The sequence below is a fragment of the Triticum aestivum genome, chromosome 1D (genome assembly GCF_018294505.1).
Source record: "Triticum aestivum cultivar Chinese Spring chromosome 1D, IWGSC CS RefSeq v2.1, whole genome shotgun sequence".
In the NCBI taxonomy this organism is placed as follows: Eukaryota; Viridiplantae; Streptophyta; class Magnoliopsida; order Poales; family Poaceae; genus Triticum; species Triticum aestivum.
The window spans coordinates 268,165,948-268,238,036 of NC_057796.1; the positions used below are offsets into that span (position 1 = coordinate 268,165,948).

Here is a 72,089-nt window from a genome sequence, read left to right on the forward strand (position 1 = left end):
GTTTTGCTAACTTCAACTTTTCTGAATCCAATCGGAACTTTAATGGCAAAACAGGTTAGCCCAAGATCAAAGAGCGAGGTCCCCATGGACGTTGCATCATCCCACAGCAGTGGCACCGGCCCAATCGTGCATTATGAATTGCCAACTGCTGATGCTCTAGAGGCTAAACTAGTGGTAGAAAGAGATTCTGCTTCTGCACTTAGAGATGAAGTTGACATGTTGAGGAAGCAAACAGCACAATCACAAGCAGTACTCAAGACAACCATTAAATATTTGGTGGATTTCAAAACGAAGCAAGCTGAGACTGACCAGATTGTTAAGGTCCTGAAGGAAAAAAGGAAATTAAATTCCTACTTGGTAAATCATAGGTGAAATGTTCTTTCCATAGTTGAATAACCTTTGTGTTGTCTGTTCATGTAATCAATCAAACCATTTGTTTTAGAGATCATGTAATAATTGTTTTTTTTGTTTTTTGGTTTGTAATTTTATTTGAGCACAAGTCTGTATTAATTGATAAGACTCGGAGACATTTCATTTGGATTGCTGTGCCAGACCTACAAATATGCCAATCGGGCTGAATGTGCATTCAGCAATAGTAGTAGTATAGATGGACCATAAGTGGCACGCATCGGAAAGGGCCAAGATGCTGGCTAAAAAAAGGATGCTGTTGTAGCCAAAAAAAGTACAGCGGCCTGGCTTATGTATGTTAGTTGATATTATTGATCCATATACTCTATAAGTGTTTATATGTCTGTTAGTTCTGTACATTCTTGGTTGATTGACTCGGTATTTGAATCTTGATACATCGCTTGTGTACATATCTAAATGGGAGTACACATTATGCTGCGTGTGACATTTGAGTTGGACATGAAGTGTTCCAAATATTCGAATTCACCTTAAACTGGATTCTAGTTTCTGAATTTGAGTATCGGCATTTGTAAACCATATTCATATATGACAGTGGAATACATCTTTGTCGTCCTTTTGAAGATATATAAAAACACATAGAATGATTTATAAAGATTCATATAGGAATACAAAATGGATTCGAATTTAGTTGCCAGGGTAAACGTGGATGCTTATTGTCCCAAAATTCGAAAGAAGCAGCAAAATGTCCACTCCCACGTCGGCTGCCCGAAGCCAAGTGTTTGGGAGATGGAAATTACTGTCTACCCATTACACGGACAATCCATCGGCCCGATTTCCACTGCTCTAAATAGGGGTAGGTTAGTAACTTCAATTAGACGTGACACGACCGCCTCTGAGCCCATTCCGACACGGTGGGCGTCAAACATGGGCGGCAAAACTCATTTGATTCAAGCTCGTCCGAAAGACCTCTGTTTCTCCCTCCATTCCCCATTCATACACGGTGGGCGGCAAAACAAACTCGACTCGGCCGAAATCGATGTAGGGCAAATATTTTCAATAGGGGCAGGTTTGTAACTTCACTCAGACGTGACACAACCGCCCTACCTGTCAGCCCCGTTCATACACCGTGGGCGCCAACCATGGGCGCCAACCACCCTCTCCTCGCCCGAAATCGCTCTGGGCAAATATTGGCGAGATGCGAGATTACCGTCCTATCCCCAACCGACGAGACGTCCAAATTTTAAACGGGGCTAAGTTCATAACTTTCCCATATTTCAGACAGGCGCGTCCCAAAAACATGGTTCCCCGTACCTCTCCCTCCATTTTCCCATTCATACACCGTCCGCGCTAGAACACCCCATCCCCACACCAGCCTCCGTCCGCCACCCCATCCATCGCCGCCGTCCTCCACCACATCCATCGCCACCGTCCTCCACCATGCCGGAGCGCCTACCAAGACCGCGTCGTCCACTGCTAGAGATGGACGTTTCTCATCCACGGCGACGGACCAATAGCCTTGCATCGCGTCCTCTCGCTTCATCGGCGCCGTCGTCCTCTTTGTCGGGGCCGCTCACACGACCTTCTCTTCCACCGCAACGGGACTTATCCCCCGATGCACCCGTCTACCGTCGCAGATCTGCTTCAACGCCACCGACAGCCATCGCACCCCGATGCCTACACGGCGCCGCAAGAGAGGTGGTACTTCATATCTCCTCAACTTTTTGATCTCAACCAGAAAATAGATCTTAACTTGGTTACTCTACTTTCTTTTCAGCTCTTAGAATTTAGTTCTTAGTTCGAAGCAAACAATGGATGCTAAATATCATTTCTCCGGTTTGCAGCTTCAAATCTGCCATGGCACAGCCATAATACGGTTTAATTGATCATGCTTAGGGTTTAATTGATCATGTTGGTTCCGTGGTGGTTTCTTTAATAGAAATCGGAGGGGAAACCCTCTTTTGCTAAAAAAATATGCTTAGAGTTTCCCCCTTTTATGATCACTATACGATCAGAATACGTGCTTCGTGTCATAATAACACTGCTCCACCCATCAAGCTAAACAAGCTTAGTTGTTCAAATACGAATCTGATATTATTAAAACAGAGTTGTTTAATTGGTCAGCTAAATGTTCCTAAATTAGTTTTGAAAATGCATGTTCGCCGCTCGGGTGTGTATCTCTACAGGGTGCCCACGGTGGGCCGGCCCACCCTGGGATTTTGGGTCGTCCCAGGCCCCGATTCCCCTCTGTTCTGCTGCGCGCTTCCGATCTCTACTCGCCCCCAGCCGCCTGCCTCGCCGGCGACTTGCCGTCCCCGGACGGCATGACTCTAGGAGGAGACGCCGGACTAACAGGAGGCCAGGAGCCGCTCGCCCAACAGCGTCACCGCTGCCCGGGCGCGCCGCCGTGCCTACCTTCCCAGTCCGTTCAGGGCTCAGGCATGCAGCACCCACCAAGCCAACCCGATTTATCCTGAGATACGTCCTCAACACTCAGCAGCCACTCCTCATCACCCATTTTCTAATTGATTCATTACTCATTAGGCAGGACTGTCATTAGGGTTTGTTGTGTGCTCAGTGCTACCTACACTTAATGGTTCAGATGTATTTCGGTAATCTTTAGTACCTCTAAAGTTCACAGGGTTTTCAAAATTCCGGCCCTCGGAACAGAAACTAGTCATTTTGGATTGTTGGTCGTAGTGACATTGACCCAGATTACTACTGCAAGCCAGGTTTGTTGACAATTTTACTTGTCTTTCTTACTCATTCGATATAATATCCAATTATTCACGTCGATTAGTTGCAAACAATAAGTGCTAGACAAACTTCTTCATTCAGATTTTGGACGGTCTCTTACTGCAGTTACAATTCTGCATACTTGTCCTAGTAAGCTCACAAGTAAATGATTGATTCACTACATCTATGCTTGCCTTGTCATATTTGTTGTCAATATTCTTTTAGGGTGGACCACCCTGTTTCTAAATACTGGAACCGTAGACATGAGTGAATAGTATTTCTCTATGTGATCTCTTCCATCATGTGTGGGTAACGAACACTGCATTGTATAGAAAGAAAGTGTCATTTCCAGCTTTTACATAGGTTTCGATCTTTTACATGGAATACAATCTGCCTACTTGCTTTGTGTCGCACTACCAACACTCCACCCTTGAAGCTAAACATTATGCCACTCATAATTGCTTAGTTTATTTGTTCAAATACGAATTTCATATGATTCTAATGTTCCTACTTCAGTTTTGAAATGTGTGCCTGCCTGTTATAGAGACATAAGGGGTTTGTATTTCTGTGTGTGGTCTGGTCAGCACGGTTGGGGAGGTGAACTTTGCATATGCAGGGGTTTATAGGGAGACACTCTCCGAGTTGAATCCGCAATGCATTCCATAGATAATCTGACTACTTTTTATGTTTTCATGAATCTCAGATTCTGAACAGCATCATAATGATTATGAGCTTGCGCGCATGAAAAGAATAAAGCAGAACAATGCCATGGCTGTCAAACTTGGCATTAAGGGACTGAAATCAAGTCTGGATGCAATGCAATGCAAACGCTCTCCACCTACAGATTCATGCTCAGAATATGATCCTAACAGTGATTCTGAGCTAGAGGGAGACCTAAGTCAATGTAGCTCCCTAGTGGAGGAGTCAGAGGAAGATGCCCTATCTTATTCACCCATCAAGGTACTTGCTCTAACTTTCCAAGGTTACATTGCTCGCACATATCTTGCAACTGATGCTTTGCATTGCTTCTACTTTGTTGAACTGCCATTAGCTTAGTTTACACATCGTGTATGTGAATACGCCCTGCCTATCCATTTTCAGTACATATTCCATCTGTCATCATACCATATTTATCCATTCAAATGTTGTTCTTGTGTATCAGACGTTCAAAAGGAAGAGGGCGATTGCTGATCGTGGAGGAGCACAAGCAAAGTATTTGGAAAAGGTAGTGGCACCTGATAAATCAAATAGCCCATTAGGTGTAGTTGCAATATCACCTGACCCACAAAATACCCCAACTCTAGCAGACTCTAGCCCTACTACACTGGTCATTTCTGATGCCCCAACTCAGCAGACCCCAACTGCAGCAAACAGTATGATTATGCCAGTTGACATAGCACCAGCTGTACGACGCAAAACCCCCATTCCAGCAAAGAGTACACCAAATCCAGTTGCCAAATCCCTTTTCGAACCAGAGAGAGCCCCAATTGCAGCAAATAGGACCCCTGTTCCATTTCTTCCCAGTTTAGAAGACGAAGCTTATGTTGTTGTCAGGAACTTTGTGCGCATCTTTCCTTCATGGAAAGATTATACCGCAGACACAGAACAATTTCCAGTCTTCCTCCGCAACTTACGCGTAAGTAATGTACTAATGTTATTCATGGTCATTACTGCATATGTTTCTGCTGACAGAAGACACAAGATTTCATTCTTTTAAATAGGCGAGGAGCAAACTGGATTGTGATGACGAGCAAGGGTTGGTTGCGCTTTTCAAGCACTCGTTGATGAAGTATCGTTCCTACCTGAGGCAAGCGCACTTCGATGGCAAGCCTCTGAACGAAATTTCTGTAAAGTCTCCGGTGCTACATTTATCCGACGGTGACTGGAATAATCTTGTTACACATTGGTCTCGGCTGCAGCGTAAGGTACTGTCTATGATATCACATCACAATTTGAACTACATTTCTGCATTTGCCTTAATGTCTCACTTGTACGAAAACTGTTAGCAGAAGAACATTCGTTCTCAAGGGACCACAGAATCTCGCAACTATACTGCACACTGCATTGCTCTTGTGAGTACCTCTTGCCCTGTATGACCATACTTACTTTCATAGTTGTTTGATTATGTAGCATCACTGCACATGTTAGCCTCGTAATCGTCCATTTGGTGGACATTATAAGATCCGTATGGACTCTTACATAAATTTAGAATCAACCCAATGCTTTTGAAGAGGTTTAGCTCTGCAGTCCTCTTGTAAGGACTGAACGTGGTCTATCACTGTACTTACATTAACAGCTACTCCCTCCGTCCCATAATATAAGAACGTTTTGTACAGTACACCAGTGTTCAAAACACTCTTGTATTATGGGAAGAGGGATTGGTTCATTTTGTAGCATTCTGCATCTTATCTCCCTCGCCCACCATTTACTAAAAAAGATCAGATCTATATTTAATCTTACCAACAAGTAGAATACACAGACAATGCCAGTGCAGAAGTGTAGCCCATTGCTCTTGTCAGTACATTTTGTCCTGTAACGCTTGTACTTCCAGGGATTGGTAGTTGATTATGTAGCATCAATCTGCATCTTATCTTCATTATCCTCTATCCCTTCCAGTATTATCATATCTATAATTACTCTCTACAAAATGTAGAGTACAGGCAATGCTTATGAAGAAGATTCTGTGCTGAAATTCTTGAGTTATCCTTCCCTTGACATGGAGAAGGGCATTATAAAGCCGGTGTTAACTGTTAATGTAAGTCAGTCCTTCTAAAGCCTTTATCCTCAACTGCTGTTTAATTTGCTCATACTCCCTATCGTTTACTGCTGTTTAGTTTGCTGTTTCTACCAAAATGCATGTTCGTAAGAACCGTAAGTTCTAAGTTTTACTTGTAAAACCAAATTCCTTATTCATACCATGCACATTACTTAATACTCCCTATATGTATGCTTGTTTTTGTGGATCTATAATCCAGTGTGTGGTGAAGCAGCCCACGTTTGCACCTTGTCATCTCCTGTTTTATCTTACTGATGTGGCTGATGATATGAACAACATGCCATGCACATTATCCAAAATAGATACAATGATTTTCTTTGCCCTTCATCTATGCTTGTTATGTTGACATGGTAATCCAGTAGTGTGGTGAAGCTCCCCGCATTATGAACAATGCCAAATTATGCTATTGATATTTTGAACTTACTCTTTATTTTCTAATTTGAAATTGGATAGAATTGACAGAACAGTTATCATCTTTGTTTATACACGTGCAAAACCTGTCATCTCTCTGCTTTGTTTCAGGGTGATATGCCTGATGGCATGCACAAGTCTGCTGAAGGCTGTGAGACAAACCCAACATATATTGCAGCAAAGAAGGCAAAACATCTTGAAGATAGCGAGACAACCCCAAAGTCTTGTCTTGATGCAGTGTTCAAGTTACTTGAGACTAACAGTCAGACAAGCTCACAGAATTCGTTGTCTGAATCAGTTCGACTTCTTCAGTCCCAAGTTCTAGCAGAAAGGCATTCTGCAACTCAACTTCGACTTGAAGTCCTATCTCTAAGAAAGATTGCGGAGAACACCAATGAGAACCTCATCGCTAAACAGCTACACCTGGAAGCTATGACCGACATGCTAGGCCGGTCTCACAGCCTTGCTCAGCAGCTTGCGCAGCAGTTCCCCCGCAAGGCTAACCTTTCTTGAACTGTCTTGGAAGTGGTCTCGGTTCAGTATTATTTTGTTACGCTGCAATGGTGCCCAGTTTTTGTAATCTGCTTCTTCGTTGCGCTTTATGATCACTGGTGGCGAACTTCGATGCCCAGTGGATGTAATATACCTTAAATCCTTTATTGTATAGTGTAGGTTTATTCTTAGTTACTATGCCGTAATTTCTTTATTGTATAGAGTAGGTTTGTTCTTAATTCCTACTAGTTACTGCCATCATTCGCTATCTGAAAAAAATCAGATGTAGTCGACCGGACCGAAACATTCGACTCTAACGGGCCAGGTTTTTAGCGGGCCACAATTGGGCCGGCCTGCGTCTTTCTTGGGCCCGAATGATTGGGGCCTTCACACATTGCGCCAGGCCCAAACTTACACCGGCCTATATTTTAGTTGGGCCTTTTGTCGACCCAGCGCTTAGTTTGGCCCAGGTAGCGTTGGGCCATTAACAGGCTGAATATTGTACTGGCCTGTTACGGCCGAGATGAAACCACGGGCCTTTAGCAGGCCAAAATGCATGTTGGGCCTCAATTTTCACTAGTCGTCGACGGGCCTTCAGCAGGCCGAAATGTAGACCGGGCCGTTTTGGGCCCAGTTAGCTCACGGGCCGTTACCAGGCCGAAACATATCTCGGGCCTTAGTTGGCCCACTGATATCATGGGCCTTTAAGAGGCCGAAAGCTTAGCACAGGCATCAACGGGCCGAATTACGCGACAGGCCTTTAACAGGCCCAAAGTCACGTTGGGCTTAACTGTTGCCACCTTTCGCACGGGTCGTTAGTGGGCCCGATGTCCCATCGGACCATATATGGCCCATGGGCAGCACGGGCCATTCCCAGGCCGAAAGTCACACCGGGCTGAAATGGGCCCATGTCTACATCAGGCCTCTAACAGGCCGAAAGTCACTGGGCTGTAGTTGGGCCCAAATATTCGGCGAACAATTAACGGGCCAGATCTGGCTTCGGGCCGCAAATGGGCCCAAATATTGGGCGAACAATTAATGGGCCAGATCTGGCTTCGGGCCGTAAATGGGCCCAAATATTGGGCGAACAATTAACGGGCCAGATCTTGCTTCGGGCTGTAAATGGGCCTTTATTAAGCAGGCCGTTATTGGGCTGGCCCACTAGTACCTGATTAAGTTCTACGGGCCTTTGACTAGGCCGGCCTTTTTAACCTATATGGGCCTTTGTTGGGCCCAGCCACGTGTCGACGTATCATAGGCATGTCTCCTCCAATGGACGGGCGACATCTGGCCCACTGACGAGCTGACAGGTGTTCCCTTCGGCCAATCAGAATTTTACACGTGGAAATTTCCCATTGGTCAGGGCTGTTAACGGGTTATCGGATCCAAAATCCAACCCCATAGCTTACCGGCGTTCCGTTACGGTGGATGCCACGTGTCGGTTACCCTTGACGAAAGCACTTCTGTGACGCGCGATTTATCATCATGGAAGTGGACACTTCCGTGATGATAATTTTGGTAATGTCATGGAACACTTCTACGACAGCACAGGTATGACTATCTTGGTTATGTCATAAATTTGTCATGGATGTACATGCATGACAAAAACCGCGACCTACTGTGACAGACACGTATCATCACGGAAGTGTATTTTCTTTGTAGTGTAGTTGCTTTGCTAGCTGCTGCTGCTCCGCCATACTGTTGCTGCTTGCTGGCTTTGCGCTGCTGCTATGTTGCCGCTGCCCTTGCTAACCACAGCCGCTGCTGGCTGCTCGTGCACTGGCCTCGGTTGTGGCCGTAGCCATGGCCGAGTGCTCCTGTGTTGTGCGTGTGGTGCCAAGTCGTGAGGCTGGCTATGCCTCTCGCCGACCCTGCAATTAGATTAGGGACTAATTAGCACTTAGTTGCTACACTATGACAATGGACCCCCACTGCTAATTAACTAGATAATTAAATCTGTTACAAATATTAGTCAATGACATATGGGCCCCACTGTATAGTAACATAGTTGACCAGTCAACTGTTGACTGGGTCAACTGGGTCCCAGGACCCCACTTGTCATCCACTAGGCTACCTTCCAATGGGTACAAAAAGTATTCTACATATTTTAGTAATTAAAACAAATAGATAGAAATAGTCCAAGAATACATTTAAAACTTTGGAATTTAATATAAAATAATTCATAGCTCTGATGAAAATGTTTTCTATATGAAAGTTGCTCAGAACGACGATTACGCGGTTCGTTTACCTGTCAGATGCCTCTAACTATATGAACATGGAACTTTCCCCCTCCGGTCATCTGTGACACAGGTCCGGAACCGGGAAAACATTCCCGGTTGACTTCCCCCTTTGCAGGTATCGTGTAGCACCGCGTTAGAACACGTCTGGCTCTGCCTGTTGTCCTGTTATGCACTTGCTTGCTATGTATTTACTGTTTCTCCCCCCTCTTCTCTTCGGTAGACCCCGTGACGATGCTGATGCCCCTGCGATCGACTACGTCACCGACGACCCCTCCTTCTCGACTGAGCAACCAGGCAAACCCCCCTTTGATCATCCCGATATCGCCCATTCCATTCTCTCATGCTTGCATTAGATTTTGCTACTGTAATTGATTGCTCCTATTCTGATGCACAGCCTGCTTTTGTAACCTGCTTATTGTTACCTACCTGCTTATCCTAAACTGCTTAGTATAGGTTGGTTAGTGATCCATCAGTGACCCCCGCCTTGTCCTTGTTGCCCCTGCTTCATCATTGAAGACCCGATCAACGGGATTGAACACCAGGCCCCGGCACTGCACATCACTTTCCCCTTAGTTGCTCGACACTGCTGGGTTACTATCGAGTGCCGAGGGTGAGACCTCTACAGCACTTCTGATGTTAACCCTGTAGTGTAGCTATTCGGTCGTCGTCATCGAGGGTGATTCCGCCTTAACCACTTCCGATACGACTCTGTCGTGCAACCCCTCAAGTGTGAACCTCGGGGGTGGTTCCTCTTACATTCACCTTGATGATTACATCGAGTGGAATTCACCGGGGGTGATTCCTCGGGTTTTCCCCTTGATGTTTGGACACACGGATACTTGGACTTTACCACTGTTAGTTGGAAAGGCGGGTCGACTCTGAGGGGTACCCGCGAGTGATGTGGAGACGGGTTGACCTGGAGGGTGCCCGCGAGATAATTACGAGGCGTGGCCGGGCATTCCTAGCCCTTGCCGCAAGTCCTCGAGACGGGGCAACGGGGTCACATCTTTCGTGAGTCTCTGCTTGTTACCGCTATTGGGGAACGTAGTAATTTCAAATTTTTCCTACGCACACACAGGATCATGGTGATGCATAGCAACGAGAGGGGAGAATGTTGTCCATGTACCGTCGTAGACCGAAAGCGGAAGCGTTAGCACAACGCGGTTGATGTAGTCGTACGTCTTCACGATCTGACCGATCAAGTACCGAACGCACGGCACCTCCGAGTTCAGCACACGTTCAGCTCAATGATGTCCCTCGAACTCCGATCCAGCCGAGTGTTGAGGGAGAGTTTCGTCAGCACGACGGTGTGGTGACGATGTTGATGTTCTACCGACGCAGGGCTTCGCCTAAGCACCGCTACGATATTATCGAGGTGGATTATGGTGGAGGGGGGCACCGCACATGGCTAAGAGATCAAGAGATCAATTGTTGTGTCTATGGGGTGCCCCCCTCCTCCGTATATAAAGGGGGGAGGAGGAGAGGGCCGGCCAAGGGGAGGAGGCGCGCCCTAGGGGGGCAATCCTACTCCAAGTAGGATTGCCCCATCTTTCCTAGTCCAAGTAGGAGAGGGGAAGGAAGGGAAGGAGAAGGAGAAGGAAGGAGAGGGAGGAAAAAGAGGAAAGGGGGGCCAGCCCCCTAGTCCAATTCGGTTTGGGCTAGGGGGGTCGCGCGCCCTGCCTCCTCTCTTCCACCACTTGGCCCATGAGGCCCATTGCTTCTTCCTCGTATTCCCGTAACTCCCCAGTACCCCCGAAAATACCCGAATCACTCGGAACCTTTCCGATGTCCGAATATAGTCATCCAATATATCGATCTTACGTCTTGACCATTTCGAGACTCCTCGTCATGTCCCCGATCTCATCCGGGACTCCGAACTACCTTCGGTACATCAAATCACATAAACTCATAATACAATCGTCATCTAACTTTAAGCGTGCGGACCCTATGGGTTCGAGAACTATGTAGACATGACCGAGACACTTCTCCGGTCAATAACCAATAACGGAACCTGGATGCTCATATTGGCTCCCACATATTCTATGAAGATCTTTATCGGTCAAACCGCATAAGAACATACGTTGTTCCCTTTGTCATCGGTATGTTACTTGCCCGAGATTCGATCGTCGGTATCTCAATACCTAGTTCAATCTCGTTACTGGCAAGTCTCTTTACTCATTCCGTAATACATCATCTCGCAACTAACTCATTAGTTACAATGCTTGCAAGGCTTATACTGATGTGCATTACCGAGTGGGCCCAGAGATACCTCCCCGACAATCGGAGTGACAAATCCTAATCTCGAAATACGCCAACCCAACAAGTACCTTCGGAGGCACCTGTAGAGCACCTTTATAATCACCCAGTTACGTTGTGACGTTTGGTAGCACACAAAGTGTTCCTCCGGTAAACGGGAGTTGCATAATCTCATAGTCATAGGAACATATATAAGTCATGAAGAAAGCAATAGCAGAATACTAAACGATCGAGTGCTAAGCTAACGGAATGGGTCAAGTCAATCACATCATTCTCCTAATGATGTGATCCCGTTAATCAAATGACAACTCATGTCTATGGTTAGGAAACTTAACCATCTTTGATCAACGAGCTAGTCAAGTAGAGGCATACTAGTGACACTCTGTTTTTTTATGTATTCACACATGTATTATGTTTCCAGTTAATACAATTCTAGCATGAATAATAAACATTTATCATGAAATAAGGAAATAAATAATAACTTTATTATTGCCTCTAGGGCATATTTCCTTCAGTCTCCCACTTGCACTAGAGTCAATAATCTAATTCACATTGCCATGTGATTTAATACCAATAGTTCACATCACCATGTGATTAACACCCATAGTTCACATCGTCATGTGACCAACACCCAAAGGGTTTACTAGAGTCAATAATCTAGTTCACATTGCTATGTGATTAACACCCAAAGAGTACTAAGGTGTGATCATGTTTTGTTTGTGAGAGAAGTTCAGTCAACGGGTCTGCCACATTCAGATCCGTATGTATTTTGCAAATCTCTATGTCAACAATGCTCTGCACGGAGCTACTCTAGCTAATTGCTCCCACTTTCAATATGTATCCAGATCGAGACTTAGAGTCATCTAGATCGATGTAAAAAGATTGTATCAACGTAACTCTTTACGACGAACTCTTTTATCACCTCCATAACCGAGAAATATTTCCTTAGTCCTCTAAGGATAATTGTGACCGCTGTCAAGTGATCTACTCCTAGATCACTATTGCACTCCCTTGCCAGAATCATGCAAAGGTATACAATAGGACTGGTAAACAGCATAGCATACTTTATAGAACCTATGACTGAGGCATAGGGAATGACTTTCATTCTCTTTCTATCTTCTGCCGTGGTCGGGCTTTGAGTCTTACTCAATTTCACACCTTGTAACACAGGCAAGAACTCTTTCTTTGACTGTTCCATTTTGAACTACTTCAAAATCTTGTCAAGGTATGTACTCATTGGAAAAACTTATCAAGCACCTTGATCTATCTTTATATATCTTGATGCTCAATATGTAAGCAGCTTCACCGAGGTCTTTCTTTGAAAAAATCCTTTCAAATACTCCTTTATGCTTTCCAGAAAATTCAACATTATTTCCGATCAACAATATGTCATTCACATATACTTATCAGAAATGCTGTAGTGCTCCCACTCACTTTCTTGTAAATACAGTCTTCACCGCAAGTCGGTATAAAACTATATGCTTTGATCAACTCATCAAAGCGTATATTCCAACTCCGAGATGCTTGCACCAGTCCATAGATGGATCGCTGGAGCTTGCACATTTTGTTAGCACCTTTAGGATCGACAAAACCTTCTGGTTGCATCATATACAACTCTTATTTAAGAAATCCATCAAGGAATGTAGTTTTGACATCCATTTGCCAGATTTCATAAAATGTGGCAATTTGCTAACATGATTCGGACAGACTTAAGCATCGCTACGAGTGAGAAAATCTCATCGTAGTCAACACCTTGAACTTAGTCAAAACCTTTTTCCGACAAGTCTAGTTTTGTAGATAGTAACACTACTATCAGCGTCCGTCTTCCTCTTGAAGATCCATTTATTTTCTATGGCTTGTCGATCATCGGGCAAGTCAACCAAAGTCCACACTTTGCTCTCATACATGGATCCCATCTCACATTTCATGGCCTCAAGCCATTTTTGCGGAATCTGGGCTCATCATCGCTTCCTCATAGTTCGTAGGTTTGTCATGGTCAAGTAACATGACCTCCAGAACAGGATTACCGTACCACTCTGGTGCGGATCTCACTCTGGTTTATCTACGAGGTTTGGTAGTAACTTGATCTGAAGTTACATGATCATCATCATTAGCTTCCTCACTAATTGGTGTAGTAGTCACAGGAACAGATTTCTGTGATGAACTACTTTCCAATAAGGGAGCAGGTACAATTACCTCATCAAGTTCTACTTTCCTCCCACTCACTTCTTTCGAGAGGAACTCCTTCTCTAGAAAGGATCCATTCTTAGCAACGAATATTTTGCCTTCGGATCTGTGATTAGAAGGTGTACCCAACAGTCTCCTTTGGGTATCCTATGAAGACGCATTTCTCCGATTTGGGTTCGAGCTTATCAAGTTGAAACTTTTTCACATAAGCATCGCAACTCCAAACTTTAAGAAACGACAGCATAGGTTTATTGCTAAACCATAGTTCATACGGTGTCGTCTCAACGGATTTAAATGGTGCCCTTTTTAACGTGAATGCAGTTGTCTCTAATGCACAATCCCAAAACGACAGTGGTAAATCGGTAAGAGACATCATAGATCGCACCATATCTAGTAAAGTACGATTACGAAGTTCGGACACACCATTATGCTGTGGTGTTCCAGGTGGCATGAGTTTGTGAAACTATTCCACATTGTTTTAATTGAAGGCCAAACTTGTAACTCAAATATTTGCCTCTACGATCAGATCGTAGAAACTTTATTTTCTTGTTACGATGATTCTCTACTTCACTCTGAAATTCTTTGAACTTTTCAAATGTTTCAGACTTATGTTTCATCAAGTAGATATACCCATATCTGCTCAAATCATCTGTGAAGGTTGGAAAACAATGATACTCGTCGTGAGCCTCAACACTCATTGGACCGCATACATCGGTATGTATTATTTCCAACAAGTCAGTGGCTCGCTCCATTGTTCCGTAGAACGGAGTCTTAGTCATCTTGCCCATGAGGCATGGTTCGCAAGCATCAAGTAATTCATAATCAAGTGATTCCAAAAGCCCATCAGCATGGAGTTTCTTCATGCGCTTTACACCAATATGACCTAAACGGCAGTGCCACAAATAAGTTGCACTATCATTATTAACTTTGCATCTCTTGACTTCAATATTATGAATATGTGTATCACTACAATCGAGATCCAACAAACCATTTTTATTGGGTGTATGACTATAGAAGGTTTTATTCATGTAAACAGAACAACAATTATTCTCTAATTTAAATGAATAACCGTATTGCAATAAACATGATCAAATCATATTCATGCTCAACGCAAATGCCAAATAACATTTATTTAGGTTTAACACTAATCCCGAAAGTATAGGGAGTGTGCGATGATGATCATATCAATCTTGGAACCACTTCCAACACACATCGTCACTTCACCCTCAACTAGTCTCTGTTTATTCTGAAACTCCTTCGAGTTACTAATTTTTTAGCAACCGAACAAGTATCAAATACTCAGGGGCTACTATAAACACTAGTAAGGTACACATCAATAACCTGTATATCAAATATACCCTTGTTCACTTTGCCATCCTTCTTATCCACCAAATATTCAGGGCATTTCCGCTTCCAGTGACCATTTCCTTTGCAGCAGAAGCACTTAGTCTCAGGCTTAGGTCCAGACTTGGGCTTCTTCACTTGAGCAGCAACTTGCTTGCCGTTCTTCTTGAAGTTCCCCTTCTTCCCTTTGCCCTTTTCTTGATTTCTTGTCAACCATCAACACTTGATGCTTTTCTTGATTTCTACCTTCGTCGATTTCAGCATCACAAAGAGCTTGGGAATCGTTTTCGTCATCCCTTGCATACTATAGTTCATCACGAAGTTCTACTAACGTGGTGATGGTGACTAGAGAATTATGTCAATCACTATTTTATCCGGAAGATTAACTCCCACTTGATTCAAGCAATTGTAGTACCCAGACAATCTGAGCACATGCTCACTGCTTGAGCTATTCTCCTCCATCTTTTAGCTATAGAACTTGTTGGAGACTTCATATCTCTCAACTCGGGTATCTGCTTGAAATATTAACTTCAACTCCTGGAACATCTCATATGGTCCATGACGTTCAAAACGTCTTTGAAGTCCCGATTCTAAGCCGTTAAGCATGGTGCACTAAACTATCAAGTAGTCATCATACTGAGCTAGCCAAACGTTCATAACGTCTGCATCTGCTCCTGCGATAGGTCTGTCACCTAGCGGTGCATCAAGGACATAATTCTTCTGTGCAGCAATGAGGATAAACCTCAGATCACGGATCCAATCCGCATCATTGCTACTAACATCTTTCAACATAGTTTTTCTCTAGGAACATATCAAAAATAAAACAGGGGAGCTAAACGCGAGCTATTGATCTACAACATAGATATGCTAATACTACCGGGACTAAGTTCATGATAAATTAAAGTTCAATTAATCATATTATTAAAGAACTCCCACTTAGATAGACATCCCTCTAATCCTCTAAATGATCACATGATCCAAATCAACTAAACCATGTCCGATCATCACGTGAGATGGAGTAGTTTCAATGGTGAACATCACTATGTTGATCATATCTACTATATGATTCAGGCTCGACCTTTCGGTCTCGGTGTTCCGAGGCCATATCTGTTATATGCTAGGCTCGTCAAGTTTAACCTGAGTATTCCGCGTGTGCAACAGTTTTGCACCCGTTGTATTTGAACGTAGAGCCTATCACACCCGATCATCACGTGGTGTCTCAGCACGAAGAACTTTCGCAACGGTGCATACTCAGGGAGAACACTTATACCTTGATAATTTAGTGAGATATCATCTTATAATGCTACCTTCAATAAAAGCAAGATAAGATGCATAAAAGATAAACATCACATGCAATCAATATAAGTGATATGATATGGCCATCATCATCTTGTGCTTGTGATCTCCATCTTCGAAGCACCGTCATGATCACCATCGTCACCGGCGCGACACCTTGATCTCCATCATAGCATCGTTGTCGTCTCGCCAATCTTATGCTTCTACGACTATCGCTACCGCTTAGTGATAAAGTAAAGCATTATAGGGCGATTGCATTGCATACAATAAAGCGACAACCATATGGCTCCTGCCAGTTGCCGATAACTCGGTTACAAAACATGATCATCTCATACAATAAAATTTAGCATCATGCCTTGACCATATCACATCACAACATGCCCTTCAAAAACAAGTTAGACGTCCTCTACTTTGTTGTTGCAAATTTTACGTGGCTGCTACGGGCTGAGCAAGAACCGTTCTTACCTACGCATCAAAACCACAATGATAGTTTGTCAAGTTGGTGCTGTTTTAACCTTCGCAAGGACCGGGCGTAGCCACACTCGGTTCAACTAAAGTTGGAGAAACTGACACCCGCCAGCCACCTGTGTGCAAAGCACGTCGGTAGAACCAGTCTCGCGTAAGCGTACGCGTAATGTCGGTCCGGGCCGCTTCATCCAACAATACCGCCGAACCAAAGTATGACATGCTGGTAAGCAGTATGACTTGTATCGCCCACAACTCACTTGTGTTCTACTCGTGCATATGACATCTACGCATAAAACCTGGCTCGGATGCCACTATTGGGGAACGTAGTAATTTCAAAATTTTCCTATGCACACACAGGATCATGGTGATGCATATCAGCGAGAGGGGAGAGTGTTGTCCACGTACCCTCGTAGACCGAAAGCGGAAGCGTTAGCACAACGCGGTTGATGTAGTCATACATCTTCACGATCCAACCGATCAAGTACCGAACGCACGGCACCTCCGAGTTCAGCACACATTCAGCTCGATGACGTCCCTCGAACTCCGATCCAGCCGAGTGTTGAGGGAGAGTTTCGTCAGCACGATGGTGTGGTGACGATGTTGATGTTCTACCAACGCAGGGCTTTGCCTAAGCATCGCTACGATATTATCGAGGTGGATTATGGTGGAGGGGGGCACCGCACACGGCTAAGAGATCAAGAGATCAATTGTTGTGTCTATGGGGTGCCCCCCTCCTCCGTATATATAGGGGGGAGGAGAGGGCCGACCAAGGGGAGGAGGCGCGCCCTAGGGAGGCAATCCTACTCCAAGTAGGATTCCCCCCTCATTCCTAGTCCAACTAGGAGAGGGGAAGGAAGGGAAGAAGGATAAGGAAGGAGAGGGAGGAAAAAGAGGAAAGGGGGGCCGGCCCCCTAGTCCAATTTGGTCTGGGCTAGGGGGGCCGCGCGCCCTGCCTCCTCTCTTCCACCACTTGGCCCATGAGGCCCATTGCTTCTTCCTCGTATTCTCGTAACTCCCTGGTACCCCCAAAAATACCCGAATCATTCGGAACCTTTCCGATGTCCGAATATAATCGTCCAGCACTTCTGATGTTAACCCTGTAGTGTAGCTATTCGGTCATGGTCATCGAGGGTGATTCCGCCTTAACCACTTCCGATACGACTCTGTCGTGCAACCCCTCAAGTGTGAACCTCGGGGGTGGTTCCTCTTACATTCACCTTGATGATTACATCGAGTGGAATTCACCGGGGGATGATAACTCGGGTTTTCCCCTTGATGTTTGGACACACGAATACTTGGACTTTACCACTGTTACTTGGAAAGGCGGGTCGACCGTGAGGGGTACCCGCGAGTGATGTAGAGACGGGTTGACCTGGAGGGTGCCCGCGCGATAATTACGAGGCATGGCCGGGCATTCCTAGCCCTTGCCGCAAGTCCTCGAGACGGGGCAACGGGGTCACATCTTTCGTGAGTCTCTGCTTGTTACCGCGCGTTCCTAATCCACTATGATTTGGATATTTGATCCGAGGGGCCTCTGGCCTGATAGCACTAACCATCACGTGGGCATAGTATGGGTGTTCTCCGTTGTATGCATCAGCCAAAGCTTAATAGACGTCAGCGACTGAGCGGCGCGCGCCGGGTTGGACTGGTAAGCTCCTGCCTTTTAAGGAGGTAGCTAGGTCTGCTCACCGGCCGCCCACGCAACGTGCAGGAGTTCCCGGGGCGATGGCCCATGACCCATGGGGCATAGGTTTAGTCTGGCGTGCTGACCTCTCTATTAAGCCTAGGTTGGGTTGTGGCGTATTGTTTGGCCGAGGCCGGGCATGACCCAGGAAAGTGTGTCCGGCCGGAGTTAATCGAGCGTGGTGGGTAAGTTGGTGCACCGCTGCAGGGAAGAAAACATCTATCGATAGCCTGTCCTATGGCAACGAACACTTGGAGTTGTATCCCGATCGATACAACTAGAACTGGATACTTGTGATGAGAATTGGATTGTGATGAGAAATGGATAGTATGGCTCTGGGATTGCTTTCTCGCAGGGAGTCAAGAAAGGATCTCTAGCCGAGGTTGATAACACTACTACTACTTTACTTTACGCTACTCTACTCCCTCCTATTGCTGCAAGATGGTGGTTTCCAGAAGATGCTAGTCTTCGATAGGACTAGGTTCTCCCCTCTATTCTGGCTTTTCTGCAGCCCAGTCCACATATACAGCCTTCCTTTGATAATGTTGCATATGTAGTGTAGATCCTTGCTTGCGAGTACTTTGGATGAGTACTCACGGTTGCTTTGCTCCCCTTTTCCCCCTTTCTTCTTCTTTCCGGTTGATGCAACCAGATGTCGGAACCCAGGAGCCAGATGCCACTGCTAATGCCTGCTACTACGTGGAGACCGCTGATGACGAGGAATAGTTAGGAGGCTCCTAGGCAGGAGGCCTTGCCTTTTCGATCGTAGATGCTTTTGTGCTGGCCTTCTTAAGGCAAACTAGTTTAACTCATGTCTGTACTCAGATATTGTTTCTTCCGCTGACTCTTGTGTATTCGAGCTTATGTATTCGAGCCCTCGAGGCCCATGGCTTGTAACATAAAGCTTGTATTATTTTAATTTGTGTCTAGAGTTGTGTTGTGATATCTTCCCGTGAGTCCTTGATCTTGATCGTACACATTTGCGTGTATGATTAGTGTACGATTGAATCGAGGGCGTCACAGCCGGTTCTCCCTCTTCATGTAAACCTTGTAAAATAAGAGAGAAAAGGCATAAGTATTGTGACATAATGTGTAGTAACAGCCCATAATGCAATAAATATCGATATAAAAGCATGATGCAAAATGGACGTATCAGGGTGCAAGCCAGTTTTGCACGTGCAGAATACTCGGGTTAAACTTGACGAGCCTAGAATATGCAGATATGGCCTCGGAACACTGAGACCGAAAGGTCGAACGTGAATCATATAGTAGATATGATCAACATAGAGATGTTCACCATTGAAAACTACTCCATCTCACGTGATGATCGGACATGGTTTAGTTGATATGGATCACGTGATCATTTAGATGACAAGAGGGATGTCTATCTAAGTGGGAGTTCTTTAGTAATATGATCAATTGAACTTTAATTTATCATGAACTTAGTCCTGATAGTATTTGCAAATTATATTGTAGATCAATAGCTCGCGTTGTAGCTTCCCTATGTTTTTTGATATGTTCCTAGAGAAAACTAAGTTGAAAGATGATAGTAGCAATGATGCGGACTAGGTCCGTGATCTGAGGTTTATCCTCATTGCTGCACAGAAGAATTATGTCCATGATGCACCGCTAGGTGACACACCTATTGCAGGAGCAGATGCAGACGTTATGAACGTTTGGCTAGCTCAATGTGATGACTACTTGATAGTTTAGTGCACCATGCTTTACGGCTTAGAACTGGGACTTCAAAAAGGTTTTGAAACGCCACAGAGCATATGAGATGCTCCAAGAGATGAAATTGGTATTTCAGACTCATGCCCGTGTCGAGGGGTATGAGACCTCTAACAAGTACTTTGCATAAAAGATGGAGGAGAATTGCTCAGCTAGTGAGCATGTGCTCAGAATGTCTGGGTACTATAATCGCTTGAATAAAGTGGGAGTTAATCTTCCAGATAAGATAAGTGATTGACAGAGTTCTCTAGTCACCATCCCCAAGTTACTGGAACTTCGTGATGAAGTATAGTATGCAAGCGATGACGAAAACGATTCCCGAGCTCTTCGTGATGCTGAAACCGACAAAGGTAGAAACCAAGAAAGAGCATCAAGTGTTGACGATTTACAAGAACACAAGTTTCAAGAAAAGGGCAAAGGGAAAGAAAGGGAACTTCAAGTAGAATGGCAAGCAAGTTGTCAGTCCCGGGAAGAAGCCCAAAGCTGGACCCAAGCCTGAAACTGAGTGCTTCTACTGCAAAGAAAATGGTCACTAGAAGCGGAACTACCCCAAACATTTGGCGGATAAGAAGGATGGCAAAGTGAACAAAGGTATATTTGATATACATGTTATTGATGTGTACCTTACTAGTGTTCATAGTAACCCCTGGGTATTTGATACTTGTTCGGTTGCTAAGATTAGTAACTCGAAACAGGAGTTACAGAATAAACAGAGACTAGTTGAGGGTGAAGTGACGATGTGTGCTGGAAGTGGTTCCAAGATTGATATGATCACCATCGCACACTCCTTATACTTTCGGGATCTGTGTTGAACCTAAATAAATGTTATTTGGTGTTTGCGTTGAGCATGAATATGATTAGATCATGTTTATTGCAATACGATTATTCATTTAAGACAGAGAATAATTGTTATTCTGTTTACATGAATAAAACTTTCTATGGTCATACACCCAATGTTGATGGTTCATTGAATCTCGATCGTAGTGATACACATATTCATAATATTGATGCAAAAAGATGTAAAGTTGATAATGATAGTGTAACTTATTTGTGGCACTGCCATTTGGGTCATATCGGTGTAAAGCGCATGAAGAAACTCCATAAAGATGGACTTTTGGAATCACTTGATTATGAAACATTTGATACTTGCGAACCGTGCCTTATGGGCAAGATGACTAAAACTCCGTTCTCCGGAACAATAGAACGAGCTACTGACTTATTGGGAATAATACATACTGATGTATGTGGTCCAATGAGTGTTGATGCTCGTGGCGGATATCGTTATTTTCTGACCTTCACAGATGATTTGAGCATATATGGGTATATCTACTTGATGAAACACAAGTCTGAAACATTTGAAAAGTTCAAAGAATTTCAGAGTGAAGTGGAGAATCATCGTAACAAGAAAATAAAGTTTGTACGATCCGATCGCAGAGGCGAATATTTGAGTTACGAGTTTGGCCTTCATTAAAACAATGTGGAATAGTTTCACAGCTCACGCCACCAGGAACACTACAGCGTAATGGTGTGTCCGAACATTGTAACCGCACTTTATTAGATATGGTGCGATCTATGATGTCTCTTACCGATTTGCCACTATCATTTTGGGGATATGCATTAAAGACAGCTGCATTCACGTTAAAAAGGGAACCATCAAAGTCCGTTGAGACGACACCGTATGAACAGTGGTTTGGCAAGAAACCTAAGCTGTCGTTTCTTAAAGTTTGGGGTTGCGATGCTTATGTGAAAAAAGCTTGAACCTGATAAGCTCGAACCCAAATTGGAGAAATGTGTCTTCATAGGATACCCGAAAGAAACTGTTGGGTACACCTTCTATCACAAATCCGAAGGCAAGATATTCGTTGCTAAGAATGGATCCTTTCTAGAGAAGGAGTTTCTCTCGACGGAAGTGAGTGAGAGGAAAGTAGAACTTGATGAGGTAATTGTACCTTCTCCCGAATTGGAAAGTAGTTCATCACAGGAATCAGTTCCAGTGATTCCTACACCAATTAGTGAAGAAGCTGATGATGATGATCGGGAAACTTCACATCAAGTTACTACCGAACATCGTAGGTTAACCAGAGTACGGTCTGCACCAGAGTGGTACGGTAATCCTATTCTCGAAGTCATGTTACTAGACCATGATGTACCTACGAACTATGAGGAAGCGATGATGAGCCCAGATTCCGCGAAATGGCTTGTGGACATGAAATCTGAGATGAGATCCATGTATGAGAACAAACTGTGGACTTTGTGGACTTGCCCGATGATCGGCAAGCCATAGAAAATAAATGGATCTTCAAGAAGAAGACTGACGCTGACGGTAATGTTACTGCCTACAAAGCTCGACTTGTTGCAAAAGGTTTTTGACAAGTTCAAGGAGTTGACTATGATGAGACCTTCTCACCCGTAGTGATGCTTAAGTCTGTCCGAATCATGTTAGCAATTTCCGCATTTTATGATTATGAAATTTGGCAAATGGATGTCAAAACTGCATTCCTTAATGGATTTCTTAAAGAAGAGTTGTATATGATGCAACCAGAAGGTTTTGTCGATCCAAAAGGTGCTAACAAAGTGTGCAAGCTCCAGCGATCCATTTATGGACTGGTGCAAGCCTCTCGAAGTTGGAATATACGCTTTGATAATGTGATCAAAGCATATGGTTTTATACAGACTTTTGGAGAAGCCTGTATTTACAAAAAAAAGTGAGTGGGAGCACTACAGCCTTTCTGATAAGTATATGTGAATGATATATTGTTGATTGGAAATGATGTAGAATTTTCTGGAAAGCATAAAGGAGAGTTTGAAAGGAGATTTTCAAAGAAAGACCTCGGTGAAGCTGCTTACATATTGGGCATCAAGATCTATAGAGATAGATCAAGACGCTTGATAAGATTTTTCAATGAGTACATACCTTGACAAGTTTTTGAAGTAGTTCAAAATGGAACAGTCAAAGAAGGAGTTCTTGCCTGTATTGCAAGGTGTAAAGTTGAGTAAGACTCAAAACCCGACCACAGCAGGAAATAGAAAGAGAATCAAAGTCATTTCCTATGCCTCAGCCATAGGTTCTATAAAGTATGCTATGCCGTGTACCAGACCTATTGTGTACCTTATCACGAGTTTGGCAAGGGGGTACAATAGTGATCCAGGAGTGGATCACTGGACAACGGTCAAAGTTATCCTTAGTTACCTAAGAGGACTAAGGAAATATTTCTCGGTTATGGAGGTGATAAAGAGTTCATCGTAAAGAGTTACGTCGATGCAAGCTTTTACACCGATCCAGATTACTCTGAGTCTCAATCTGGATACATATTGAAAGTGGGAGCAATTAGCTAGAGTAGCTCCATACAGAGCATTGTAGACATAGAAAATTTACAAAGTACATACGGCTCTGAATGTATCAGACCCGTTGACTAAAGTTCTCTCACAAGCAAAACATGATCACACCTTAGTACTCTTTGGGTGCAATCACATGGCGATGTGAACTAGATTATTGACTCTAGTAAACCCTTTGGGTGTTTGTCACATGGTGATGTGAACTATGGGTATTAATCACATATAGATGTGAACTATTGGTGTTAAATCACATGCCGATGTGAACTAGATTATTGACTCTAGTGCAAGTGGGAGACTGAAGGAAATATGCCCTGGAGGCAATAATAAAGTTGTTATTTATATTTCCTTATTTCATGATAAATGTTTATTATTCATGCTAGAATTGTATTGACCAGAAACTTAGTACATGTGTGAATACATAGACAAAACAAAGTGTCCCTAGTATGCCTCTATTTGACTAGCTCATTAATCAAAGATGGTTATGCTTCCTGACCATAGGCATGTGTTGTCATTTGATGAACGGGATCACATCATTAGATAATGATGTGATGGAAAAGACTCATCCGTTAGCTTAGCATAATGATCGATAAGTTTTATTGCTATTGCTTTCTTCATGACTTATACATGTTCCTCTGACTATGAGATTATGCAACTCCCGAATACCGGAGGAACACCTTGTGTGCTATCAAACGTCACAACGTAACTAGGTGATTATAAAGATGATCTACAGGTGTCTCCGAAGGTGTTTGTTGGGTTGGCATAGATCGAGATTAGGATTTGTCACTCCGTGTATCGGAGAGGTATCTCTGGTCCCTCTCGGTAATGCTCATCACTATAAGTCTTGCAAGCAATGTGACTAATGAGTTAGTTACAGGATGAAGCATTATGGAATGAGTAAAGAGACTTGCCATTAACAAGATTTAACTAGGTATGATGATACCGACGATCGAATCTCGGGCAAGTAACATATCGATGACAAAGGGAACAACGTATGTTGTTGTGCGGTTTGACCGATAAAGATCTTCGTAGAATATGTAGGAGCCAATATGAGCATCCAGGTTCCGCTATTGGTTATTGATCAGAGATGTGTCTTGATCATGTCTACATAGTTCTCGAACCCGTAGGGTCCGCACGCTTAACGTTCGATGACGATTTGTATTATGAGTTATGTGTTTTTGATGACCGAAGTTCGTTCGGAGTCCCGGATGAGATCATGGACATTATGATTAGTCTCGAAATGGTCGAGAGGTAAAGATTAATATATTGGAAGGTGGTATTCGGACACCGGAAGGGTTCCGGAGTGTATCGGGTACAAACCGGAGTACCGGTTTGGTTACGGAACCCCCCCGGTGGAAGATATGGGCCATATGGGCCATGGGAGGGAGGCTTACCAGCCCACAAGGGGCTGGTGCGCCCCCACAAGGGAGGAGGCCGAATTGGACTAGGGAAAGGGGGCGCCACCCCCCTTTCCTTCTCCTACTCCCTTTCCTTCCCCCTTTCCGCCTCCGTAAGAAGGAAAAAGAGGGGGGGCGAATCCTACTAGGACTCCCCCCTCCCTTGGCGCGCCCCTGGTGGCCGGCCTCCTCCACCCTCCTTTATATACGGGGGCAGGGGGCACCCCCAAAGGCACAACATTGTCTTAGCCGTGTGCGGTGCCCCCTCCACAGTTTACTCCTCCGATAGTATCATCGTAGTGCTTAGGCGAAGCCCTGCGCGGATCACATCATCAACACCGTCACCACGCCGTCGTGCTGACGAAACTCTCCCTCGACCCTCTGCTGGATCAAGAGTTCGAGGGACGTCATCGAGCTGAACGTGTGCTGAACTCGGAGGTGCCGTACGTTCGGTATTTGGATCGGTTGGATCGTGAAGACGTTTGACTACATCAACCGCGTTAACTAACGCTTCCGCTTTCAGTCTCCGAGGGTACGTGGACACACTCTCCCCTCTCGTTGCTATGCATCTCCTAGATAGATCTTGCGTGATCGTAGGAATTTTTTTGAAATTGCATGCTACATTCCCCAACAGGGTGGCGTGGAGGAAGGCGTGGTCGCCGGCGCTGGGGCGCCGTCGTTGCGTGCACGCGCGTGAGAGAGAGAGAGAGAGAGCAAGGGCGGCAGTTAGGGTTAGGTCTCCCGACTCCCTAAGGAAGCCGAGCAAATATGATTGCTTCTTACTTAATCCCAAAACGGGTCCTTACACGATTTTATATAATCCTCCTAATAAGATAATTGGGCTAAGCCCCTAATAACGATAAGATAAAGTGGGCCACAACTAACTAGGCTAAGCCCCTAATATGCCGGTCATAACAGTAACATTGTGCAATTACCTTTGTGGTTTGATACGTGCGCGCTTATCCGTGTATTCAGGAAGATAAATGACAATGAAGCAAGACCATAGAGCACACTCACTTGATCAGTGTATTCAACAAGATACTCCTAGAGGCCCAATACGTCGGACTACAGGAGGAAGCGCCGACCATTGGTACCACAAGACAATGGGTATGATAATGAGGCAAGACCATAGATCCGTCGAATCGGCTATGAAGCAAGCATCAACATGGGGGAGAAACGAGCTTCTGGATTTTCTGGCCAAGCACATCACCAGACTCAACATCATACTTCGTCAACCTAACGCAAACCCTCAATTTCTTAATGTTTGGTATGTATCTTTCTAGCATTAGATCGAAATAGTGGTCTTGGAGAACAATTGTAAAAGAAACTTTTGTTCTATTATGATACTACTTAATGAAAGGTTAGGAGAATGATGTTCTGTTAAATTTAGAATTTTATTAGAAACGCTCTCTGTGAAAAGAAGTCAACTATTTGTTCTCCATGCGCCATAGCCCTTTTACGTACGAGATACAAGTTCATATATTATTCAAGAATTTATTGCAACTGGCTATCCAAATGGATTTTAGAGATTATAAATACCATTCACATAGACTTATGAACATTAAGAGATGATGGATCCTTCAAATATTATGCCCGTGCAAGTAAGATGAGTTGGAAGGCAAGAAAATTCTACGTAAGACAAGGTGGCCAAGGTCTACCAAGTTCATGTTTGTCGACTCCTTAAATATAATTGTTTTTTTCATTACTCGGTGGTGTCATACTGTTAATGGAAGAAGTTCATAGTACTAAAAACATCTAAGACAAAACTATTTTAGCAAAAGTCTACTATTTGTGAGTGTCATCCCAATTTGTCTTTACACAAATCAAGTAATACACTCTCATTATTGAATTTTCTAAAATTCTAGCCCGCACATCGAAAATATTTAAAACTCGTATTGGAGTATCTTAAAATATTTAGTGAAGTATATTGAGAATGATAAAGAGGTATAATCAATGCGTTCATGACGTATATTGAAGACGAGTCTGTACACCCGGGAGTACAGAAAATTAGCTTGGGCGTACGTACTCCCAGAGAATTAGTTTAATCACCGGGCGGTATATATATTACGCTTTCACTTGAATATAATGAAAAATGATATTGTATTTTTAAAAAGTGTTTGAATTTAAAAATTGTGTATTTTTCATACAGGAAAAAGAAATATAAAAATAAAATAGAAAGGTGAGGAAATAATAAATAAAAGAACACAGGGAAAAATAAAAAATAAACATATCTCTCCGTTGAACCAAAACCAACACTAATATTTTGTAACGGAAGGAATAATAAATCTTTACCTACTAATAAAACGGCTATCGCTTCTGGTCGTCCGTCATTAAAATTACCCTCCAAGTTGGTTAAAATTACCCACCAATGCCACCCGTAAGTGGAAAAACGATTCCTTTTTTCGGATCAAAAACGACCCTTCCTTCGTTGTTTTATACGGGCGCGACGAGTAAAGGTCACAAAACGAGGAGCAGCGGAGTGGTTGGCCGATCGCTCTTTTAGCGGCGAGACCAGGGTTTGATCCCCAACTACCACAATTTTTATCTTTCTTTTCTCACACATGCCCTACTCATGTATGCGTTCATGGGCCGGCCCATGTGTGGGGCTTCACTCCCCTGAGTTTTTTCATTTTACTTTTTTGTCTTTTCTTTTCTCATTCTGTTTTCTTTCTTCTTTCATCTTTAAATTAATTCTGGATTTTAATATTCTAAAAGTTGCGAGTTTTCAAAAAAAATAAGAAATAAGTCTGATAAAAAAACATAAAATATATGTGAATTCAAACATGTTTAGAAAATCATTAAAAGTTTGCAGATTCAAAAAATGTTGGTGGTTCTGCAAAACTGTTCGCAAAATTATAAAAAAAAAATCACAATTTGTAAAAAATGGTCGGGAAATAAAATCATGTTCATGATTTTGAAAAAATGAACGTGTATTCAAAACATATTCGGGAATCTGAAAAAAATGTCCATGAAATTTTAGAAAATGTTCGCAATAATAATAATAATAGTTGTTTTTTTAATTTTGTTCCCCAATTTAAAAGAAAGTTCATCGATTCAAAAAATGTTTGTTGAGTCAAAAAGTGTTAATGAATACGAAACCGGTTCATACATTCAAAAACAATTGTAAAAAAAACTAATGTTCATGATTTTTTTGAGAAAATCAAAAATTAAAAAAAAGTTTGTCGTTTCGAAAAACTGTTCACTGATTCAAAAGTATTTTATGTCTAGGATTTGGTTAGTCTTTCAAAAATCTTTATATGGCTTGGCGTTGGGAGTAGCTCGTGGTCAATGAGATTTGTTTTTAAAGTTTTAAACGTTCCCTTGCACAACATAGTGACAAGTGTGGCATGCACTGGCAAACTCATAGCCTTGGGATTTACCACGTCGAGTGCATTGTGATCACGTGAACATCGCGACCATCATCGGCTAGGGTGAGAAAAAAATGGCAACATGGTGAACCACTATGTGAAAATAGAGTACGCTCAAATATCAGAATATTGAGTCATACTTATTTGGTTAGCCATAATTTTTGTCTCCCGTTGCAACGCACGGGCATATTTGCTAGTAACGCTAAAAGAGGCAAACAAATCGGTCCCGAAAAAGCGATCGCCTATCATCTCGCAGTAGGCGAGATATAGCTGCCGCGCATTTGATGCGTGTATCCGATCCGATATTGGGCTGGACCGGGCTAAATCTGACCCGAAGGGGCGTGTTGTCGTCAAGATATTTATTTATAACAGAAAGTGAGGACCCAGATCCAGACCGCATCCACATGGGGGCTACTAGGCGTCAGCCGACTGATCTTAGGAAAAGATCAGCCGGCTGGCCAGCCGTTGATTTCGGCCGCATGATCCCGCCCATGTCCCCACGATTCCCTGGAGAACGTCCAATACGCCATCACTCTAGCCACCTGTACGTGCAAGGCAGCAGCTCCCTTTTCGCATGCATAGCTCCGACAAGAAGGCAGCAACTGACCGCGACTTGCAGCATCAAGTTTTGCTTGCGCCATCCGCAGTGCTCAGGTTGCAGAGCCATGTCGCCGGTCATCTCACGGCAACGTCTGCGAGCTCGCCACGCACCGGCCACGCCTACAGCACGCGCGAGCTCCGAGATTGTAGCACAAGCAACGACACTGGTACGACCATCCCTTGAACACAATGCTCCGTTACAGCACGGGGATGCTCCGACAGCCCGACGATGCTCTATTGCAGAACCCGTGAGGTTCCGATGGCCCGGCGAGCTCCATTGCAGCACTGACAATGCTCCGTTGCAGCATCGACGATGCTCCGGTGGCCCGAGGAGCTCCGTTGCAACATGGCGACGCGGCGGCCCAACGAGCTCCGTTGTGGCACCGACGATGCTCTGACAACTTGGCAAGCTCCGTTGTGGCACCAACGATGCTCCGGCGGCCCGACAATGACCCATTGCAACATCGGTGATGCGCCGTTGCAGCACCGACGATGCTCCGTTGCAGCACCGACAATGCTCCGGCGGCCCGACAATGACCCATTGCAACATCGGTGACGCGCCGTTGCAGCATCGACGATGCTCCGTTGCAACACCGACAATGCTCCGGCGGCCCGACAAATGCCGCATTGCAACACCAGCAATGCTCTGCTGCAACACCGACCATGCTCTGGCGGCCCGGCGATGCTCCCTTGCAACATCGATGATGCTCCGGCGGCCCGACAAATGCCCATTGCAACACCGATGATGCTTCCCTTGCAACATCGATGATGCTCCGGCGGCCCGACAAATGCCCATTGCAACACCGATGATGCTCTGACGGCCTGGCAACACTCCATTGCAGCACCTGCAAGGTTCGGTGGGCCGACCATGCTGTGTTGCAACACCCACGAGGTTTCGGTGGGCCAACAATGCTCTGTTGCATCACCGGCCCGACAAGTTCCGTTGCAGCACCGACAATGCTCCGGCGGCCCGGCGATGCTCCGTTTCAGCTGCCAACAACACATGCAGCACAGGACGTCCGTTGTCCCAGCATTGCCGGCCATCAACACGGCATAGCACCAAGACGACCTTGTAGCACCGTTGCTTGCTGGCCGGCTTGCAACAACGCTGTTGAAGTGCAGTCTCCGCAGCAGCATTCAGTAGACGTCCACGACCCTCACCTCGGAGCATCGGCTTGCGGCGTGTCGGCGCCTGGTCTCGCAGCACCCGGCGGCCAGCTCCTAGCACTCCAATACCGCACGAACAATGGTACAAGTAGCTGGTCGCAGCATCAACCATCGGCGCCCCAACCGACGACGCCTTATGCGAGTAGTACTTTAAGTGTAGCAAGCCAGCAAACACTAGCAAATCGTGTGGAAAAGAAACAAAGCCAAAAGAATGACGAAAGCTTTGTTGGGACCCACCACATGCAAAGACGCACAGCGTGCTCCTGCACTCTGTACCATGCACGACTGTAGGAACAAGTTGATCTGCTATAATCGGACGGTGCAGCACGCGGTTTACGCGTCGTGAGAAATCAGTCGGGGGAAAATAAACGTTTCCCCATCCACATTCCACATCTCCGTCCACAATACACGGAACCCTAAATCGATCGAGTTCCTCCCATCCAGCGATGGCCCTGGCGGCGACCACAAAAAAGAAGAACAAAGCAATGGCCCCGGCGGCGCAGGGGGAGTGGTTCATCATGTACGGCATCCCCAAGGTGTCGGGTGAGATGAGCAAGGAATTCCCCAATGCGGCCTTCACCTTCAACGAGGTTCCGCTCCTTTCCCACCTAACCGTCCCGGGTAACGTCGCTACCCCCGCCGGAAGCGTCGACTACCCGTACATCGCAGCTACCGACGACTGCGGCCTCCTGCTGCTCTGCGGTTACACCGTTGTCGGGCTCACCTACTACATCTGCGACCCGTATTTCCGTAGGACGCTGGGCATCCTCCCCTCCGACGGCGGCTTCAACAGCCGCCACTCCGTCGGCCTCATCCGCAATCGCCGCGGCAGTGGGATCATGGTGGCCATGCTCAACACGGGGCTCTTCAGTACACAGGCCCGCATCACACTCTCCTGCACGATTGACCTGTGCGAGTGGGTCAACAAGGAGGCCGACTGCGGCCACATCAGGGAGACAAAACCGTGCTGCTGGGATGGCGTCCTCTCCCACGAGGGATTCCTGTGGTGGTTCGACCTCTCTTCTTGTATACTTGCCTGCAACCCCTTCCTGGATAGACCGACGTTTTACCAAATCATGTTCCCGCATGTCTCTGCTTAAGCAGATCCATGGCGACCCCCCCCCCCCGAGTCAGCATGTGGAAGCTGTCCTCCAACAATCCGTCGGTCGCGTACTGGGAGTTTAAGCTTAAGGTGGACTTGACTGATATCTGGAGCCACCAGACCTACAAGTCTAGTATGCTTCCGCAGATCGTCCCCACGGTGGCGCTCGTCCACCCAAGGAATGCCTACAAGGTTTACTTCTTCCTGGGCCAGCACATCTTCTGTGTCAACCTGAAGAAAAAGAAACTGATGCAGTGTCTGGAGTTGGACAATCAGGAGCTGCCGTCACTCTCCTCCCTCGTGGTCCATTCCTGGAATTTGCCGGCAGGGACCACAAAAATCCATTCGTCTGGTACATCTCGTTCCTATTCTGTCTTAATTCTTTGAGGATTTTGTTTGGTTCACAATTACATGCTAAATTGCTTTAAAATGCTGATTTGATTGAGCACATAGTGCATGTTGTTATTGTTTCTCCTTTGTCTATGAACAAGGAAGCTATAAGTAATGCAACTGTGAATGTCATGGACAGTTTGATCCTGGCTTAGGTCGAACGCTGGTGCCATTTAATTAATGCTTGACAACATAAAATTGTTTCTGTTGTTATTATGCTTTTTTGTTTATCCACAAGCTTGTGCAAATGTGAATGACTATTATTCTAGATAGATAGATATTTAGATAGACACATATAGTTTGGAGTAACGAGGTTCTTCGCTAAGACCTAATGCATCATACTTGGCGGAGGCTTGTCTTGTTATTTTGTTATTAGATTGTTCTTGCACAGCTCAAAGGCACTAATTATATTCATGTGTCTATTTGCTTGAAATTTACTCTATCATGGCAGACATCACACCTTGTTTTAAAGTAAAAAGTCCACCACTCTTCTCTCACATCCCTTGTTCACTCACATCTGTTTTCTTGCTGGAAACAACCGAAGCAGCCATTGTTCTTCATATGCGCTTCTACTGAAATCTTGGTGGCCTGTTGCTGCACCAATTTGAACCCGGGATTCCCGCATCTACGTATATTAAAAGTCAACCTTATGTTATTGGCAAGCAAGGAATTGTACAAAGTTGACTTTTTATATTACCTAGGAACATGTTTCATGGGTTGCCGGCTTGTGGGGTCCACTGGAGTCATCTTCCTCTGGGCTACCGCTATTCCTGGCCTTCCGCTGCCACCCATCATCTTCTCTGCAATATGGCCCTCGGACCCCCTTACCTTAATTATCCGGAAAGAGAGTTGGAGACAACAAACCTTGGAATTTTTATAGCGAAATTTAAAGGCCTAGCTTCACAAGACTTACATGCAAACATTACTAATATGCTGGTACCAGCAATTTGACAGGCACATGTTTTCTTTACTGCACATGCTGTCCCAAACCTCACATGTACCCTAACATTCTTAGACCAACAGAAGTATGAATACATTCTATCCTGAAACCTCAAAGCTATTTGAATGCTTCACATGTATCTTGATTCATGGAACCAAAAGGAGTATCTCTGTTTCTATTGAACTAATAATGCATGCCTGAAGCAATAAAGACATCACAATGTGGTGAAATGCGGCGCAGTCTATTTAACAGAGAACAGTTTAGATCTTCATTTACTATTTATATAATATGGCTCATTGATGATGTATTATGCAGTCCTTCAGAAATAGCTGTGCATATCAGAATTCTAGGGTGACCAACTTGCATGCTGGAAATATCAGAGTTGTTTTAACAATATTTCATTAGTTCATGTGTTCTTGCCAAATTTATGTTGCTTACTTTTGCCCTAAATTCCTAATTAGTGCTCAGATGGCTAGTATATTAAATTTTGCTGGCATTTATTTTTCTTTGCTTAATTCGAAGGGCCTGATGAGTCTCACGCCCCTGGGGTTCATTTCCTGGTTCACTATAACTCGGTGGATGGTTTTCTTGAGAAAGCAGTAGCTGTCATCAGCAGGTGAGCCTGTATTTCACTCATGTGTGTCAATCATTATTGGCGTTACTCTAAAACATCAATTTGTTATACTAGTGTCTTAGTTTCAGAACCTAATGAATGTGCTCTTGTTTCAGGTCGCGTCCTGAATTGTTTGGCATGGGTATGTAGATCTAGGCTCCAATTGTTTCATTCCAATGTTTTGGGTGGGAATGCATTAATTATTGGGTATTGCTGGGCTAAAGGAAGTTCATAAGACCAACTCTTCCAAAGCTAAATTGTGGAGAATTATGTCTCCAGGTCTGGATGAACTTGAAGAAGACGAAGATCACTCTCTTACCATGGAGGAATCTGATGACGGAGATGACTCTGAGATGGAGCAACTTGAAGAGGGCGGAAATGACTGCGAGATGACTGAGGAATCTGAAGAGGACTGAGATGATGGAGGTGATTTAGATCCAAGTGTGGCAGCTGTTGTTACGCAGGGCTGCTTTGCGTGCCAGCCAGTGACCACCATCCATCACTTATCGACTTGTCACTTCCACTTCTGTTTGCTCTTATACTCCTAGACCAGTGGTTTGGCGTTCTGGAAGCAGCATTGTTATGCTATATACTCCTATATATATATATTATACGATGTTGTGACAATATGGTCAGCTCAGCCATTTTAGCTTGTTATAAGTTGGCAAGTCGTGCATTGCAAAATACTTATTGCTAGTTGGAGTAGTTAACTTTCTGTACGATTAAATTTGACAGTGCCAGTTCCTATCGACCTGCCTCATTGCAACACGCGTACACAGTGAAAGTGACGCGCACTTCAAAACACCTGTCAAGGAGGCAATGAGGGGAGTTCGAAAGAATGAAGTAGAGATAGCAGATACGGATATTCAGTTTGGTGCCTGGGCTCATCTATGTCTGGTGAACAAAAAAACGGCAGCCCGATGCATGTAGCTCCTTGCGCAGCGTTCGGGAAAGGGTCCGACCACTTTGAGTTTATAGTACGCAGCTGTTCTCTATACTAGATCATTGATGGCGCGCGTTGCCGCACCCTTCTATTTTACAATGAAAACGATCAGATTTTGCTTAAATATACGAGCATGAAATATGAAAGTTAATCTTACATAAACTTTCTCAATATTGCTCAGTGATTGATGAGTAGAATTGTACAAATGTATGGTTTAGTTAGAAATTAATAACAGTATTAAGCAAGTGATGAAAACATATCAATAATGTTGTTATTGTCAATCAGTTATTTTCATTGGAGTGCTTCGAGCACAACATGCCTTGCACGATGACCACAGATGGCATAGAATGGCGGTGCTTCTCTTCAGTGTCATCACGTTGCTTAAAACTCCATCAAACGTTCCGACCTATTTTTCATGCCCATATATTATCCTGTTATTTTTAATAAAGTAATCTGATCCAAAGTATCAGATCTTGTAGCTCGACTTCATCTATCCTTTAGCTTCAGTTACAAACAATAATTTTCAGGCACTAATAAAAGAAACGTTCCTCTACCAAACAAAGTGTAGAGGAAATTGATGTAATATAATGAATAGATTACTTATATTTTCAGAAATAATGTACAAGCCTTCATCTTGCGCATCACATGACAAGATAATTAGCTAACTGACCAGATTAGTAAATTCAACCAAGACGAGTTTATCTGGTAAAATGAAATCAAATTTACATTTGCATATTACATAAATTTTGCTCTATATAAGCTCAGGGATGAACTTGATGAAATTGAAGACATATTCCATCCATGAATAGTAACATGTCTGTTTCATTCGACATTCTTGTATTATGTTCCTGAGATGGTCTTGTTAATAACTGGTTTGAAAGTAGACCTCAAGAAATGTTTCATCTGCAGTTAAGTCACACAAGGTAAGCAAAAAGACAAATGTTTGAAAACCCAAGAAGAACCCAGTTCCATAGTTTAAACAAAATGTTAGATGCAATTTTCAACGACAGAATGACCACTAAAAAGTTTTTCTTTCTTCCCACTATCAAAGAAGTGGCCGAATACATTTCAGCAGCAGAACTATGTAGAACTAAAAAAGAACACCTTAATTCGCTAGCCGTTGCTGATTTTCCAATTGGTAAAGTACCAGTCTCATTAAGTCATTTTTACACGAAAAACAATGTTTTGTTAATTACAGCCCCACGTTAGTATGATCTAAACTGAAATAAGGCATGCAAAATAAAACTCTCCAGTAATATTCTGCGGCGAAAAGTTCACAAACCACAAGCAATATCTGATTACAGTTTGTTGTATAGAAACTATGTATACTAACACGCGTATTCGCAATTGGAAATGGCAGACAATCATTACTTAAGAGGGTACAAAATCGAGGGTTACAGATTCGAAAAGTTGTCAATGAACTAAAGTATCTTTGTTAGGAAAAATAACACATCCCTGTAATGAACAAATCTGCGTACATAATTCAAAACTTTCTAATTCGTCAGTAATACTCCCTCCGTCCGGAAATACTTGTCGGAGAAATGGATAAAATTGGATGTATCTAGAACAAAAATATGTCTAGATACATCCATTTCCCCGACAAGTATTTCCGGACGGAGGGAGTATCAATCATGGCCAGACCAACTGAACTATTCCTCACCACTCAGCTATATAAGACATTATCAGACAGACATCATTGGTGATATTTTCCGAATTCACATAAATGTAGGAAGATATGCCTACTGCACCGTCCCTCTAATAGTAGAGCTTGATTGTTACTGCAAAGTACAAGTTTACGTCTTGTGGTAGGGGCAGATGTTGCACAGTTGTTCATACGCAACAAAAGAATTGTTGAGGAAACATCAGTGCCATAAGCATGAAAAAATGGTATGCACAGTACTCTGTAATAGCAATGATCGATCAACTAATGTATGTAGACTTACAATAGCTGGGCAGAGGATGACCGACTCGTTGGGGAAGGCCACACAGCGGGTTCTTACTGTCCTTGGTGACGTCGCAGATGAGCTGCTGCTACCTGTTGCCGAACTGTCCAGGATGAATCGTGTGGGAGTTCGCCGGCACCGCAGAACGCGGCATCTCCGTCTGCTGAGCGGCAGCGATGGTGCAGGGAGGGAATGGAGGGGGAAGTGTATCTTAAGTGCTTAACGCAAAACTGAACATTATACTGTGAAAACCATGTTAGCTTTAGAGAGGATTTTCCTATGTTACTTTTACATATATAAGCATCAAGCACTGCATGTTTGGTGCTCCCAAAATGATCGTGTGCCTACAATTCGGAACGGGGTAATACAAAATTAGATTGTCCTTCCATCTGATGTACTGTTTCAATCTATATGGAAGGCTTTGAGAACCAATCAAGCTAAACGAGTTGTTTCAATCTTTTTCATATAAGCATCAACCTAATAAAATGATATCTGTTTTGGCTATCATAAAGTGAAAATACATACGTACATGATAGAGGTGTGCTCCTCCTTGCCCTCCTGCTTGCTCCTCCCCGCATATCTAGGGACAGACATGGATAGTCTGTATGTAGGGCAGAAGCGTGGAGGCTGTCTTGGACAATAGCATCCGAAGACACTGGTTGAACAGGTCTGCAGCCGACAACCTGACCAGAAGTGGTGAACAGCGTTGTTCCTCCAGGACGAGATCGGGAGAGCCCTATCGCCTGCGTGATAAGGAGCAATATATCACAACTGGCAAGCCTCCGATTGCTACCAATTTCTGCAATCGGATCCTTTGGTGCTCATCCTCTGATCTGCTCTTCCCCCAACACGGAGAGACCAGATCGACAAAGTGAATCCATCAAGAATCTGTGGTGCACGGAAGGGGAAGAGATACAAACCTGTAGAGAATGGACGGAACATTCCCGGTGAGATTCTCCGCCTGGATGATATGGACATACTCGTAGGCAGTAGCACCCGATGCCACCGTCGCCATGATTTCTTTTTTTTTTTTGGTGCGTTTGAGTATAGAAAGAATGGCAACGATCCGGGCATCTCGACCTCCGCAGAGATGTGCTTCGCGGCTCACTCCGACCCATGGATGCCAGTTCCCATCCCATCGCCTCTCTCCCCCTCGTTCTCTCTGTGGTGAAGACCGAACCGGCGATCCAGGTCGAGATTGGGAGGGGTGGGGGCATGCGGCGAGGTGGGTGCGGGAAGAGAATGGGGTAGGGCTCAGAGATGGATACAGAGCCGTATCGCCACCGTCCGCTCGGCATCGGACGTCAACCCACAGCAATGATCGAGAGACCACCGTTTTGGTTTCTGGAATAGCGGCCACGGACGTACGACCCAGGATTGGCCCACGCGGGGCCAACGCAGTAGTGCATCAGACAGCCATGAATGATCCAAAGCCGAAATCGGATGGTTGAAATGCTCGGTTATACTGTCCTTAATTTCTGTAAGAGGCTTTTTCGAGGATTTGAACCCGTGACCTTATGGTCATAAGGCAGCAACGTTACCGTTGCGCAAGGCTCCCCTTCCGGTGAACAGTAAAATAAAAATAGCAGAAAAATTCGAAGAGAACATGTATTTTTCTTTTTGCTTCTTTTTCATTTGAAAGGGCAGGGGAGAAGGGAACGGATACTCCTGTGCTTTGAAACGCTAGGCGCTAAGAAAAGTGAATTTTCATTAATGAACTGTTGCTGTGCATATCCAGCCATGAAAGGGTTGTGACCATTCTGAATCCAAACCATATAATTGCTTGATGCTCTCAGTTGGAAAAGAGTTTTCTATGTCGTTCAAACTAATGCTCGATTTAGAATTCTTTAACAAAAAAAGGATACTCGAGTGCGCGTGCAAAATTTCATGGCTAAATGACACTGGAGGAGCTCGTTGCAAAAAAGACAAAATGAATTCCAATAGTGATGTTTTCAAAAGTTTCTCATAGGTTTGAAATTTGTCTTTTTTGCTGAGAGCTACTGAAATGTCTAAACTCTATGAAATTTGCCAAGGATTATACGCACATGAGCATCTCGCATCACAAAAAAAGTTTAGAATTTTTTGAATTTCTTTACTATTTTCGTTAATTTTACCACTCGCTCACGGGTACAGATGCACCCAAGATCCAAAACGTCACTTCCAAACGCGTTTTGGCTTCTTGGAGCATTTGCTCCCCCATGAACAACAAGTTCAAAAAAGTAGTAAAAAAGTTTCTTTTGTAGATGTTGGTGTTAGTGTGGCAAGCATGGTTGACAATTTTTGTGTGAAACGTAGCGCAGTGTTTTGTGCGTGAAATAAATAAATTTGGATGTGACATTTGAGGGTAATATTTGGTGTTCAATTTGTTTATTTTGCGCAGGCCAAAATGCTTAACCTTTTTGCCTAAAAAATTGTAAGTAGCATTTGAATGTAACTATGAACTAATATTTTTTTAGGATTTTTATGACATTTTAAAATTCATTTCCGTGCGTAGGAGCACATGCACCCGTGAGCCGAATTGAATTTCTGGGTACCATGTATGTAACATGTACTCCCTCTAGACATGTAATATGTACTCCCTCCTCCGCCCGGAATTAAGTGACGCGACGGACAACATTTTGTATAGAAAGCATATTTTACAATAACACCCTCGACAATCCAAATTACTCCCCAATTACATCCGCAACTCCGCCTCCTCCGCACAACGATCCCTAGCGCGCCCTCCCACAACAAGCTCCTCCAACACACCCTCCCAGCAACTCTACCTCCAGCTCTGGCCTCCTCCCCCAGCTCCAGGCAGGTCTGCCTCCTCCCCAACAGGTCCAAGCAGCTCGACCTCCATGCAACTCCTGCTCTAGCGCCTCCTCCACAGGGCTCCCACGCCTCCCCCCGGGCCAACGCCTCTGCCTCGAGCTCCGGCGATCGGATCAAGATCAGTTTCTGTATCAAGGTCAGCTCATGAAGATGAAACAAACATGAAGAGGAGAGTGTGCACTTGGTAGCTCCTCCTGCGTCCTACACATGCACGTTGCTGGCAAGAGGAGGATGGTGTTGGAAATATGCCCTAGAGGCAATAATAAAATGGTTATTATTATATTTCCTTGTTCATGATAATTGTCTATTGTTCATGCTATAATTGTGTTATCCGGAAATCATAATACATGTGTGAATACATAGACCACAACATGTCCCTAGTGAGCCTCTAGTTGACTAGCTCGTTGATCAACAGATAGTCATGGTTTCCTGACTATGGGCATTGGATGTCATTGATAACGGGATCACATCATTAGGAGAATGATGTGATGGACAAGACCCAATCCTAAGCATAGCACAAAGATCGTGTAGTTTGCTAGAGCTTTTCCAAATGTCAAGTATCATTTCCTTAGACCATGAGATAGTGCAACTCCCGGATACCATAGGAGTGCTTTGGGTGTGCCAAACGTCACAACGTAACTGGGTGGCTATAAAGGTGCACTACGGGTATCTCCGAAAGTGTCTGTTGGGTTGGCACGAATCGAGACTGGGATTTGTCACTCCATATGACGAAGAGGTATCTCTGGGCCCACTCGGTAATGCATCATCATAATGAGCTCAATGTGACCAAGTGTTTGGTCACGGGATCATGCATTACGGTACGAGTAAAGTGACTTGCCGGTAACGAGATTGAACGAGGTATTGGGATACCGACGATCGAATCTCGGGCAAGTAACGTACCGATTGACAAAGGGAATTGTATACGGGATTGATTGAATCCTCGACATCGTGGTTCATCCGATGAGATCGTCGTGGAACATGTGGGAGCCAACATGGGCATCCAGATCCCGCTGTTGGTTATTGACCGGAGAGTCGTCTCGGTCATGTCTGCATGTCTCCCGAACCCGTAGGGTCTACACACTTAAGGTTCGGTGATGCTAGGGTTGTAGAGATACTAGTATGCGGTAACCCGAAAGTTGTTCGGAGTCCTGGATGAGATCCCGGACGTCACAAGGAGTTCCGGAATGGTCCGGAGGTGAAGATTATATATAGGAAGTCCAGTTTCGGCCACCGGGAAAGTTTCAGGGGTCATCGGTATTGTACCGGGACCACCGGAAGGGTCCCGGGGGTCCACCGGGTGGGGCCACCTATCCCGGAGGGCCCCATGGGCTGAAGTGGGAAGGGAACCAGCCCCTGGTGGGCTGGTGCACCCCCCATGGGCCTCCCCCTGCGCCTAGGGTTGGAAACCCTGGGGGTGGGGGGCGCCCCACTTGGCTTGGGGGGCAAGCCACCCCCCTTGGCCGCCGCCCCCTTGGAGATTGCATCTCCCAGGGCCGGCGCCCCCCAGGCCCCCTATATATAGAGGGGGGAGGGAGGGCAGAGCACTACAGCCCCTGGCGCCTCCCTCTCCCTCCCATGACACCTCTCCCTCTCGCTGCGCTTGGCGAAGCCCTGCCGAGATCCCCGCTACTTCCACCACCACGCCGTCGTGCTGCTGGATCTTCATCAACCTCTCCTTCCCCCTTGCTGGATCAAGAAGGAGGAGACGTCGTCCCAACCGTACGTGTGTTGAACGCGGAGGTGCCGTCCGTTCAGTGCTCGGTCATCAGTGATTTGGATCACGACGAGTACGACTCCATCAACCCCGTTCACTTGAACGCTTCCGCTCGCGATCTACAAGGGTATGTAGATGCACTCCTCTCTCTCGTTGCTAGATGACTCCATAGATTGACCTTGGTGATGCGTAGAAATTTTTTAATTTCTGCTACGATCCCCAACAGTGGCATCATGAGCCAGGCCTACGCGTAGTTTCTATGCACGAGTAGAACACAAACTTGTTGTGGGCGTAGATGTTGTCAATTTTCTTGCCACTACTAGTCTTATCTTGTTTCGGCGGCATCGTGGGATGAAGCGGCCCGGACCAACCTTACACGTACGCTTACGTGAGACAGGTTCCACCGACTGACATGCACTAGTTGCATAAGGTGGCTAGCGGGTGTCTGTCTCTCCCACTTTAGTCGGAACGGATTCGATGAAAAGGGTCCTTATGAAGGGTAAATAGAAATTGGCATATCACGTTGTGGTTTTGGCGTAGGTAAGAAACGTTCTTGCTAAGAAACCTATAGCAGCCACGTAAAAACTTGCAACAACAATTAGAGGACGTCTAACTTGTTTTTGCAACATATGCCGTGTGATGTGATATGGCCAAAAGGATGTGATGAATGATATATGTGATGTATGAGATTGATCATGTTCTTGTAATAGGAATCACGACTTGCATGTCGATGAGTATGACAACCGGCAGGAGCCATAGGAGTTGTCTTTATTTTTTGTATGACCTACGTGTCATTGAATAACGCCATGTAAATTACTTTACTTTATTGCTAAACACGTTAGCCATAGAAGTAGAAGTAATCGTTGGCGTGACAACTTCATGAAGACACGATGATGGAGATCATGATGATGGAGATCATGGTGTCATGCCGGTGACGAAGATGATCATGGCGCCCCGAAGATGGAGATCAAAGGAGCAAAATGATATTGGCCATATCATGTCACTATTTGATTGCATGTGATGTTTATCATGTTTTACATCTTATTTTCTTAGAACGACAGTAGCTTAAATAAGATGATCCCTCGCAATAATTTCAAGAAAGTGTTCCCCCTAACTGTGCACCGTTGCGAAGGTTCGTTGTTTCGAAGCACCACGTGATGATCGGGTGTGATAGATTCTAACGTTCGAATACAACGGGTGTAAGCCAGGTTTACACACGCAATACACTTAGGTTGACTTGACGAGCCTAGCATGTACAGACATGGCCTCGGAACACGGAAGACCGAAAGGTCGAGCATGAGTCGTATAGAAGATACGATCAACATGAAGATGTTCACCAATGTTGACTAGTCCGTCTCACGTGATGATCGGACACGGCCTAGTTGACTCGGATCATGTTTCACTTAGATGACTAGAGGGATGTCTATCTGAGTGGGAGTTCATTGAATAATTTGATTAGATGAACTTAATTATCATGAACTTAGTCTAAAATCTTTACAATATGTCTTGTAGATCAAATGGCCCACGTTGCCCTCAACTTCAACGCGTTCCTAGAGAAAACCAAACTGAAAGATGATGGCAGCAACTATACAGACTGGGTCCGGAACCTGAGGATCATCCTCATAGCTGCCAAGAAAGATTATGTCCTAGAAGCACCGCTAGGTGATGCACCCATCCCAGAGAACCAAGACGTTATGAACGCTTGGCAGTCACATGCTGATGATTACTCCCTCGTTCAGTGCGGCATGCTTTACAACTTAGAACCGGGGCTCCAAAAGCGTTTTGAGCAACACGGAGCATATGAGATGTTCGAAGAGCTGAAAATGGTTTTCCAAGCTCATGCCCGGGTCGAGAGATATGAAGTCTCCGACAAGTTCTTCAGTTGTAAGATGGAGGAAAATAGTTTTGTCAGTGAGCACATACTCAAAATGTCTGGGTTACACAACCGCTTGACTCAGCTGGGAGTTAATCTCCCGGATGACGCGGTCATTGACAGAATCCTTCAGTCGCTTCCACCGAGCTACAAGAGCTTTGTGATGAACTTCAATATGCAGGGGATGGAAAAGACCATTCCTGAGGTATATTCAATGCTGAAATCAGCGTAGGTGGAGATCAGAAAGGAACATCAAGTGTTGATGGTGAATAAAACCACTAAGTTCAAGAAAGGCAAGGGTAAGAAGAACTTCAAGAAGGACGGCAAGGGAGTTGCCGCGCCCGGTAAGCCAGTTGCCGGGAAGAAGCCAAAGAATGGACCCAAGCCTGAGACTGAGTGATTTTATTGCAAGGGAAGTGGTCACTGGAAGCGGAACTGCCCCAAGTACTTAGCGGACAAGAAGGCCGGCAACACCAAAGGTATATGTGATATACATGTAATTGATGTGTACCTTACCAGTACTCGTAGTAGCTCCTGGGTATTTGATACCGGTGCGGTTGCTCATATTTGTAACTCAAAGCAGGAGCTGCAGAATAAACGGAGACTGGCAGAGGACGAGGTGACGATGCGCGTCGGGAATGGTTCCAAGGTCGATGTGATCGCCGTCGGCACGCTACCTCTACATTTACCTACGGGATTAGTTTTAAACCTCAATAATTGTTATTTAGTGCCAGCTTTGAGCATGAACATTGTATCAGGATCTCGTTTAATTCGAGATGGCTACTCATTTAAATCCGAGAATAATGGTTGTTCTATTTATATGAGAGATATGTTTTATGGTCATGCCCCGCTGGTCAATGGTTTATTCTTAATGAATCTCGAACGTGATGTTACACATATTCATAGTGTGAATACCAAAAGATGTAAAATTGATAACGATAGTCCCACATACTTGTGGCACTGCCGCCTTGGTCACATTGGTGTCAAGCGCATGAAGAAGCTCCATGCTGATGGACTTTTAGAGTCTCTCGATTATGAATCATTTGACACATGTGAACCATGCCTCATGGGCAAAATGACCAAGACTCCGTTCTCCGGAACAATGGAGCGAGCAACCAACTTATTGGAAATCATACATACTGATGTGTGCGGTCCAATGAGTGTTGAGGCTCGCGGTGGCTATCATTATGTTCTCACTCTCACTGATGACTTGAGTAGATATGGGTATGTCTACCTAATGAAACACAAGTCTGAGACCTTTGAAAAGTTCAAGGAATTTCAGAGTGAGGTTGAGAATCAACGTGACAGAAAAATAAAGTTCTTACGATCAGATCGTGGAGGGGAATATTTGAGTCACGAATTTGGCACACACTTAAGGAAATGTGGAATAGTTTCACAACTCACGCCGCCTGGAACACCTCAGCGAAATGGTGTGTCCGAACGTCGTAATCGCACTCTATTGGATATGGTGCGATCTATGATGTCTCTTACCGATCTACCACTCTCATTTTGGGGCTATGCTTTAGAGACTGCCGCATTCACTTTAAATAGGGCTCCGTCGAAATCTGTTGAGACGACATCGTATGAATTATGGTTTGGGAAGAAACCTAAGCTGTCGTTTCTAAAAGTTTGGGGATGTGATGCTTATGTCAAGAAACTTCAACCTAAAAAGCTCGAACCCAATTCGAAAAAAATGCGTCTTCATAGGATACCCTAAGGAAACCATTGGGTATACCTTCTACCTCAGATCCGAAGGCAAGATCTTTGTTGCCAAGAACGGGTCCTTTCTGGAGAAAGAGTTTCTCTCGAAAGAAGTAAGTGGGAGGAAAGTGGAACTTGATGAAGTACTACCTCTTGAACCGGTAAGTAGCGCAGCTCAGGAAGATGTTCCTGTGGTGCCTGCACTGACTAGAGAGGAAGTTAATGATGATGATCAAGGTACTTCGGATCAAGTTACTACTGAACTTCGTAGGTCCACGAGGACACGTTCCACACCAGAGTGGTATGGCAACCCTGTCCTGGAAATCATGTTGTTAGACAACGGTGAACCTTCGAACTATGAAGAAGCAATGGCAGGCCCAGATTCCAACAAATGGCTTGAAGCCATGCAATCCGAGATAGGATCCATGTATGAAAACGAAGTATGGACTTTGACTGACTTGCCCAATGATCGGCGAGCCATAGAAAATAAATGGATCTTTAAGAAGAAGACAGACGCGGATGGTAATGTGACCATCTATAAGGCTCGACTTGTCGCTAAGGGTTATCGACAAGTTCAAGGGGTTGACTACGATGAGACTTTCTCACCCGTAGCGAAGCTGAAGTCCGTCCGAATCATGTTAGCAATTGCCGCATTCTATGATTATGAGATATGGCAAATGGACGTCAAAACGGCATTCCTTAACGGCTTCCTTAAGGAAGAATTGTATATGATGCAGTCGGAAGGTTTTGTCGATCCTAAGAATGCTGACAAAGTATGCAAGCTCCAGCGCTCAATATATGGGCTGGTGCAGGCATCTCGGAGTTGGAACATTCGCTTTGATGAGATGATCAAAGTGTTTGGGTTTACGCAGACTTATGGAGAAGCCTGTGTTTACAAGAAAGTGAGTGGGAGCTCTGTAGCATTTCTCATATTATATGTGGATGACATACTATTGATGGGAAATGATATAGAATTCTTGGAAAGTATAAAGGCCTATTTGAATAAGTGTTTTTCAATGAAGGACCTTGGAGAAGCTGCTTATATATTAGGCATCAAGATCTATAGAGATAGATCAAGACGCCTCATTGGTCTTTCACAAAGTACGTACCTTGACAAGATATTGAAGAAGTTCAATATGGATCAGTCCAAGAAGGGGTTCTTGCCTGTATTGCAAGGTGTGCAATTGAGCACGGCTCAATGCCCGACCACGGCAGAAGATAGAGAAAAGATGAGTGTCATCCCCTATGCCTCGGCCATAGGGTCTATTATGTATGCCATGCTGTGTACCAGACCTGATGTAAACCTTGCCGTAAGTTTGGTAGGAAGGTACCAAAGTAATCCCGGCATGGAACACTGGACAGCAGTCAAGAATATCCTGAAGTACCTGAAGAGGACTAAGGATATGTTTCTCGTTTATGGAGGTGACGAAGAGCTCGTCGTAAAGGGTTACGTCGATGCTAGCTTCGACACAGATCTGGATGACTCTAAGTCACAAGCCGGATACGTGTACATTTTGAATGGTGGGGCAGTAAGCTGGTGCAGTTGCAAGCAAAGCATTGTGGCGGGATCTACATGTGAAGCGGAATACATGGCGGCCTCAGAGGCAGCACAAGAAGCAATCTGGGTGAAGGAGTTCATTACCGACCTAGGAGTTATTCCCAATGCGTCGGGCCCGATGACTCTCTTCTATGACAACACTGGAGCTATTGCCCTTGCCAAGGAGCCCAGGTTTCACAGGAAGACCAGGCATATCAAGCGTCGCTTCAACTCCATTCGTGAAAGTGTTCAAAATGGAGACATAGATATTTGTAAAGTACATACGGACCTGAATGTAGCAGATCCGTTGACTAAACCTCTCCCTAGAGCAAAACATGACCAACACCAGAACTCTATGGGTGTTCGATTCATCACAATGTAACTAGATTATTGACTCTAGTGCAAGTGGGAGACTGTTGTAAATATGCCCTAGAGGCAATAATAAAATGGTTATTATTATATTTCCTTGTTCATGATAATTGTCTATTGTTCATGCTATAATTGTGTTATCCGGAAATCGTAATACATGTGTGAATACATAGACCACAACATGTCCCTAGTGAGCCTCTAGTTGACTAGCTCGTTGATCAACAGATAGTCATGGTTTCCTGACTATGGGCATTGCATGTCATTGATAACGCGATCACATCATTAGGAGAATGATGTGATGGACAAGACCCAATCCTAAGCATAGCATAAAGATCGTGTAGTTCGTTTGCTAGAGCTTTTCCAAATGTCAAGTATCATTTCCTTAGACCATGATATTGTGCAACTCCTGGATACCATAGGAGTGCTTTGGGTGTGCCAAACGTCACAACGTAACTGGGTGGCTATAAAGGTGCACTACGGGTATCTCCGAAAGTGTCTGTTGGGTTGGCACGAATCGAGACAGGGATTTGTCACTCCGTATGACGGAGAGGTATCTCTGGGCCCACTCGGTAATGCATCATCATGATGAGCTCAATGTGACCAAGTGTTTGGTCACAGGATCATGCATTATGGTACGAGTAAAGTGACTTGCCGGTAACGAGATTGAACGAGGTATTGGGATACCGACGATCGAATCTCGGGCAAGTAACGTACCGATTGACAAAGGGAATTGTATACGGGATTGACTGAATCCTCGACATCGTGGTTCATCTGATGAGATCGTCGTGGAACATGTGGGAGCCAACATGGGTATCCAGATCCCGCTGTTGGTTATTGACCGGAGAGTCGTCTCGGTCATGTCTGCATGTCTCCCGAACCCGTAGGGTCTACACACTTAAGGTTCGGTGACGCTAGGGTTGTAGAGATACTAGTATGCGGTAACCCAAAAGTTGTTCGGAGTCCCGGATGAGATCCCTGACATCACGAGGAGTTCCGGAATGGTCCGGAGGTGAAGAATTATATATTGGAAGTCCAGTTTCGGCCACCGGTAAAGTTTCGGGGGTCACCGGTATTGTACCGGGACCACCGGAAGGGTCCCGGGGGTCCACCGGGTGGGGCCACCTATCCCGGAGGGCCCCATGGGCTGAAGTGGGAAGGGAACCAGCCCCTGGTGGGCTGGTGCGCCCCCCATGGGCCTCCCCCTGCGCCTAGGGTTGGAAACCCTGGGGGTGGGGGGCGCCCCACTTGGCTTGGGGGGCAAGCCACCCCCCTTGGCCGCCGCCCCCCTTGGAGATTGCATTTCCCAGGGCCGGCGCCCCCCCAGGGCCCCTATATATAGAGGGGGGGAGGGAGGGCAGAGCACCACAGCCCCTGGCACCTCCCTCTCCCTCCCGTGACACCTCTCCCTCTCGCTGAGCTTGGCGAAGCCCTGCCGAGATCCCCGCTACTTCCACCACCACGTCGTCGTGCTGTTGGATCTCCATCAACCTCTCCTTCCCCCTTGCTGGATCAAGAAGGAGGAGACGTCTTCCCAACCGTACGTGTGTTGAACGCGGAGGTGCCGTCCGTTCGGCGCTCGGTCATCGGTGATTTGGATCACGACGAGTACGACTCCATCAACCCCGTTCACTTGAACGCTTCCGCTCGCGATCTACAAGGGTATGTAGATGCACTCCTCTCTCTCGTTGCTAGATGACTCCATAGATTGATCTTGGTGATGCGTAGAAATTTTTTAATTTCTGCTACGATCCCCAACAGATGGCTGATATGAACTGATAACCCACAAGTGTAGGGGATTGTTTGTAGCCTTTTCGATAAATAAGAGTGTTGAACCTAACGAGGAGCTAAAGATAGATTAATATTCTCTTCAAGTTCTACCGACCACCGATACAAATCTACACACACTAACATTTACTTTACCTAGAACAAGAAATAAAACTAGTTTGTAGGTGTAGATGGATAGTTTTGCAAGATAATAAAGAACGTGGAAATAAAAGTTAGGTATTGTTTGAATAAAAGAACAATTAGGTTAGTTTAGTGTGGATAAGTGGTGGTAGGATTTGCGAGATTGTCCTAGGTAATTGATATCTAGATTGGACGTCATCGTTGCAATTTTATATGAGGGAGAGGCATAAGCTAACACACTTTCCGTACTTGGATCACATGCACTTATGATTGGAACTCTAGCAAGCATCTGCAAGTACTAAAGATCACTTAGATAAAACCCAACCATACCTTTAAGTGCAAATCCCCCTTTATCCCATATGCAACAACTCACTTACCCGAGTTTTTGTGTTTTTGACACCCACGTACTCAGTCGGTAAGTAAATAATGAACATATTGCAACACCCTACAACGAGAATCCCCCACATGTGCGCGGAACGGAAGGCACTATAGGACAACACCAAAGTAAAACATACAAGTCAAACCAATCAACCCATAGGACAAAACAAATCTACTCAAACATCACAGGATGGCTACACATCATTGGATATATAGCATAAAGCACCATGTTCAAGTAGGGGGTACATCGGGTTGCGAGAGAGTGGACCGCTGATAATAGATGAGGGAAGGTGATGGAGGTGACAGTAAAGATGACGGAGTTGTCGATGTAGATCGCCGTCATGATGGTTCCCCCGGCGACGCTCCGACGCCGCCAGAAGAGAGGGGGAGAGGTCCCCCTTCTTCTTCTTCTTCCTTGGCCTTCTTCCTAGATGGGAGAAGGATTTCCCTTTTAATCTTTGACCACCATGGCTCCGGGAGGGAAGGAACCCCTCCGAGATTGGATCTCTCTCTCTCTCTCTGTTTGTTCTGTGTTACAGACCGAAAGCCGTTTATTAAATATCCAGAGATCCGTAACTCCAATCAGGCTGAAGTTTTAACACGGTTTCTTCTTCTTGATATAGGTTTCCTTACGCCGAAGGAGAGCTCCAATCGACGTACGAGGTGGCCACAAGGGGGCAGGGTGCGCCCCCGGCCTTGTGAAGCATGTGGACATCCTCTTCTCTTGATTCCAACGCCAAAAAATCACATATACTCCATAAAAAGTATCCGTAACATTTTATCACGTTTGGACTTCATTTGAACAGGATTTCTCGTGAAACAAGAAACATGCAAAAAAATAGAAACTGACAGTGGGCACTAGATTAATATGTTAGTCCAATAAATCATATAAGTTGTTACCAAAAGTATGTGGAAATAGTAGGGTATTGGCATGAAACAATAAAAAATTATAGATACGATGGAGACGTATTAGCATCCCCAAGCTTAATTCCATCTTGTCCTTACCTGAGCATGCACTGGTACCGTAACGTGCTATACAAACGGTTTTTAACCCCTTTCCGCGATGGCATTCTGAACCATCGCCAAGTGAATGTGTGCAATAGGGGGGTCCTTCCCACACAACCCAAAAACCGTCGGGGATAGGCGAGCATCTACTAACGATCGCCATAGAATAAACGTATGAGAAGTCGCCCCAGTCCCACACGTTACCTTGGCACTTGCACTCTTCCTCGTCATCCGTGAACCTCCGGCAATACCCATGCATGCACACGAGTGGAGTGTCAAGTAGTATACCATCCTCGAAGGGGTCAAGTGGACACGTGTAAAGGACATGATTCACCTTTATGTATGTGAAGTAGATGTCGCACATGTCACTTGCCAAATGGACTCTTGACATGGTGATGTCCGTAGGATGCTTCGCATCATGTTGCCTAATCACAAACAGTTCATCTGAGTGAACCGTATGCCGTATATCACACACACCTTCATCTGGCTGCCCATTTCTGTTGTTCTGCCTCATCACAAACAGTTCATTGTACTGAACCGTATGCCCCGCATCACACACACAACAAAAATACAAACCGCGTTTGATTTATCCGCAATCGCAAACATTTTGCATATTTTTTGACGTTTTTTTACGTCACCGTTTGTGATTATTGCATCACACAGATTTTCGTCGAAGGGTCTCTCATTGTAGTGTCGCATTAGCAGCATCCTGGATTAGTGTTTGCTCATACCAACTAATTTTTAAATTGAAGGATCCAATCAAAACTCCAATGGCACAATATGTATGTTTTAAACTTGTTTCTTTAACTGGTTTACTCTTCTAAATTGCTCTATGTTGATTGCAATTTTAATTCTATAGACAATAGTCTTCTCATATCATGTAGATTACTAGCATCAAAACAGATCCAATAGTGTTGTTAGTTGTACATGCATACCCGTGCTACCCATCTGAACTATCACTACTGCAGGATGCTGCTAACGCGACACTACAATTAGAGACCCTTCGACGAAACTGTGTGCGATGCATTAATCAAAAACGGTGATGTAAAGAAACCGTCAAAAATGATACGAAACATTTTCAATGGAGGAGACATCAAACATGATTCACATTATAGTTACGTGTGTTATGCGTGGCATACGGTTCACTCCAATGAATTGTTTGTGATGAGGCATAACAAAAGAAACGGGCAGCTAGATGAAGGTGTGTGTGATATACGATATACGGTTCACTCGGATGAACTGTTTGTGATTAGGAAACACAACAGAAACGGTCAGCCAGATCAACGTGTGTGTGATATACGGCATATACTTCACTCAGATGAACTATTTGCGTTGAGCCAAGGGAATAGAAACGGTTGAACTTAACAAGATGTGTGTGGTACGTGTGCGATGTGATTGCATAGAGAACAACAACATATATACTAATAAGGACATGATTGTGATGGAAATATGCCCTAGAGGCAATAATAAAATGGTTATTATTATATTTCCTAAATCATGATAAAGGTTTATTATTCATGCTAGAATTTTATTGATCGGAAACTTTTTTTTTGAAATGAAACATCCTTTTATTTATTAGTAATAATGGTTACATCGTCTATAAGAAAATTTACAATATCACTCATAGGTTCCTCAGACCAATCCCTTGTCTCAGAAAATTTAGCTACTCTAGCAATTTCATTAGCTACTTTATTTGCCTCCCTGTTACAATGTTCAAATCTAACTAACGAAAAATCACAAGCCATAAATAACAATCATCAAACACAGCCGCCGCCGCTCCCGCTGTATGTCCTCCATTCTTCATTGTGTCAATTACTTCCAAATTGCCGGAGTTAACAACAAGTCAGTTGCTTCCCGCCTTTTGTGCAAGTAATATGCCAAAACGTAGTGCCATGGCTTCCGCTGTTAAAACATCTGCGCACCAATCCATCTTCCAATTCCCTCCAACAATAAATCTTCCTTTATCATCTCTAAGTACAGCTCCTGCTGTGCCTCTAAGCATGTCTTGATCGAACGAATCATCGACATTTAATTTCACAAAACCTAGAGGAGGTCTCGTCCATCCCTCTGTTCTCTTCGTTGCCCCGGAGGATTCGGCAATAACATAGTTTGCCGTTATAGCATGTGCTCCCATCGAAATTTGGTATGCATCTTGGGTCTTCCCCTGATGGACTAGCAAACGTCTTTTCCACCATAAATACCAGGTTGTTATAGCGACCAGTTCGCGAACATTCTGTATGCCCACTATAGATAGCCCGTGTTCTGGCATAAGAAGTAAAAATTCGAGTACTGCCTCTCCCGCACGATCGACCACACAAGCTTTTTTAATGGCTTCGTGCAATCCCAGCTTCTCCCACACCTCTTTTGCCTTTTGACACATAAATAACAAGTGTTTAGTATCTTCAGGCCCGTTCGAACATGATGGGCAGGTGGACGAAACTTTCATATGTCTATTAGCAAGTGTAACACGACACGGGAGGGTTCCGTGTAAGGTACGCCAAATAAAAATCTTCACTTTTGCTGGACAAGATAATTTCCAAATGTTTCTCCAAATAGTATTGACATTTATTCCTCCCATGCCATTAGAATGTTGCAATTTCCTCCCATTTTCTTTTTCCATTCCTCCAGATAAGCAGAACGAACCATGAACAGTCCATTCTTTGTAAAACTCCAAGCTATGAAATCCGACATGTTGTACGTGGGGAGGGGGATCGCAAGCACCCTCTGGACATCAATTGGCCACAGCGTTTGTCTTACCAAATCTTCATCCCAACAATTGTTGATTGGATCTATAAGATCAGCAACTTTTGTTAGAAGCTGCCCTCTTCTAGGAGTGATAATTTTCCTATTGGCCCCATTCGGGATCCATGCATCTCTCCAAATATCTATATTTTGTCCATTTCCAACTCTCCAAATATAACCATTTTTTAGAGAATCCACTCCCGCCATAATGCTTTGCCAAGTGAACGAAGATCCTTTTTTAAGACTCGCATTCATTAAATCTCCATCCAGAAAATATTTAGCTCTCAAAATGGTGGCACATAGAGAATCGGGATTATCAAGCAGTCGCCACGCTTGTTTGACTAACAAGGCCAAATTAAAACAATGTATGTCTCGAAAACCCATTCCTCCTTGGTCTTTTGGTACACACATCTTCCACCATGCCATCCAATGCATTCTCTTCTGATTGTCTTCGTCACCCCACCAAAAATGCAACATCGCGTCAATGATTCCTTCGCATATTTTTTAGGAATTTTAAAGACGGACATTTCATAAGTTGGGATAGCTTGTACAACCGATTTGAGAAGGATTTCCTTTCCTCCTGCGGATAGCAGCTTTTCCTTCCAACCACTGATTTTCATAATGATTCGATCTATTAAGAACTGAAAACAATCACTTTTGTCCATACCCACATTTGAAGGCAGACCCAAATATTTGTCACTGAGAGCTTCAGTCATAATGTTCAGAATAGTACATATATGCGCCTTATCTTCCACTTTAGTGTTGTGACTAAAAAATATACTAGATTTTTCAACACTCACCATCTGCCCCGATGCAGCACAATAAGCATCCAAAACTGATTTCAGCGCCTCTGCATTCATCGAATTAGCTTGCATCAGGATTAAAGAATCATCCGTGAAGAGGAGATTGGAAACAGATGGGGCATCTCTGCTAACTTTAATTCGGGAAATACTTCCAGTCTCCTCTGCATTAGCTAAGAGTGCAGTCAGGCCTTCCGTACATAACAAAAATAAATACGGGGAGAGAGGGTCTCCCTGTCTCAATCCTCTAGATGGTTTGAAGCTCTCTGTTTCTTCTGTATTAAAACGAACTCGGTAATCCACCGAGGACACACTTCCATAATTAAATTCACCCAATCCTGCTGAAAACCTAGTCTCAACATGATTTCCTTTAAAAAGGGCCACTCCACTCGGTCATATGCTTTGTGCATGTCCAGTTTGATTGCACACAAGCCCTCTTTATCGGTCCTTTTATTTTTTATTTTATGGAAACATTCATAAGCCACTAAGATGTTATCTGTAATCATTCTTCCAGGCACAAAAGCACTTTGGGTAGGGCTAATGATATCTGGGAGGATTGTCTTTAGACGAGCAGCAACCATCTTTGAAATGACCTTATACACCACATTGCATAAACTGATTGGTCTAAATTGAGTTACCTTTTCCGGGGAGTTAACTTTTGGGATCGTTACTATTGTAGTATCATTCCAACCATCAGGTATAGTACATGTATTCACCGCTTGGAGAACCTCTTCAGTCAAATCATCCCCTAACATAGCCCAAAATCTCTTATAAAAAATGGCATGAAGGCCATCTGGCCCCGGCGCCTTTAAATCACCAATGTCAAAGAGGGATTTCCGAACCTTTTCTGCCGTGTAAGGGGCAAGGAGAGCCCTATTCATCTCATCTATTACTTTCCTTTTTACAAGGGAGAGAACCTCCTGCCTCGGTTGATTAACTTCTGAAGTAAACAGGTTAAAAAATACCCCAGAATATGATTCTTCATCTCCGTGTCTTTTACCCAAACCCCATTATCGTCAAGCAATTTTTTTATCTGATTTCTCTTCTTTCTAGCTGTTGCGGCGTTATGGAAAAAAGAAGTATTGCGATCACCATGCAATAACCTGTTAGCTCGACCCCGTTGTAGCCAGTATATCTCCTCTTGTTCCAATAAATTTTCAATCAGTACAATAGTCTCCTTTTGACGTGCAAGAGAGTTAACATTCATAGGCCCCCTCCGTAGTTTTTCTAAATCTTTTTTTAATTTTTTAATTCTTTTTTCGGACCCTTGAGGATATCACGATCCCAAGTATGCAAATCTGCGTGTACCGCTCGTGTACGATCAGCGAGAGACGGCCCTATGCCCAACATCTTCGCTTTTTCCCAAGCTGTACGTACAACTGCTGTAACCGTCTCTTCTTTCAGCCATCGAGCTTCAAATTGTCTCCTTCGAGTTTTTGAGCTGTCAAAAATATTATCGTCAAAATACTCCGTGTCTAAAATAATAGGGCGATGGTCTGAGTGTACATGCTCTTCGTTTATAATCGCCGCTCGAGGGAATTTATTCGCACAATCCACATTACAGACCGCTCGATCAAGTCTTTCCCTGATTTCGCCCCTCCTCCATGTAAATAAGTCACCCACACATCCCATATCTGCTAGTCCACAATCTCCCAAACAATTACGAAAATCTCGCATCATCGCATTTGGTCTCGCATTCCCTCCCTCTTTCTCTGATGAGAACAAAATTTCATTAAAATCTCCTAAAACTACCCAAGGTGATCGCCCTTATTATACAAGTTTCGAATATCATCCCATGACAAAGCACGGTCACTCCAATTCGGATGGCCATAAAAACCGGTAACGCCACTGTACAGTATTCCCATTCATAAAAAGAACATCAATAAAATTATTTGACACATAGTTCAAATCAACTTTATTCACTTTCTGATAAAACAAGACAAGGCCACCTGCTCGGCCATCACTCTCCACTACAAACATAGAATCAAAACTCAAAACACGATGAAGCTCATCGGCTTTACATTTATTCAAATGAGACTCTGAAAGGAAAATTAACTCTGCTTTGGTGCGCTCCTGTAGGTCCAAGAGCTCACGAACTGCCATGGGAGAGAGCATACCACGACAGTTCCAACCAATTATTTTCATTTGGCCCGGCGTACCTCCTCTTCGGAGGCCGCCGATGTGCCATCATCTCCAACTGATTCCCTTCTCTGCTGCCCGACAACGTCTTCTTTCTCCTCAACCTCTTTAGCTACGTGTGTTATCACCCCATTCCCATCTCTCACTGTTTCCACTCTACCCGTACACACTCTCTTAGAAGATACATTTATATCTCCGTACAGCATACGCTCATAACTATCCATGGCTTTCTCAAAAGAGAAATCCTGCTCACTACCATCTGCTGGAGCTTCAAATAGGTTTCTTTTTTTACCTATGATGTTTTTGCGTGCTTCCTCTGAACACCCAGTTCCTCCTCCCCTCTTTCCCTTCCTTCCCTTTCCTTTTATTTTGCCCTGCATGGAATTCTTTGAAGCATTGAAAGTGAAAACTGGGTTATTAGTGGCGTTTTGAGTAGCTAGTCTTGCAGCAACGGCTCCCGAGAGAGCCTCCAGCACGCCAGGTTTAAAGAGCCAATGTTCAGGATTAAGAGCCAGCTGCATGACCCCCTGATCCTCCTGGCCAGTAACTCTCGGCTGGAACCCAACCAAAGCAGCAGCAGACTCGTTTGATGGGTTCTCAAACCCCACCAGTACCCCATCCTGGCCCTCCTGGCCAGGCACAACAGCAGTGGGGTGAGCAGTCCTCGCCACCTGCCCTTGGCCCTCCTGGCCTTGGCTAGCGGCGGGAACAGGGGCTGGAGCTGCCCCCCGGTCCTCCTGACCAGGGACACTCCCCCAGGGAGCTCGGAAATGCAGCAGGGGGTCGGCCCACCTGGCCGAGCTGCTGCACTCCCTTGTTGGAAGCCCCCCTTATCGCTAAACCTTGGACCTCCTAGCCAAGGCTAGCGTGGACGGGTGGCCCTCCAGTCAGGACCACCTGGCCCGAAGCCGCTCCGAGCGAAGCCGGCAAGGAGAGCATATGACCCCGGCCCTCCTGGCCGAGCGAAAGCCCTCCCTAGGATTGACCTCCAGTCATCAGGATAGTCGTCGTCGTGGACGACGCAGCCCCTTTTTCTTGCAGAGTGAGATCATTTAAAGCTTTGGTTACTTTGACCACCAATCCTTCGGTGGCCCTGGACGCTATTGTTACTATAACCAGTGAACATAGCTCTTCTACTAGATGTTTGACCTTTCCAGTAAGCTTCTACACTGAGATTTTTTGCAAATTTAGCTATTCTACTCTCCTTAGGGATACTACAGAACCTCTCTGACATATGTCCTACCAGCCCACAACATTCACTATATGATGGCAATTTTTCATAGCGAACATCAAACCGAAGCTCTTCTTTACTACCTAAAGGGGTGAATTCTACCCTACTCTTGATTGGCTCATGTAGTGGGATTTTCACACGCACACGCAAGTACTTCTCAACAATCAAATGATCCTGGTGTGAAACGGTGATCACTTCACCGAGTTGGCCCCCTAGAGACTGACCCACATCCTCAGTTTTAAGCTCAGATGGTAGGTTACGAACTTGGGCCCATATAGCCATGGATCCAAGGTCCACCTCCGCTGGGTCACCCTTGCCGTCGAACTCGGCGAAGATGATCCCATCGCGGTTGTGGTGCCATGGCTAGGCCTTCAACACGAAACGTCTGTCTACGTCATTGGAGAAGTTGAGGATGAACCTCCCGTCGGCGCTGGCCACCTCCTGAACAGTGACCCCGCCTTGCAACCTCCAGGCCGACGATGCACGAAGGTCGTCGACGAGGATCCGAGGATTAACTTGGAAAGGCGAGAGGAATCGCCCTACCACCAAGCATCCTCTGACCGCTCTCCGCGCGGCCTCCATGTCGATGATCAGAGGGGAGCCATCCCCACGGGGCCGCCTCGGCGCCGTCTTCCCCACTCCCTCAGGCGAGGAGGTCGGAGCAGGAGGACTCTTCTCCATAATTGCCGGCACACTTCCGGAGCTCTTTCCTACCTCCTCCGTCTCCCCTTTCCTCTCCATCTCTCCCCTTTTCACCAAACTAGCAGGTCTAGACAAGAAAACCCGATAGGAAGACACAGGCTTTTTTCCTGTATGATGAACTGCGGACCTCGAGCAATCCCCCTCGGTGTTAAAATAGTGTCTCCGCGCCACAAACGGGACGAAATTCGTGCATTTAAAGAAAAATAAAGGGTCTTGAAAGAGCAGTTTCCTACTTAAAATCCCCCTAATTTCTCTCCTCTCCCTAAATGTGCAGGTAAAAGCCCTCCCCTGATTTCCCTCTTCCTTTTTTTATAATTCTCAACGAGAAAATCACTCTAGGAATCTGATCAGCAGCATTTCTTTCCAAAACATTAATACTCAAATCCACAAATCCTACGCTGGATGGGAGCACTTCCTTTGGAGAAGATCTCCTAATGTATGGCAGTACCTCCTGATTGTCACTGTTGCCTCTTTCGGCTGCCACTCTCCCCTTCTGATGGAAGTGAATCTCACCTGGGATCCCGTCCATCAGCTCCTTTGCACGCGACTTCATTCGCCTCCAGCAGTTCTCCCGATCTGGAGATCGCCGGAGGATACGCCTCGAATCCGTCTTGATGGATTCCCAATCCAGCATGCTGGCTGGGCCCCCGAAGAAACCCCGCTCATGGCTTCACTAGCCGCCGGGAACTCCGCCGCCAGGGTCACCGCCGGGTTCTCCGCCACCAGGGTCCCCGCCGGGTTCGCCGCCATCACTCCCCTCTCTTTGTTTCTGTCGCCGCCAGATCGCCTAGCGATCGCGGGAGCTCCGGGGTGTTTTTTGCAAAACTGCCCCTTCCCTGACCACCAGATCCTAGTCTTATTGATCGGAAACTTAAATACATGTGTGAATACATAAACAAACACTGTGTCCCTAGTGAGCCTCTACTAGACTAGCTCGTCGATCAAAGATGGTTAAGGTTTCCTAACCATGGACATGAGTTGTCATTTGATAACGGGATCACATCATTAGGAGAATGATGTGATGGACAAGACCCATCCGTTAGCTTAGCATAATGATCGTTCAATTTGTTGCTATTGCTTTCTTCATGTCAAATACATATTCCTTCAACTATGAGATTATGCAACTCCCGGATACCGGAGGAATACCTTGTGTGCTATCAAACGTCACAATGTAACTGGTTGATCGTAAATATTCTCTACAGGTATCTCTAAAGGTGTTTGTTGAGTTGGCATAGATTGAGATTAGGATTTGTCACTCCAAGTATCGGAGAGGTATCTCTGGGCCCTCTCAGTAATACACATCATAAGCTTGCAAGCAAATGACTAAGGAGTTAGTTACGAGGTGATGCATTACGGAACGAGTAAAGAGACTTGCCGGTAACGAGATTGAACTAGGTATGTGTTGGGGAATGCAGTAATTTCAAAAAAATTCCTACGATCACGCAAGATCTATCTAGGTGATGTATAGCAACGAGAGGGGAGAGTGTGCCCACGTACCCTCTTAGACTGAAAGCGGAGGCGTTAAGTAACGCGGTTGATGTAGTCGAACGTCTTCGCGATCCAACCGATAAAGTACCGAGCGCACGACACCTCCGCGATCTACACACGTTCAGCTCGGTGACGTCCCTCGAACTCTAGATCCAGCTGAGGCCGATGGAGAGTTCCGTCAGCACGACGACGTGGTGACGGTGATGATGAAGTTACCGGTGCAGGGCTTCGCCTAAGCACTACGACGATATGACCGAGGTGGAAAACTGTGGAGGGGGGCACCGCACACGGCTAAAGATCAACTTGTGTGTCTATGGGGTGCCCCCTTCCCCCGTATATAAAGGAGGGGAGGAGGAGGAGGGCCGGCCACAAGGGGCACGCCCAAGGGGAGGATTCCTACTCCCAGTAGGAGTAGGTTTCCTCCTTTCCTAGTCCAAGAAGGAGAAGAAGGGAAATATGAGAGAAGAGAAGGAAGGAGGGGGGGCGCCCCCTTCCCTTGTCCAATACGGACTGGGAAAGGGGGGGCGCCACCTCTGGCCGGCCCTCTCTGTTCTCCACTAAGGCCCATTGTGGCCCATTAATCCCCTGGGGGGGGGGGGTTCTGGTAACCCCCCGGTACTCCGGTTTTATCTGATACTTCCCCGGAACACTTCCGGTGTCCGAATATAGTCGTCCAATATATCAATCTTTATGTCTCGACCATTTCGAGACTCCTCGTCATGTCCGTGATCTCATCTGGGACTCCGGACAACCTTCGGTACATCAAATCACATAAACTCATAATACCAATCGTCATCGAACGTTAAGCGTGCGGACCCTACGGGTTCGAGAACTATGTAGACATGACCGAGACACGTCTCCGGTCAATAACCAATAGCGAAACCTGGATTCTCATATTGGTTCCTACATATTCTACGAAGATCTTTATCGGTCAAACCGGATAACAACATATGTTGTTCCCTTTGTCATCGGTATGTTACTTGCCCGAGATTCGATCGTCGGTATCATCATACCTAGTTCAATCTTGTTACCGACAAGTCTCTTTACTCGTTCCGTAATACTTCATCCCGCAACTAACTCATTAGTCACAATGCTTGCAAGGCTTATAGTGATGAGTATTACCGAGAGGGCCTAGAGATACCTCTCTGAAACACGGAGTGACAAATCCTAATCTCGATCTATGCCAACCCAACAAACACCTTCGGAGACACCTGTAGAGCACCTTTATAATCACCCATTTATGTTGTGAAGTTTGGTAGCACACAAAGTGTTCCTCCGGTATTCAGGAGTTGCATAATCTCATAGTCCGAGGAACTTGTATAAGTCATGAAGAACGTAGTAGCAATGAAACTGTAACGATCATAATGCTAAGCTAACAGATGGGTCATGTCCATCACATCATTCTCCTAATGATGTGATCTCGTTCATCAAATGAGAACACAAGTCTATGGTTAGGAAACATAACCATCTTTGATTAACGATCTAGTCAAGTAGAGGCATACTAGGGACAATATGTTTTGTCTATGTATTCACACATGTACTAAGTTTCCGGTTAATACAATTCTAGCATGAATAATAAACATTTATCATGAAATAAGGAAATAAATAATAACTTTATTATTACCTCTAGGGCATATTTCCTTCAGTCTCCCACTTGCACTAGAGTTAATAATCTAGATTACATAGTAATGATTCTGACACCCATGGAGCTTTGGTGCTGATCATGTTTTGCTCATGGAAGAGACTTAGTCAGCGGGTCTGCAACATTCAGATCCGTATGTATCTTGCAAATCTATATGTCCCCTTCTGAAACTTGATGACGGATGGAATTGAAGCATCTCTTGATGTGCTTGGTTCTCTTGTGAAATCTGGATTCCTTTGCCAAGGCAACTGCACCAGTATTGTCACAAAAGATTTTCATTGGACCCGATGCACTAGGTATGACACCTAGATCGGATATGAACTCCTTCATCCAAACTCCTTCATTTGGTGCTTCCGAAGCAGCAATGTACTCCGCTTCACACGTAGATCCCCCCACGACGCTTTGCTTGGAACTGCACCAACTGACAGCTCCTCCATTCAATAAAAATACATATTTGGTTTGCGACTTAGAGTCATTCAGATTAGTGTCAAAGTTTGCATCAACGTAAATGTTTACGACGAGCTCTTTTTCACCTCCATAAATGAGAAACATATCCTTAGTCCTTTTGAGGTATTTCAGGATGTTCTTGACTGCTGTCCAGTGCTCCACTCCGGGATTACTTTGGTACCTCCCTGCTATGCTAATAGCAAGGCACACATCAGGCCTGGTACACAGCATTGCATACATGAGAGAACCTATGGCTGAAGCATAGGGAATGATTTTTATTTTCTCTCTATCTTCTGAAGTGGTCGGGCATTGAGTCTGACTCAACTTCACACCTTGTAACACAGGCAAGAACCCTTTCTTTGACTGATCCATTTTGAACTTCCTCAAAACTTTATCAAGGTATGTGCTTTGTGAAAGTCCAATTAAGCGTTTTGATCTATCTCTATAGATCTTGATGCCCAATATGTAATTAGCTTCTCCGAGGTCTTTCATAGAAAAACTCTTATTCAGGTATCCCTTTATGCTATCCAGAAATTCTATATCATTTCCGATCAACAATATGTCATCCACATATAATATCAAAAATGCTACAGAGCTCCCAGTCACTTTCTTGTAAATACAGGCTTCTCCAAAAGTCTGTATAAAACCATATGCTTTGATCACACTATCAAAGCGTTTATTCCAACTCCGAGATGCTTGCACCAGTCCATAAATGGATCGCTGGAGCTTGCACACTTTGTTAGCACCCTTTGGATCGACAAAACCTTCTGGTTGCATCATATACAACTCTTCTTCCAGAAATCCATTCAGGAATGCAGTTTTGACATCCATCTGCCAAATTTCATAATAAAAAAATGCGGCAATCGCTAACATGATTTGGACAGACTTAAGAATCGCTATGGGTGAGAAATTCTCATCGTAGTCAACCCCTTGAACTTGTCGAAAACCTTTCGCAACAAGTCGAGCTTTGTAAACAGTAACATTACCGTCTGCGTCGGTCTTCTTATTAAAGATCCATTTATTTTCTATGGCTTGCCGATCATCGGGCAAGTCCACCGAAGTCCACACTTTGTTCTCATACATGGATCCCATCTCAGATTTCATGGCCTCAAGCCATTTCGCAGAATCTGGGCTCATCATCGCTTCCTCATAGTTCGTAGGTTCATCATGGTCTAGTAACATGATTTCCAGAACAAGATTACCGTACCACTCTGGTGCGAATCTTACTTTGGAAGACCTACGAGGTTTGGTAGTAACTTGATCTAAATTTTCATGATCATCATCATTACCTTCCTCACTAATTGATGTAGGAATCACTCGAATTGATTTCTGTGATGAACTACTTTCCAATAAGGGAGAAGGTACAATTACCTCATCAAGTTCTACTTTCCTCCCACTCACTTCTTTCGAGAGATTTCGGGTGGTTGGTGTGAAATATGCCAAAGGATGGCTAATCATAGTGGGAGCTAGTAAGACATCGCCGGTGCCTGCAAATGGGATAAGGCGTAAACATGCACGCCGACGCATCTTACCCAGGTTTGGGGCTATCCTAGGAGATAACACCCCTAGTCCTGCTCTGCGGGGTCTCCGCATGATCACTAGATCGACAAGTGGCTACAAGGTTGCTCCTTGAGCTGTTCGGCTAGAGGAGGAAGGAGGGCAAGGCTAGCTCTACTCCTCTCTGTACATGTGTGTGTATTCTAAGAGGCTGAACCCTTTGCATGGGTGCCCTGGGGGGTTTATATAGGCCTACCCCCAGGGGTACAATGGTAATCTGGCCGGGTGTAGTACCGGGCCGTCAGTGTCTATGGGTCGCCGGCTTCTCCGCCGGCTGCTGGGGCCCGCCGCCTGCCGGGCTCTCGGTCGACAGGTGGGCCCGCCGCCTGTGGGCCCTGTCGGCTGCTCATCACTGTTGCCTTGCCTCTAATGACGAGCGCTTGGTCGGGGGCGGCGTGGCTACAGTACCGCCGCCTAGTGGGCATTCACTGTAGCCACACCCTGTCTTATCTCGTTAATGGCGCACAAACTTCTAGGGAAGGGGAGAGCCAACTGTTGGGAGCCGGCCTCCCCCTATCACTACAAGAAATATGTCAACTTGTGACCCTCACTATTGGCCGCTGAAAGGTCATAGTTTTTCATTTGCGACCTTTTTGTGAAAAAAACAGAAGGTCAAGAGCTGGCGGTCATAAACTAAAATTAACGACCTTCTCTGTGAGAAGGTCGTAGACGTTTACGACCAAAACAGAAGGTCGTTGAACCCATGACCTTTTGTTTTGGTCACCGGCTGTCTGCCTAGTCCACGTCGGATCCGACGTGGCAAAATTGCGACCAATTTAAAAGGTCACTGACAAGATTCAGCCCGGTCCGATTCGACGCTTTACATGGGCCGAGCCCAACAATTCAGCCTTTTATATTATTATTTTCTTTCAATTCTTGTGGGCTACTTGGGCCTTGGCCTTCTTACAATCAATTGATTTTCTATTTTCAGTCATCACATTCTGGAGCTGGTCCCACTAGTCAAAAGGGTCCCACAAGTCATAATGCCATACATGAGTCCCACATGTCAGAAATTTCAAAATTGCTCAGATTATATTCATAAGTGGGTCCCACTGGTGAAGTTTCCATATCTTCTCAACATACATAACTACTATTTCAAACAGGACAGAACAAACATAGTTCATCAAATAACACTACATTATCCTTTTACAATCCGTTACAATATTACAATTTACAGTCTACTACAGAGCCAAAAGAACTCTTTGCAAAGTACGACTTCACTGCTTCGCACTTGGCTTCACGGCTTCACACTCAAAAAAATTAGGACTGGAGCTCCTGTAAAAGAGTGAACATAAATGAAAAAATTAGGCTTGGAGCTCCTGAAAAAGAGTGAACGCATAAAGGAAAACAAGTAAGAAAACTATACAGGAAAACAAGTAGAGTGTATTGAGCATATATATGTTGTGCCTGGAAGGCGAACACATACAGCAACAAGAACAGTAGGAAAATTATCCAAGAATAGTGCATGGAAGCGGATTAACTATATGGAACCAAAAACTGAATCATTGCATATCAGATTACACAGGAACAGAATGTAGAAGCAGATCATATGGAAGCAAAACCAATCATTACGGAGAACATAATAATACATGAAGAGAAAGAAGAAACTATACAGGCCAAAACTGGACAAACCACAAACAACAACAGCACAACGAGATAAGTAGCCCTGTTTGCATCATGTTGACCAACACAAGCATCCATATATGCATCGCAAACAAAGAACACTCGACATCCAACATCTGACGACATTGCAATGATTTCTAAGCACATCTAGCATACTAGTTTCCGCAAAGAGCATAAGCAAGCATGATACAATATCAATTGCATCACATCAACCAAATTATTCAGGGAGCACAATATGCACATGAACAAAGACAGGTTCTGGGTCCTGTTTGATTCACCTAGTTGATGAGGGCGGCAGAGCGGGAGACGAGCTCGATGTCGTTGCCATCGAGGATGATCTCATCCTTGACCTTCTCGGACTGCAGCTCCGCCAGATGCAGCAGCAACACCTCCGACAACCACAACAACAGCACCAATAATGACCTGCGTGACATTTCATATCATCATTACAGAATAAAAAAATTAAGACACAAGCAGCAAATATAGCTTCAGCATTACGGAATTATCATGTAACTGTTGAGCAGACAGGAATATAGCTTCAACATTATAGAATTATCATGTAACTGTTGAGCAGATAGGAATATAGCTTCAGCATTATAGAATTATCATGTAACTGTTGACTGTGAAGCTGTCAAGCAGAAACCTGATTGTAAACTATGGACTATGAGATGTCACAGCCGATCCAGTGGACTGTGAGATGTCAAGCAGAGCAACATCTGCTAGAGCAACAACTCCATGGACTAAAATAAATGCCCACAAGGATCGTGCGAAAGAGCTAAAAAGGTTTGCTGTAAAAGAGTGAACATAAAGCTACCATTAGAGTGTACTATTGCTGAGGCCAGAACCAAACAACTTCAATGGCAACACTAAATGTAAGCGGTAGAACAGATCTAAAAAGGTAAACAAAATATGAATTATGGTTCACTTAAGATGTGATAAATGTTTAGCAAAATTGTCCGTGGGAGTAACCTTAATCGTTCAAAATCAGAGGTGAAAATGCAAGGAAATTAAGTTGCAGAAGACAATCAGGTATTCTATTTACACAACATTGTCAACAATAAATACAATTCTCTACGAGCGGACAGGGCTGCCGGCTGGGCACGCCCCTACTCCTCCGCCTCCTTGAGCAGGAGACCCCCTTCCCCTACTGCTGCTTGGCGCGCCACATCACTAGTCACCTCCTCATGCAAGAAGTACACAATAAATAGACAGATGGCCAGTGAGGTACATTTTCACAGCAACAGAAGCTTAAAATTAACATAAATACACACATCAAATGAAGTCACTAAGATACTTAAGTCCACCACATGAACATCACTAAGATACTTAAGTACACTAACTGTTGAATTACAATTGTAATCTACACTACATTTGAAGTGTAATTAACAGTAGATGCACTAATAGAAGGAAGCAAGCCTAATTAATAATACTTTATAGTAGATAAACATTTGTTGATGCTAAAAAAGACAAAGGCGTGTACCATGACATGTCTAGCAAGCCTAATTAATAGTGTCAAACTGTAGCTATAAATAGCACATCAGCAGCAGCATAATACTAATCTGAAACCTTAATTGAAGTCCATGTATCACTGTCCCAAAATTAAGAAACATGTGTACTAAAAGCCATGGGTCAGCTATAACTATCCCAGAATTGTCCAAGGCTTGGCATCTGGTCAAGATGCCGACGAATAAACTCTGCGTCCATAACTATCTGCCCTGAAATGCTTCAGATACTCCGCCTGCTCTGCTACAGATGTTATTTGAGAAAGAGATGATGTTGTCAACGGTGTTGACAATCCTGTTCCTCGCTGAAAAGTAAAAAGAATGTCAGCAAAGGAAGAGCAAGCAATACACATTCATGTCAAATATACATGTGTAAGATACTATAAGCATTCATTGCATATCTATGTGTACTGCTATAATTTTACGCCAAGCAGTGCACTAGTACATCAATTACACTAAGCCTCAAACGAGGTTCACCAAAGCTGAAATAGGCTGCATGGCTCGAACGGTCCGCATCCCTCAGATCTCATAGCTATGGGCCATCACGGATGAACTTAAAAGTAAACTAGTTTTAGCCACAAGCCACAGGTACAAAGAAATATACTAAAATGGCTTGAAGCTAAAACTAATCAACCATTCATCTCTGGTACTGAAATTTTTTCACTGCTACTTGAGCTAGATACGACAGATAAAGCTACTCAACAGGAAAATAATACACTCAATGGTACACTCTGATGTATAGTTGAAACCAAAGGATAAGTCGAACGAAACTGCAAAGAAATAGATGATTTCTCTTCTATAGTTAAAACTCACTCAACAGGAAAATAATACACTCAATGATACACGTGAATTAGAAATGCCCATTATACACAGCCCAAAATGCCCATTATACACAGCCCGGAGTCTGTTCTACAGAAAAACACTAATCAACCAACCAAGTAAAACCTTCTAAAAGTAGATGATCTCTTATCCATCCTTGATATATTATGACTTCTACTAGACTTGCATTTACTATGAACTGCAACACTTTGGTAACCTGTAAGCAACAATGATTACTATCCCTGGTAGATATATACTACACCTCTTAATTTTGATGGACAAACACTCTTACATTCATGAAATTTACTGAACATAAGCAACTCATATATATGACATGTTTGTAATGGCAGTTTTGTACTAGTGGCTGTAGAAATATGGAAATAACACATTCAGGGTTGGAGGTCAGACACTTGCACGCCCATCTCCAAGGTTGGCTGCTAGTGCTCCATTGATTAATATATGAAATTTGAAAGGGGCTAATCTGACCATCAACCTAAACATCCTTAACTACTCCGTAAATACAGTAGCACAAAATCTGGACCTGACCATGGCTGGAACACACACACAGACACACACACACACCTCTGACCATGACCTTCCTTCTATGGCGATGGCCTCCTCCTTGACTTGTTCCATGGTGATGGTGATGGCCTACACAAACCAACTACGCAAATCAGATGGGCAAATCCAGAAGAAGAAGAAGACGAGGGGAAGGAGGGGGGCGTACGTACCTTTCGCTTCGCCGGAGTCGAGGGCCACCACATTAGCAAGCTCGGGTCCCCGCCGAGGAATAGAGAAGAGCTCCATGGGGATGGGGATGGGGATGGGTGGGTGTGGGGCTAGGGTTTCACCCCGACCATCAATCCATCCGTCCGTCCATGCGTCGGTTGGGTCGGGCCTCCATGGCCGGCCGACCTCCCTCAAGGAACAGGTGGACGACATCGTGCCGGTTCCGGTTCCCCATCCATCCATCCAAGCGGTCGAGGAGGACATTGCTGAAGTGGCGGTCGACCTTGGGAGCGGCCATGGCGAGGGGGGAGTGTGGGTGGTGGAGACGAGGTCGGCGTTGGGTGGAGGTGGCGGCGTTGGGTGGGGGAGGTGGCGGTGGAGCTTTCCACGGGTGGGAGACGGAGGGATACGGAGGCGGGGCGGTCGGGCGCCTCGATCTGGATCGAGGAGAGGGAGTCCATGCGCTGGATCTTGCCGGAGGGGAGAGAGGGAGGGAGGAGCAGAGCGTGCGGATCTTGTCGGAGGGAAGTGAGGGAGGAGCAGAGCACGGCGAGAGGAGCTCGGCGGATCTGGAAGGGGAGAGGAGGAGAACAGAGCGAGGGAAAGAAAGAAGGCGGGGGGGGGGGGGGTGGATGCAAAATGACCACATGGCACAGCTAGGGTTTCGGGGATGGTGTCGAAGGGCTGAGGACTGTCGTTGGATCCACGATCATCCGACGGTGTTCGATGCATGATCCTCGTGAGACGTCCACGGACCAATCAGAATACAGTACGACATTATGACCATCTAAATTGGTCAAAAAATCCATTTTCTATTTTTCGAGTGCCCAAATTGAGTTTTTTTAAATGACCTATCATATATTTGTTGCAAAATGGGACCAGATAATTTTTATAATATATTAGGCCATATGTAATGTACAATTGACAAAATGGTTGGTTGTCAAAAGTTTTTATACACCTCTGGTGAAAAAGACAAAATTCCGTCGTTTCAGCAGGAAGCGGGTCAAATTTGAACTGCAGCTGCCTCATAGTTTGCTATTTATTTTTTCCAAAAAACATTTCTAGGTACATAAGTATCTATTTAATCAGAGAGACATCAAAAAATTTCCAAGATTCACCCACTAGCTAGCAACGGTCATGCTCGCCGTTTTGACCGCATTTTGAAACGGGCATGAAAAATTTAAAAAAAATCAAAAATTTGGAAAACCTTCGCATTGTGTCATCATATGTGACCAAGTTTCCAGGAAAAATAACAAACTTGTAATACGGCAATTATTTTAAAAAAATGTTCTCAGAAACGAGCTATCACGTGTGGAGATCAATGTCTTTCAAGACAAATGATCAATCTTATGGCCACATTCATGGCATAGTTTGTTCAAATGATCTCATATTGTGCACAAGGGTGCATATTGGAATGGCAAACAATGTTGCCTAAGGAAGTTTTCATTTTCTTTGGACGAAAAAACGATTTTCCATTTTTCGAGTGCCCCAAAGGAGGTTTTTTTTGTGAGGACCTCCCAAATAATTGTTGCAAAATTGGACCAAATCATTTTTCTAAAATACTAGGCCATATTTAATGCACAATTGACCAAATGGTTGGGTGTAAAAAGTTTTGATCCACCTCTCGTGAAAAAGACAAATTTCCGCCGATTCAGTTGGAAGCGGGTCAAATTTGAACTGTAGCTGCCTTGTAGTTTGCTCTTTATTTTTTCCAAAAATCATTTCTAGGTACATAAGTATCTATTTAATCAAAGAAACACCAAAAAATTCCAAGATTCAACCACTAGCTAGGAACGGTCAGTCCCGCCGTTTTGACCGCATTTTGAAACGGGCATAAAAAATTCAAAAAAAATCAAAAAATTGGGAAACCTTCGCATTGTGTCATTATATGTGACCAAGTTACCAGGAAAAATAATAAACTTGTAATACGACAATTATTTTAAAAAAGTGTTCTCAGAAATGAGCTATCATGCGTGAAGATTCATGGCTTTCAAGCCAAATGATCAATCTTATGGCCACATTCATGGCATAGTTTGTTCAAATGATCTCATATTGTGCAAAAGGGTGCATCTTGGAATTCCAAACAATGTTGCCTAACGGAGTTTTCATTTTCTTTGCACGGAAAATTCATTTTCCATTTTCCGAGTGCCCAAAATGAGTTTTTTTTTGTGAAGGACCTACCATATATTTGTTGCAAAATTGGACCAAATCAATTTTATAAAATACTAGGCCATATTTAATGCATAATTGACAAAATGGTTGGGTGTCAAAAGCTTTGATCCATCTCTGGTGAAAGAGACAAATTTTCGCCGATTCAACAGGAAGCGGGTCAAATTTGAACTGCAGCTGCCTTATAGTTTGCTCTTTATTTTTTTTCAAAAATCATTTCTAGGTACATAAGTATATATTTAAGTATAAATACATGGTTTGGTGGTGATACATTGAGGGTTGGACGGTGGCCCAGGGCCCCAACTCCAATGCACGTTGACTCGCATGCCCGCCACGTGGTCACCGCGTGACCGTGGTGTTGCCATGCGTTCTGGGAAGCCTAGGCATGTCTAGTAGGTTTGGCACTCCCCAGGTAGATGCTTGGAAGAAAATAACAACAGAAGAATCTCACGAGGAGACCGAACAATGCTCAAACATGAATTAGCACCCAAGTGTTTGATTAGTGGTACGAGAAATGCACATGGCTAATGGGCCTAAGTTTTGGCCGAGGATGATCATCTACTAGGGACACTATCTTGGAAAATTTGCAGCTCAAATGGAGGAGCCTAGGTGTCACTTGCTTTGCAACGTACTACACTGGACAGAAATATGAATGTTGAAGCCACACTCACATGTATTGTTAGATGGGGCTCAAAGTTTGTGGAGAGCAATGATTTGGGAATATAGAAGACGTGGCAAAAATTCAGCTCATTAGGATATGCCTAGCTAGTACTTCCTTCACAATAGTTCGAGTTGAACAAAAACTTTGGAAATTTTCTGAGGAAGATTTACCAGGCAAATGGAGTTGAATATTGTCATGAGGCAATGATTTGGATAGTAAAGAATGCCCATTTTTTTGGGAATTTTGGGAATGACAGAAATATAGGTTGCTTCACAACCTAGGGCAAAAATTGATACATGGACATGACACATAGGCAAAACTGATGAGGTGGCGCCTAGTCATAGCAATCCACCACAACTTACAAGGTTATGACCATCTATATTGGTCGTGATCGGCTAGAAATAAGGCAGCGGATCAGTGCTGTCTGCTTTATGACCATTTTGTGTAAGGAAATTACGACCTTTATGGCCAAAATGGTCGATATAGTTGAGGGTTTGGAGCCCCCGAGCAGGTTTTGACCAATTGGTCTCAAATGGTCGTAGATCTATGACCAATTCTTCTAGGGTCACTGGCAGAAGGTCACTAGTTGACATATTTCTTGTAGTGTATGCCGACTGGTCTGGGCATGCTGCCTTCTGGTATCTCATAGACAGGTAGGGCCCGCCATCTGCGGGCCGTACCAACAGCCTGTCATGGGGGCATGGCCGCTCTGCCATGGATGATGTCATGGGCAGCATGGCAACAGTGCCGCGCCGGGCTAGGGATGGCCGCCCGGTACGCTGCACTGTGGCCACGCCCGCTCCGGGATTCGGGGGTGGTAGGTTGTACTGTAGCCATGCCCCGTCTCGCGCCGTTATGTGGGTGCAAACTTTGAGGGTTCGAGGGTGGGCCGCCTGCTAGGAGTCGGCTGCTCTGGCGGCCGCCTGATAGGAGTCGGCCCGAGCCAGGGCCGCTCTTTGGGCCTCGCCACCTTCTTGCAGCCGGCCGCTCGGACCAGCCGGCCCTTTGTCTTTGATGCTTGAGGGGCGCAGCCGGCCCCGATGTCTTGAAACGTCATGGGGAGCAGATAAGGCTACCCATGGTCATTTACTCCGACAGTAGTCCCCGAAGCTGGTGGGGCATCGCGGTTGAAAAGGCGAGAGGCCTCAGCAGCTTCCTCCTCTGAAGAGCCGACAACTAGGAGTCGGCTGCAATCAGGCAGGCTGTCTGGTAATTTCGAAATGCGAAGGCGGGAGCTAGGTGGCGTGCTCGCCGGGCATCGAGCCGGCCGCCCGCTGACCGCGCGCCACGCGGCACTTGCCGGCTGGACCAGTCTACCAGCCCACGCGCGCGTGGGGACGTCGCAGGCTGGGGCCCGCCACTACCGCGCCTCAGCACGTGTGCGGATCCGCTGTGGCCAGGGCGGACTGTTGGCGTTCCGGGCGCGGTAAAGGCGCGCCGTTATGGCGTGGTAAACGCGGGGTCGTGGGGACGTGGGCGTAGTTAATCCCATGATCCCCACGCCCCGCCCCCTCGGCTCCGCCGCCTAGGGTTATAAGTAGGGGGAGGAGGGGTGCGGCAGACGCATGCGCTCCCTCTTCCTCCTTCGCCATGTCCTTCCTCCTTCCTTTGCTGCCGCCGCAGTGCGTCGTCGCTTCGTCGCAGGCTCGCGTGCTCGCCGCCACGAAGGCGAACCACTTTCGGAAGGCCGTTAAGCAGCCCCAGATGGTGTCTGCGTAAGTATTTGGTTTCTTCTCGCCTTCCTTCTTGTTTTTTTTCTTGCACACGTCATTCTGAGTTCTTTTTGTTTTGCTTGACCAGGGCCCCGCTCTCTCTTGAGTGGTCTGGCGCCGCCTCTGTGGTTGGGGAGGCTGAGGGCTCCGCCAACACCCGCCGCGTGGACCCGCACGCCGAGCTCCAGGAGGCGACGGAGAGGAACGCGCTGGAGGCGCGTGAGGAACAGGAGGAGGCGGAGCGGTAGAAGGCGGCGATGGACAAGACGGCGCAGGAGGAGGCGGACGCGGCCGCAAAGGCGCAAGCCGACGCCGCGACCAGGCCCAGGTGGACGCCGCGGCCAGGGCACAGGTGGAAGAGGCCGCACGCGGCCAGGCTCCGCAACTCGTCAGCCCCCTCCGCGCCGTGCCACCCGCGCATGAGGTCTCGGCGCTGGCTGGAGGGGCTGGCGGCGACCAACTGGTCATGGAGAGGGAGGGGGGCGACGGCATCGCCCTGGGGGCGGAGATGCCTCCGCCGGCGCCGGCCGTCGAGGACCACGGCAGCCAGCCTCACGCACCACCGATGCCGCCGGCTGGTGGCGAACTGGCGGCGGGAGCAGACCCTGCGGTCAGCTCTCTGGCACGCCGGCGTGCGGTGAAGGCGGCTTCGGCGCCACGGCCATAGGAGGCCGGGGCCGCGAGCTCGTCGGCTCTGGAGGTGGAGGCCATCAGCATCGGCTCACCGAAGTGGACACCTGGGGGCGGAACGGCCGTTCTGAATGCGGCCGCGCAGGACGTCCGGGCCCGGCTTCGGGCTCAGGCCGCCACTCTTCAGCACTACACGCAGGAGTTCCTGTCATCACGGGTGGTCATCCGAGTATGCTCCTTGTCTTTGATTCTTGTACTCTTCCGTGGGGGCGCGTCAGCGCACCCACTGGGTGTAGTCCCCGAGTTCCGGGCCGGCTGTTGAGCAGGTGGCTTGGAACTTTCAAGCAGGCTCGGGCGCTGACTTGCTTTCTTTTCTTTTGTCTTTGTTGCAGGATTATCACAACCTCCGCGCGGCCG

General features: G+C 45.2%; 1 protein-coding gene and 1 long non-coding RNA gene across 5 annotated transcripts; one reads left to right on the forward strand and one right to left on the reverse strand.

Moving 5' to 3' along the window:
• Nucleotides 1-30,138: 30,138 nt before the first annotated feature.
• Nucleotides 30,139-33,565, forward strand: LOC123181408 (uncharacterized). 3 transcript variants are annotated; one of them, XM_044593671.1, is made up of 5 exons: nt 30,154-30,861; nt 30,957-31,306; nt 32,807-32,900; nt 33,014-33,039; nt 33,177-33,565. In XM_044593671.1, the coding sequence occupies exons 2-5, from the start codon at nt 30,961-30,963 to the stop codon at nt 33,311-33,313; spliced, it is 603 nt and encodes a 200-aa protein (XP_044449606.1). In that variant the 5' UTR covers nt 30,154-30,861; nt 30,957-30,960; the 3' UTR covers nt 33,314-33,565. The 3 variants fall into 3 exon arrangements, 2 of the variants coding, with proteins under 2 accessions (XP_044449606.1, XP_044449605.1); XR_006491717.1 differs by having other exon boundaries at nt 30,139-31,306; XM_044593670.1 differs by having other exon boundaries at nt 30,154-31,306.
• Nucleotides 33,566-34,420: 855 nt separating this feature from the next.
• LOC123181409 (uncharacterized) lies at nt 34,421-37,110 on the reverse strand. 2 transcript variants are annotated; one of them, XR_006491719.1, is made up of 3 exons: nt 36,704-37,071; nt 35,784-36,526; nt 34,421-34,743 (listed from the first exon to the last, which is right to left on the reverse strand). It is a non-coding gene; the product is annotated as an uncharacterized lncRNA (long non-coding RNA). The 2 variants fall into 2 exon arrangements; XR_006491718.1 differs by having other exon boundaries at nt 34,421-36,526; nt 36,704-37,110.
• Nucleotides 37,111-72,089: the final 34,979 nt, after the last annotated feature.

What these genes read in the sequence shown, in the direction of transcription:
- LOC123181408 (XM_044593670.1), top strand. Translation starts at nt 30,961, where the DNA reads ATGGCGACCCCCCCCCCCCGAGTCAGCATGTGGAAGCTGTCCTCCAAC. An exon ending in GCAGTAGCTGTCATCAGCAG is followed by an intron (nt 32,901 to 33,013) that starts GTGAGCCTGTAT and finishes CTCTTGTTTCAG; the next exon opens with GTCGCGTCCTGAATTGTTTG. An exon ending in TCCTGAATTGTTTGGCATGG is followed by an intron (nt 33,040 to 33,176) that starts GTATGTAGATCT and finishes TTATGTCTCCAG; the next exon opens with GTCTGGATGAACTTGAAGAA.